The following is a 72,089-nucleotide window of genomic DNA, read 5'->3' as shown; positions in this document are numbered from 1 at the left end:
ACCAGCTCAAATGTTCTAAATAAAACAGGTTACAGTAATGTACATATGTACAAATATGTCATGTCCGAAAAACATTTCAGAGCCACTGTAAAAATGAAAAGCTAGTGAAGTGGATTTTATACTCTTTTAAAGTGGGAAGTTAATCTATATATTCAAATTGTATGTGTATAATCTGCTTGTAGACTTGCATACCATTAAAACAATTAAGGTGTTATGTAGAGTTAGAAAGGGGAAATGGCATGAGGCAACAACTAAGGGTCACAAAAAAGGGATGAAAAGAGAGTGGTAAAAAGCCTGAGGTGTCTCAGGAAACAGATGTCAGAGGTGGAATTTGGGGTCAGGCGTTAAAATAGGAGGGATCTTGTGTGACATGAAGAACAAAGGAAAAAACTGTTGTAAAAGGGTATTTTAGCAGGCCAGAACATCAGTGAGACAAAATTTTTCAGACAGAGATGCTACTGGGGGTCTCCTGGAAGTTCTCCTTTGTTGTCGACAATAAAGTATACTTTTCTGATATTTGTAACCTCCAGACTGAGTTACATTTACATTTTACATTTAGTCATTTAGCAGACACTTTTATCCAAAGCGACTTACAAATGAGGACAAGGAAGTAATTTACACAACTATAAGAGCAACAATGAATAAGTGCTATAGGCAAGTTTCAGGTCTGTAAAGTCTAAGAAGGAAAGTATTAGTAGTATTAGTAATTTTTTTTTTTTTTTTTTTTTTTGGGTACAGTTAGTGTGATATTCAGAGAGGCAATTGCAGATTAGGAAGTGAAGTGGAGACTAAATAGTTGAGTTTTTAGTCGTTTCTTGAAAATAGCTTAATAGTTTGATTCATTAAGAGAAGAACTGAAAACCACTGCAATTGGCGTCCCTGTGTGTGGGCTGGAAAGGAGCAGGACTGGTGTTGCTGTGCATGCTGGACTGGAGAGAAAACACAAATATGTGGCCACAATAAAAAACGGTAAGCGATTTTATGCTTATTAGTTTGTGTTTTTTCTGCCAGGACCTGCTTGTAACGGTAAATACACTTGAACTGTTTCTCCAGCTTTAAAGAATTAAAAGTAAATGTAAAAAAAAAAATTATTAAAGAAAAAAAAGGGGTTTTGAATAACAGAAGAAAAAGAGTAATTTGCATGCAAATGATCTGTGTTTTCCTAAGAGGGCCTTGATGGATAGGATAAACATTAACTAGTAACTGTTACCCAGATTTGGGAAATTATTAATGATGTAAGATATGCATAGAGCATTTATAAGTTTTAAGAGAGAGTCCTTAATGTGTGGTGACAGTTAAGAGATTAAAGCAGATTAAGGTATCTGCAAATGATCTGTGTTTTCCTAAGTGGGCCTTGATGGATATAGGATAAACATTAACTAGTAACTGTTACCCAGATTTGGGAAATTAATAATGATGTAAGATATGCATAGAGCATTTATAAGTTTTAAGAGAGAGTCCTTAATGTGTGGTAACAGTTAAGAAATTAAAGCAGATTAAAGTAGAGAGAGAAGCGCGCAAAGTCCTACGATACCGCTCTGTTAAAGGTGAAGCAGAGGGCTGCATGGGTAGGCTAAAAGCCTGTGGTTATCGCTCTAAGGTTAGAGGCTGCTCGGACAGGTCACTCAAGAGGAGTGTAGTGTAGAGTATTTGTTTAATTGTAGTGTTTGTGTATTTGTTGCTTCAGGTTGAGGCAAAATAGTCCACATTGGTGTGCAGAGAAGACTGCCTTTCTCCTCCTTGACTGGAATGAGGATGGGGGATGCAGCTCAGGTTACACTAAGTGGAGGAGAGGAGTGAAGGAGAAGAGGAAAAGTAATAAGATTAGAAGTGTGAATGTGTTTAAAAGTTTGTTTAAAAAAAAGATTAGGGTAAAAGATTGATTATAGTAGATTATATAAAAGGAGAACTGCATATTTGTGGTGTGAATTAAAGAGCAAGAAGAAAATGCAGTTTAAGAGAAGAGATTATAATATAAAGAGAGGAGTCTCCTAAATTAAAACTAATGGAACATCTTGCATTTGAAAGACACAGAGTGAAAAGGTAGAAAAATATACTAGTTAAACATTTTTCTGAAATTATCTTTGTGTTTTAAGATATGTTAAAAAAAGAACAATAGGCAGAATGGACTTAAATTCTTGACATAGCAACTGGTAAAAGTCAGTTTGCCCCAGGATGGGGGTAAGAGAGAGATTTATGGTGTCCATGTGTGAACAATAAATAGATTATGTCTATTTACAGCACTAGGGAAACAGAGAAGAGGAGAGTAAAAGAGAGGAGATCAAACTATAGATAAAATAATGACATACAGTAGACTTAAACATAATTGTGGATAGAATATAAGTCATTACTGAATAGATATAATATAAAGTAGTATAGTAAGATAAATGAAACTAGGAAATACTAATAATAGAGTTATATTATATAGAAAAGAGTTTGAAACTATTAATGAAAAAGAATAAATGAAGCCATAGTGATCAATATATATGGAGATAAAGGAAGTATGGAGTAAAAGAATGTATTAATAAACAAATAGGTTTACTAAATAAGTATGAATCAATAACATATAAGTTAGTTCTTTGATTGAGAATAAAATAGAAAAAGAAAACTTGAAAAATGAATATTGATTAATTGAAGATTTAATTATAAAATGTGTAACAAAATAAAAACAAAAAAAAAAGCTTTAAAATGTATAAGAAAACCTAAGAGCTAAAAACTCAAATTACGGAAAGGAAAAAATAATAAAATAGAAATAGAAAAAATAAGTCCACTGTTTCATAGATAAAATTAGATGTTTAAAATATGCTTACAATATAGGCACATTGAACGGATAAGATAAAAAGTAAAAAGCAGTAACAATTTGAAGAAATAATTGACTTTAGAGAATTTGTTTGTATTTAAGGGCAATACAAATGTTTGTTTCATCTTTCTCAAAGTCAGCTACATAATGTGATCTAAGCCATCATCTATTTGTAGTAAAGTACAGTGATTTTGATGAAAATGTTAAAAAAACATGATAGAGTGAGTTTAAAAAAAAAAAAAAAATATATATATATATATATATATATATATATATATATATATATATATATATATATATATATATATATATATATATATTTAAGAGTGTAGGCAGTAAGAAGGTAACTGATAATTAAACATTGCATTTCAAAAATGAAAAATGCTTTTAGTAAATAAATATGTGAATTTAATTAATAATATTAAATTTGAGCTATAGCAGTAATGATTTTGAACAGCTATACTAGATTTTGGGCCACCATGTAGTATTGTTGAATTAAATCAGTAATGGAAAAACATATATGGAAATAAAAAATGCAATACTAAAATTTGTGGCAGAGAAAATAAAAGATAAGATAATGACAAATGGCAAACAGAAGAAACATTTAATGCAAGCAGTCAGAAAATAAAAACTGAGTATGGAAAATGTTAAGGAAATTAAAATACTATGTAAAAATGACCGGTTAGTAAAGAAACACTAGCATAGATGAGGAGAAATGTAAAGTAAAGCATAATCCGAAGCTAAAGAAATTAATTAGAATAACACTAAAGAAATAGAGAATTAAACATATTTACATATGATAAAATGATTGTGAATTAGAGAAAAATAAACTGTTAAATCCGTAAGGCGAAGAAAATAGATGGAAAGAGTCTTCATTTAATGGAGAAAAATGGGAAAGAGGAAAAGACTTTTATAGACCTTTTTCTTGGAACGCAAAATTACCCATTATGCTTTGCGTGTATGCGCAAGGAGAATGCGAAGAACTTCCGGTCGGCAGCTGATGCGTGTAAACAGTCACATTTGGACAGCTTTGAAACGATAGTTTTAATCTATTTTACCTGCTTTTATCCTCTTTGAACTATTACTGTTGTCCATCAGCACCATCTCCTGGACTGATCATTTAAAGAAATGCGATCTAATAGGATGGAAAACAGCTGCTGTGAGGCATTTTCCCCTCGTTGTCAGACGGCATCTTCTGCCGTTTAAATGAAGCCTTGTCATCGCTAAAGTCAACATTTTCTCTTTATTTCAAATATATAACCAGCCCAAACAAATGTAATTAACCAAAATGTTTGACACACACACGAAAATATAGGCTAGTGTCATTTCAAAATGACAGAAAAACACAAACCATGGTAAAAACAACACACGAAATAAAACTCAAACGGCTAACGATTAGAATGAACAGCCAAGTCAGCCAGCAGAGTATCAATAACAGACTTTTATTGGTCATTTTTGTAAATTGCACGACTTTCATACCTGTTAAGTTTCATGCCAGTAATCTGATTCTCTCTCTCTCTCTCTCTCTCTCTCTCTCTCTCTCTCTCTCTCTCTCTCTCTCTCTCTTCGCTGAGCTAACAGCTGAACGGCCGGGAACGCACACACACACTATTTCTGACGGCAAACACGTGAACTACAGAAGAAGAACGTTTTTCTCGTATTTCTGACGCGCTTGAACCACATGTGACCGATTATAACGGCTTTAACAGATACATTTCTAAGATGTGTGTCACAAAAACGCTCTGTTATCCATTAAAAACAATATTGAAACCCATTTTCGGAGCGCAAATTACCAGTTGTACACGCTGTAAACGGAAGTTTTTCGCATTCTACCGGAAGACGCTGGTCGCTATGGCCCCCTCCATGCAGCAGCCATGAAAAAGGTCTATAGGTCATGAGCTAAATTCCATATATTAATAAGGAGGACATAGGGATGGACTTTGGGGGACTGTAGTCTTTTACCTACCAGACATCTCTGAGTGCACTGGCAAATGGAAAAGGTGTTTGAAAACACAATGGACAAACTGTTGGCTGTGGACATTTGTGAAAGCAGTAAAGCAGGCACTGCATGCCCAGGAATTACTGAGGACTGGAAAGGCTACTTATGTTCAGAGACACTAAAAAGAGGCAAACAAGCTAATGATGAACTGATCAAAGAGAAAAAGCGCTCCACCAGAACTTTACATCAGCTCAATGAAAGAAAAGAAGCCAGCACTGAGAGAGAAGGGGGAAACACTGTGCCATGATATGGACACCACAGAAGAGACGGCATTAATCTATGAACCAGCTGTCTTCTCAGGGTGTGAGGAGGGAGAGTATGGCAGTCCATCTTAAAGCAGTCTACCTATAGTCCAAACTGAGTACAATGTGACCACTCAGATGGCAAAATAAGAGCAAAAGTGTAGCTACCCATTCTTGTATCAAATCAGACTCCTATCAATTTGATAAAAAGAAAAGAATCATGTAAACTGTAAGAAAAGTCTTAGATGATCATGTACTATGAAACTTTAAATGTGTAATGTTGAAATGATAAATTATGAAGAATGTTAAATTATTTTGGTTCATTTTCATAGGTTAACTCATAGAGATTATTGAACATAGGAGGATAAATTATAATGCATGGTGGTGATAAAAAAGATAATAAAAGACAGTTTTTGACATTTGAAAAAAAAAATAATTTGGGTTAGAAATTTATGGAATTAAGTATTTAAATTAAAATTAGGGAAATCTTATTTTGAGTAATCTAAACCAAGAAAAATTATGTCAGAGATTAAAACAGAAAAGTGATTTAAAAAAGAGATAGAAACACTAAAAAGTAAAATGAACTCACAATACTGAATAGGTCAAAAAGTAACAATTCTAAATGTACTAAAAGAATATTTGAAAGAGAAAAGTGTTTAAAAACAGGAAACATGTTGTTTTACATATGTAAAGAAATAATTAAAAGCAAAAATGATTAGGGACTAACAATGAAAAATCAGATCAGGTAGAGAGGAACCTATAAAGAAATCCAGTGATTTTTCAGTCAACTTGTAAAAAATTACAACAAAAATTTATGTATAACTAGTTTGATGTGAGAACAGGAAGGAATTAGGAGCTGAAAATGCTGAATAGTGAAAAATGCTAATTAATATAAAATGCAAATTAAGAAATAGCTCAGAAATAAGAAATCACTTAGGTAAGTATCAAACTTTAATAAACATGACATAGAGGTAGACAAATTAACCAGCATAGGGAGGATTAATTAAAATTAATCCAGATGCAGGTCTGCTATATGATGGAATAGGCATTATTGAAACTTTTGATTTCAATTTAGTTGTGATTGTGTAGGTGACGAATAAAATGGATTCTATTTGAATTTGATTTGAATCTAATTTTTGATTATGGCATTAGTTAAAACAGACAAAAGTAGATGTTGTAAAGTTTATGATTTAAAAACAGTCAGTGATAGAGAATTTCTTAGCAAAAGTTCCTAACACGCACTGCACTTAAATTTGTTAGTTTGGATGCCAAATATGTTAAAGTAATTGATTTCTGTTTAGGTAATTATCAGAGGAGGGTAGACAATTGGTTATACCTAAAGTAAATAGGCTGATATACATACAATAGAATGCATAGAAGGATTTACAATGTTTCGTGATGGATATTGTAATGTGTGGGATTTAGTTATCGGCAGGTACATCTAGCTCAAGCTAAGTAAAAGACATAAATAAAACTTTTTAGGGATGACGGGTTTAGTGTTAACAAGATTTTGTATCTATTCCAGATGCAATAATAACTGTTAAGCTGATAAATAAGAAATTTATTTTTCATTAAAGAAAATAAGGTAGCAGGTCTAACACTAGTATAGAGTCACAACCTTAATTAGATTATAGTACAAATTAAACAACGTACTAGTCTTTATGAACAATATATGTTGCATTAGAGGTGAACGAAAAAGACAAATAAGACTTATGTAATACATGCAAAGAACAGAATGTTGAGGCAACAGCATTTCAATAGATTGGCATTTGAGATGTACATGGTTTGAATCAAGAGTGAAGTGATAAGGAAAATTGAGCAGCAAGGATAATAATCTCCTTTTTGAATGCAGTGATTAGTGAATTGTTGTACACATGAGACATCTGTGCAAAGTAGAATGCGAGTAAAAGATCAACAATAGGCCTAAGGGGATATTCAAGAACTTGGGATTTGGTGCAGATCTGCAGAGTGGATGCGCGCGTTCTGAAGAGCGGTGTTATCGCGCGCGTTCTGAAGAGCGGTGTTATCGCGCGCGTACTGAAGAGCGGTGTTATCGCGCGCGTACTGAAGAGCGGTGTTATCGCGCGCGTACTGAAGAGCGGTGTTATCACGCGCTTACTGATCAGCTGTGTTGTCGCGTGCGTACTCAAGAGCGGTGTTGTCGCGCGCGTACTGAAGGCCGGGACCGAAGGTGTGCCGCGTCGCGGGGGCACTTTTGATCATTTTGGAAAGGCACTTTCTATCCAAGACTAAAAAGGGCATGTGCACTGCACAGGTTGAGCCCTGTGTGCACGTGCCTGGCGAAATGTAGGGGTGTAACGATTTATCGTTGTACGATTTATTGCGATGCAAAAATGTCTCAATATGCATCGTGGCGTTATGACGATTTGATTACGATATGACGTCCATTTTCTCCTTTTAGTTGAGCTGTTTGCACGTGAGCTACGTTCCACCTGCTGTCGCACATGAGTTCAGATTGCAGCAGCAGTAATGTTAGCAGACCAAGATGAGTGGAGCTGAAATAGAGGATGGCCCATCCTCTTAAAATCAGACGTCTGGCAACATTTCGGTTGTACAGTCATTGCTTTAGACTCGTCCGCTTTTTGACACGCATACTGGGTCAAACATCCTAAGTTATAAAGTCTTCACAGTGATTTACATACTTTGCAAGGCGACATGGTTACCTACTAATGGTGTTGAAAGAGTCACATACTGTATTTATAAGGTACAATTCACCCTTAAATATCATTCTGTCTTCCTACAATGATGTATTGGCGGCCGCAAAATCACACATGACGGGAGCTTACCGTTTGCTGTTACTACAGAGGGCGGACTATGATAGACGTGCGCGTATGGCAAGCCGTTTTAGCATTTAAACCTTTTTTCTGACTATCCATAAATATATTTAGAGATATCTCTAATTATATTTTGACTAGTCATAATTATAATTCGACTAGTCAGAATGACAATTAGAGATATCTGCAATTACAATTGTATTAGTACGAAATCAGATTGGAGATATCTGCAAATATATTATGACTAGTCATACTCCTCCATTGAAAAATATTTGCAGATATCTCTAAATGAGTTTTGACTAGACACAATTGTAATTTGAGATATCTCTAAATTAATTTAATTAAATATGAATTAAATATATTTATGGATAGTCAGAACAAAGTTTTAAATGCTAAAATTGCTTGCCATACACGCGCGTCTGCTTCAGTGAACAGAACGTGCAGGTTGTAACTAACAGGTAATAAAGTAGTAAACAACATTTAGTTTGTGGAACAGAGTGATCGTTCAGGAGCCGCGTGGGAAGTATGAATAGCACTTAGCAGTGGAAATGAAACCGAAAACGTACACATTATTTAATCATATCGCATTTTAGAGTTATGATTACGACGAGCATTAACTCTTTTGAGTACAGAGGTACACAAAAATGCACGTCAAAATGATACACTTGATAGCGCCGACATCAGCGATGCCGAAGAAATAGTAAACCTGCCAAAACTGCTGAAAAGAGCCACGACTGTCCTGTGTAATGAAAAGACGGCCACCCTGTCACTCATCATGCCCAACATGAAGACAGCCATCCATAAAAACCTCTCAGACAGATACACATAAGTTCAGGATTATTTTATAGAACTGCTGATTACCTGGAAATGTGGATTTTTTTTGCACACACAAAAAACGCAAGTGACCAAGCAAAGCCTTAAGCTCTTACTGTTAAATTCAATTGAATGGAAAGCTTATTTTTTTTGCACCTTTACTTAAATTGTTTCTTAATTTTGTCTCTGTCATTTCAATAATATTTTTTAAGAAGTTTTTAAATTGTTTTATTTTGGTAAAATTTGCATTTCAGTTAAATTTTCAATTTTTATTCTAAATATCGTGATACATATCAAATCATGAACATTATATCGTGATACACATCGTATCGTGAGCTGAGTGTATCGTTACACCCCTAGTGAAATGCTAATCAATTATGTTGGTAATTACACAAAAAATGCAATCGGTTTCGGGTGGGATCCGACTCTTAAAAATCACTTAAATGAGCCGATTCCCAGAACCGAACCGAGTCACTCGACTCAAACAATGCCGACTCGCTTCACCAGACAAAGTGGAGATGTTGTGGTCTCATCCAAGCGGATTTATCAGTAAGTGTTGAAATGTCCAACTTTGTTAATTAAATAATTGTTATATATTTCCGTATAGCATGTAATTCACCAAGTAACTTTAGCTTCTTTTGTCACGCTGTTTAACACGCTTATTTATAAACAAAGTTACCAAATCACTTTGTCACATCAGCAGCACGTGTGCTATGATGAGTGAATAGAGCGCGTGTTTGTAACGTTAATGCTAATTTCGTGGTATTAGAGAGTGTTTGAGTTTTTAAAAAGGTAATTTTCTGTTAACTTACTGTTAACTGTGTTCTGTTTCAGCACAGCATTGAGTTAAAGTGACCATAGAATAAAGTAAGCAAGGTAAGCACTGGCCTTCACTTCATTATGAACCTCATTATCAAACCAAAACAAAAATGATATTGTCTAACACTATTTACTAAATACAACTTTTTTATAGCAGAGGAGACACATCAACCAGCAAGTGTGTAACTTATTAGGAAAATGTCTGACTGAATGGATGACTGTCAGGGTTGCGAGCAGGACATACTTGTTACAGTTAAGTATTTCAGCTACAACATACTGTTAAATCACAGTAACTACTTGCCATTAATTGTAACTTCACAGTAAAATATAGTTAATTCTACAAGAGAATACAGTGAAATCACAGAAAGGGCCTTACTATATACCTTGAAGTCACATATGGCTGTAATTTCACTGTAATTAAGTGTAAAACAAATCACAGTGGCTTACTGTGAAAGTAATACAATTATTAGTCAGTAATTTACTGTTAATTAAGGGTCAAATATTTTACAATGTATCAATAAAACTCATGTAAACATTTTGTCTGTCATTCTGTTGTTTAAGGTGAGCGCTGAATTTGAGAGAGAAGCCACTGTGCACCGTGGATCTTTACAGCTGCTGAGGAGCTCTTGGAGTAAGACAGAGATCTGAGACTAAAGGTAGAGTTTATGATGTTTATCATGTTTACAGTTTCTGACTGTATGTCATAACATGATAACAGATTGTTAACATATTTTGTCTTTTATTCATTTTTTTTCTTACTGTTGCTCAATGGAGTTGGACAATGAAGAACCGACAGGAACTGAACGGCTTGTGAGGGCAGTAATGTTGACCTGAACAGGGGCAGTCTACAAGTGACCGCCTAAAGATACTGGAATCATCATCATCATTGAAGGTGTTAAAGTTCTTATAGACCTCATCTTTACCAGACTCAGGCAAACTCTGCTTTCACTCTGCCCAAAGCCCCAGCTGGACTGTTTTGGCCCAGGGTATCCGATCAGGCCCCAGAAGTGACTGTGGAAACTTGACTGGCCCTGGCTCGCATTGGCACACTAACTTAAGTCGTGAGAGTGAAAACACAGCTCTTGACTACATTTCCAGAGCTTGTGTCCACCTGGGTTTGACCTATGCATTTTAACTGTGACAAAGAATGGTGTTTTTACAAGTGACTGTCTGGTTAACACAGGAAGATATTAGAGGGTAGTATTCCCATGAACTGCGGTGTCCTCTTTGCTTCAATGAATCTGCATTATTCTGGCAAATAATACCTTTCATGCATTTAATCAGATAAATTTCTCTCTAAGTCTATTGTTTTAAATAATATTGTTTAATGTCCAGTTGTTTGAAACTGCTGTTTAAAAAAAGATGATCAAAGTCCTTGTTAAGATGATCAGTTTGTTTAAATGTACATGTTTTATTGTGTATTATATGATGTATTGTCTCTTATGAGATTGTTGTTACTCTGTATTGTAGCTCCACACTGCTTAACAGACTCCACTAATTTGAGCTAAATTTAATAAAATTTTACTCAATCCATATTTGTTGAGTTTAATTAATTAATATTATTGCTTGTAATCTGTTGCCTCAATTTTATTGTGTAGATATAAAGCATTATTTTTTAGAGCTGATGACCAGGCTCCACACTTTTCATGTTAAATCTAAATAAAAACATTGAGTAGTTTCCATTAACATTGTGTCAGTTTTTCTGTTCAATTTAATTAATATTTTTGTTTAAAATTTGCTAATTTCTTTAAGTAATTTTTGCTTACTCAATTTAAATGACTAATTTTAAATAAGCTAATTTGATTAAGTGTTACTCAATCCATATATGTTGAAATTAATTAATAATATTGCTTGTAATCTGTTGCCTCAAATTTATTGAGTAGATATGGGGTATTATTTTTTACAGTGTAGATAAATAAGTGGATATGTGATTCAGTGAATAGATAAATAAATGAATTGATAAAGTATTGGAAATCAAGAAAATTGAGCAATTACACATAATAGTAAGGAATGATTGAAAGAGGTAAAGATGATTCATCAAGGCCTACTTTTAACAAGATGTGTTAAAATAATATACCTTTTGCATTAATAAGTGATTGCATGAAAACTGACAGAAACAAGCAACTAACATTGCATGAAGTACTATTGGGTCGACCCTTGCATGTAATCTCCTATTTAACCTTGTGGAATGTTTGGAAAAATTTCTAATGCAGTGGAAAGAGGTTTGGTCTTTTATGAAGAAACTAATTGCTATGTGCAAAGCAATATCTATACAGGAAACCAGAAAGGAGCAGAAGCAGGAGATTAATCCGGTGATCGAGTATATCTGAGGTGCTTTGGAGAAAGTGGAGGGAAGTCAGGAGAAAAGGACCTTATGTCAACATTGCCAAGGGGGATGACATCAACTGGGTACCATCAGGACCACAGCACAAGACAGCCATAGAATAAGCTCCAGCAAGAGATAGCTAATGGGAAACAGAGGAACCAGAAAATCCTGAAGCTTAATGAAGTGCAAAGTGTGGTCGGAGGAGTTTATCAGAACAGTTAAAAGAGTAACTCTGATAATATACCTGAGTGAGATATACAGAAGGTGCCACAAGTTCAAGTGATGATAATCACAACCCAAGCTCATTCTGAAAACGTAGTCCCGCGAACGTTTCTGGAGACAGCGGATTACGTCCCGGGGGGTACGTACGGCCGCGTTAATTTTTTTCAAGCGAACGCTGCGGGGCGGTGTGACGCTGTTCCCTTTCGTGCTTGCCTTACCTCCTTGTGGAGGGCTTCCCCGCTGCAACCCGTTTGTCCACTCAACTCAGCGTGTACGTCGGCAGGCTCGAGATGCGGAGAGGGGTCGACCACGGCAACCGGTTTCGAGTCCGGGGAAGAGCAGTTCCAGCAATCAGGTAAGACAAAAACAGAATCCCAAAAATTAAGTGAACGAGTTTCGTGACAGGGTGAGGGTTTAGGGAAGCGAGCGGGCGGGCGGGCGGGTCGATGGGTAAAATTGGTTGGGTTCAGGGAAGGAGGAGGGCGAGTCGGCCGATTGGCCGGTCGCGCAGTCAATCATCCGGTCAGTGGACTCCGGCGGTTTCACGCGAGAACAGAGCGGGTGCGAACCGCAGTCGCGAGAGGCGTCTGAGGTGCGAAAAAGTGCGCAACAGCGGCCTCTCGCGGATTCGCGAAAACAAAAACTGCAGCCGTACGTACCCGCCGGGACGTATTCCGCAGTCTCCAGAAACGTCCGCGGGACTAAGTTTCCACAATGAGCCCGGGTTGGATAATCACCACAACTTCAGGTTACAGACGTTCAACATAAAGTCTCTATCAACACTTTTAAGGCCAGAACGAAACCAAGAATGCTCGCAAGTCTGCCAGATTTAGCGTCAAAAAGATAAACAAGTGCAAAAATTTGGATAGTTTAGATAAATAAGAGGATGATGAAAAGGATGCATGCCTTGGGTGTAAGTCCTAGTCAACCTCTATCCCAAAATGGCGGCTCTCTACGATACGCAAAGTATCTGGGCTGAAGATCAACATACTTTACTGATGATGTTGTGTGGGTGTTAGATTAGAATAGTCTGTTGTGACCATATATTGTGAGATTGTGCATGTTTATTTTTTTGTTTTAGTTTTATTTTTTACTGTGTTAAATAACCATGACCCCCAGAAGCAAATGTATAACCACCTGTATGCTTAAAACATTACCTCTTATGATAACAACAAAATAGAATCGAGTCAGATTTTGATACAAACCTGAGCTTAAAGCTCAGATGACTTTATGACAAACACAGAGCAGAATATCTGGATTCACACGCTGGATTCAGTGACCGGCGCACCTAGGCTCTCCCCTGTTGATCTGTTCAAACCGAATACAATCTTACATCAACAACACATGGCAAGCAATGCGTTGTTAATAACAAATAATCATGTTAGATTACAAACCTCGCAAGAAGTTTTGTTTTGCAGGGTGTGCAGTTGTGCATGTGTGTGTGTGTGTGTGTGTGTAAAGCGAAGAGGGATAGACAGAAAAGAGGAGCGTTTTTTCCCTCTTTGGTGATTGGGCCAAGTTACATGTGTCAAACTAATATTATTCGGCCGTGGAGTAATAAGGGAATCTCCCATGCTAACTTTAACACAACAAAGAGACAGAGCAGGAAAGGCTACATATGTAATATTTGGTAACGCTTTCTTTTACAACCCGCAAAGTACCACGTAAGTACAGTAAAATTACAGTGTACTTTTCTGTACGTATTGTGTAAGTATGATGAACGTATGTGTAGGTATAAGGGAAAAAAACCGTAATGCTTGGGTAATAAGGGGGTAACAACCAGATGTTCATCACGAAATTTACCGCGTAAGTACAGTGAAATAACGGTGTACTTTTCTGTACGTATATTAAGTACAAATAACGTTTACATAGGTATAAGAGAACAAACTGTAATGCTTGGGTAATAAGGGGGTAACAACCAGATATTGAGCATGAAAAGTACCGCGTAAGTAAAGTAAAATAACGGTGTACTTTTCTTTAAATTGCAAAAGAACAAACCATAATGTTTGCATAATAGGGGAGCAACAATAAGATATTCATCACGCAAAGAACCGCGTAAGTATATTACGTTTACGATGTACTTTTCTTCAAGTTTTGTATACATATAAAGAATTATGCAAGGATGGTGACAACCTATTGCTATCTGCAAATGTACTGTACATGCACCTGCGTGAGTACATTAGTACTCTTATTCAGTGCTTGGGTTTTATACGGGGTGTTTAATAAATAAAAGGTTTACAACCTGTGAAATTATAAACCCTTATTGTATACTGTATGTATTTTAAATCTGTAATTCAATATAAAATATATTTCCTTACACTACTTACCTGATTTTTACTCGTCGATCTCACCAAAGCCATCAATGTCTCCATAACTCACTATCAACAAATAACTTGATATATTGATATAGCATGATATAGGCCTACCGTCAGGGTTCAATGCAGATTAAAACAGGCTCGCATCTTTACAGCTGTTTGCACAGGGGGATAACTGTTGCATTTCAGTAAATGTATAGCTGATGCTTTAAAGAAAAATTTAGTAATTTGGTCTTCAATCAATAAAAACTGCTGCTGTAGTTTACTCTGTTCTTAGTGTTCAAGTATACACTAGTGTGTTAAAGTTCAGCTTATTCCCTCTTTGTTCCCTGTACTTAAAGGGTAAATACCACATTTGGGGGTTGTAAATTAAAGTGAAGCATTGTTCCTTCCTTGTTCCCTGTACTTACAGGGTAAATACCACATTTGAGGGTTGTAAATTAGAGTGAAGCATTGTTCCTCCCTTGTTACCCCCTTGTTCCTTGTACTTACAGGGTACATACCACATTTGAGGGTTGTAAATTAAAGTGAAGCATTGTTCCTCCCTTGTTACCTGTAGTTAAAGGGTAAATACAACATTTTAAAACACTTCATCTTAATCAAACATTGTCTTGTCTATCATTGCCTATACTTGTTCATTTTCTCTTCAGCTTTGTCCTTTTGTTAATCTGGGGTCGCCACAGTGGAATGAACCACCAACTTATCCAGCATATGTTTTACGCAGTGGATGCCCTTCCAGCTGCAACCCATCTCTGGGAAACATCCATACACACCCATTCACACTCATACACTATGGACAATTTAGTCTACCCAATTTACCTGTACCGCATGTAAACTACAGCAGCAGTTTTTATTGATTGAAGACCAAATTACTAAATTTTTCTTTAAAGCATCAGCTGTACATTTACTGAAATCCAAAAGTTATCCCCCTGTGCAAACAGCAGTAAAGATGCGAGCCTGCTTTAATCTGCATTGAACCCTGACGGTAGGCCTATATCATGCAAAGTTATTTGTTGATAGTGAGTTATGGAGACATTGATGGCTTTGATGAGATCTACGAGTAAACATAAGTAGTGTATGGAAATATATTTTATATTGAATTGCAGATTTAAAATACATACAGTATACAATAAGGGTTTATAAATTCACAGGTTGTAAACCTTTTATTCATTAAACACCCCGTATAAAACCCAAGCACTGAATAAGAGTACTAATGTACTCACGCAGGTGCATGTACAGTACATTTGCAGATAGCAATAGGTTGTCACCATCCTTGCATAATTCTTTATATGTATACAAAACTCGAAGAAAAGTACATCGTAAACGTAATATACTTACGCGGTTCTTTGCGTGATGAATATCGTATTGTTACTCCCCTATAATGCAAACATTATGGTTTGTTCTTTTGCAATTTAAAGAAAAGTACACCGTTATTTTACTTTACTTACGCGGTACTTTTCATGCTCAATATCTGGTTGTTACCCCCTTATTACCCAAGCATTACAGTTTGTTCTCTTATACCTATGTAAACGTTATTTGTACTTACACTATACGTACAGAAAAGTACACCGTTATTTCACTATACTTACGCGGTAATTTTCGTGATGAACATCTGGTTGTTACCCCCTTATTACCCAAGCATTACGGTTTTTTCCCTTATACCTACACATACGTTCATGATACTTACACAGTACGTTCAGAAAAGTACACTGTAATTTCACTGTACTTACGCGGTACTTTGCGGGTTGTAAAAGAAAGCGTTACCTAATATTTTTTTCCCTGAGGCAAATCAAACTGAACATATCTACAATGATAAGGAACAAAGTTACTTACTGAGTTATTAACGCACAGCAATACCACATGAAGAAAGAATAGACTTTGAAGGAATAAACAGTGTGAGGAGAGATCCATTATAGTGCACTGGACAAGTCTGAACCAAGTGTGCCGCAAGCCTGCGTTTGAGTGAAGGTCTCGGCCGTTAGATCGCCCCCCTGGGGGCTGGCTGCAGTACAAGTCATAAAGCCCGCCTCCTCCGTGTTAATGAAGGAGACTTGAGCCCAAATAAAAAAATGTATTACACTGGCAATAAAATGTCCCGAAAGATGGTTCTGGTCGATTAAGGCACTGGTTATTGTGCTGAAATAGGTGCAGATCTTCATTTTTGTAAACAGTTTGTTTTTAGCAGTAATTTAATGCTGGGCGTGTCATCGTGATTGACAGCTGTGATTGACAGTTTCTCAAAGCAGCGCGTCTGAGCTTCGGCAGAAGACTGAAGTGTTATTATTCGATTTCTGTGTTATTTTACCATGACAAAATGAGTTCAGCAGTAAACTATAGTTTCTGACATACATGATCCTGGTGGAACACTGTTTATTCGCTAAGTTCAGGGCTTTTTTCGGGCTTTATTAGTTTGCTGATACACGCCTAACCACCCAGATAGCAAAACACAGTTCCGGCTAGATTCTCGCCTGCCGGAGACTTACCCCTCAGAGCTCAGACTGACTACCTCTGCTGGACCTACTCTGGATGCCTGGACTCACTACCCGATTCCAGCCCGAGTCAATCGAGCCAGATGCGGCGGCCGAGCGAGCCGGCGCTGCCGCATGCGAGCCGGAATCAGCCCGCGACGCCGCGAGTAGGTTATGCGCTGCGGTCCGGAGCTGCTGCGATTGAATTTATAAAACCTTCATATTTGTTAATGTTATTACATCCATTTGTGTTGATATGACAGCAAACGCATGCTGAGAAGTTCGGGGGGCGTGGTTGATTTTACATAAAGCGTTTGGTTGGAAGCTCGACTCCGCTCATTTTCGCGGCTCCTTCTCTGGCTCCATCAGACAGTCCTTCTGCGCATGTCAAGGCTCCAATTTCAGCAGTCTTTTGCGACAGTTTGTGCCCGTCAAGCAGGCGTTTTGCCCTCAAGGCGTTCAATGGGAAAAAGGGCTGTCGCGTCGTCCATATTTTTTTACAGTCATTGGTCTGAACATGTTCCGCCCACGCGTGCGCGGCAGGCAGGTCTGTACAATTACGCAATTTATCGGCTTAAAGATATTGCCCTTATTTAAACATTGGATTGATAATAATAATATAAGATTATAATACTTTATTATACTTATTATAAAACTTTTTTCACCAAGTACCACCTTAGAAAAAATTTGTCTCTCCAAGTACCACCATAATGACCAATATTGAAAAATAGCGTCGTAGGCCTAATTAAGCAGCTACAGCTGTGCACAGTTTAAAAACGAGGCAAATGAATTCCTATTATTAAGAATATGTATTGTTGTCAGTCACTTTAAACATTTTAAATAGTCTGAACATTAACTGCTTGCAGGTAAAAAAAAATTGTTTAAATTAGAATGTGCTTTTAAAAGTTCATTAAAAAATGGCACGGTTCTTAAAAAGTAAAAAGACAATTTCTGTACTTAAAACTAAAGCATTCATAATAGCCTATTCATCAATAGCTGGAAATGTTGCTTGGACCTCATAAATATAAGCTATATGTCATATTCATACACTTTCTGACAAATCTTGAAATATATGTTAAATGTAGACATGACAGGCTTCATACAGCAACAGCCTAATGAAAATCAAGGAATTTTAAGCACTTTTTCCAGCACCTTTTTTTTTTTTTTCAAGACTGACATGCTATGTATTGAAGACCTGAAATGTATTCTCAGCAACCCATAAAGCATTGCATAGGAATTGAGACAAATAAAAACCATTAATAATAATATTTATTAATCCTATATTAATAATATATTAAACCTGCACTAAATGCTTGTGAAATCTTTTTTGTAATCAAGTAAAAATACTATTACACTGCTAAAATAACACAAATTTTAGTAAATAATACTAATATTAGGTAAAAGTACAAAGTACTCTTTTTAAAAATAACTAGTTGGTTAATTTTGAAAAAAAAAATCTGATTTCATTAGAAAATTACTTTTTTTTTTAAGTGTAAACCTGATTGAATGGTTTAATTGCTTAAATCCCAAAGCTACTTTTATAGGAATTTGCACTAAAAAAGGAAGTGTGGTCGATTTTTCCTTTCATCACAATTAATCTTTTTCAAAAGCACTGGCAAAACTACCACATAATAGACACTTTTTGCCCATTTTTAAACAATATTTTCAAGCTTTGAAAGGTTTAATTAAAGTATATGATGAAAATATTTAAATTTAGCCTTTTATTTACATATTTTACACTATTTTTCTTTACAATATGGCAAATTTGTTTTAAATAGCTGTACATCACATGATTTTATTTTACACTTAATCTTACTTGATCTGACTAAAATACAAACTTTACAAAAAACACAAGTACACTGTCAGTAAAAAATAAAACAAATGACTTAATTTTATTTGAGCTATTTGAAATATGACAACACTACATTTATTAAAGCAGTGCTTTAAGAGCTTTATTGTTAATTTTGATAAACAATAAGTAACAACAGATTGCTTTGACCTGTAATGCTTTAAGACAGATCAGATACAGCTAACTGTATAAATCACACAAATACCTCATCCAGAAACATTTCCAGCATAATTATTTTGTCGTAAAGAAATAAAAAGTTTCACCTTTGCTAAAAGTAAGTTTCACCTCACAATACAGATAAAATAAGAAGACCATTAGCATTGTCATCGATCATGAATCAATCTAATTCGGAATACTTGATAACTTCGAATTCTTTTGACTAAATTTAGTCAAGGAGCAAAGATAAATTATGTCTACTTTAACAGTGAACAGATCGTGATTGTATACAATCTGAGCACACACGCGATCATGAGAGGACTTGCACTTAATTTGAAAAAAGCCCATTTAAGAGCTCGCATATCTGTTTTAGCGATTTGCGTACATGATTGCGCTCTCGTGTTAAAATAAAGCACTTGCCACATTTGCAGATACAAGTAATTGCACAATACCTCCATTCCCGCGCCGCCATTCAGACTGTATTTAGAGGAGTGACAGGTCAGAGGCGAGTCGACTCGCTGTCGGAGAGCGAAAGGTGTATGTAGATTATCAAATAGGCAGAAAATATGTCCACGGTTTAATTACTCTGCTAGACATCTCTAAAGTGAAAACATTCAAGAAGCATTATTCCAACAAAACATTTGTTTTTAAGTTGTTTTTTCTGTCTCTGGAAAACAGAAAGCCTTTGTCTCGCCCTTACGTTTTACACAAAACTAGACAAGGACGACTGTGATTGGCCAGTTTTCATGTCAGTCAAATCACGCTTCAGAATCAATTCTTAAACTTCGGAAACTGATTGTTAGCAGCTTATGACACAATGCACTAAAATAAATATGCGCTGTGGTCGTTCGCTTCACAAAACAGCCAATGATGATCACATCAAAGTTATAGTACGCATCAAAGGATTAAAAGTGTTAATTGTTTATTTCATTATTTGGCGATTCCTCCGCGTACCACTAGGAGGAAGCCCGCGTACCACTAGTTTGAGAACCACTGATCTATTGCATCCTAAGTGTGTATCGGCTACGACATATTTCATGGGAGCTCTAAGGACAAGATCCATATTATGCTTACCGCTACAGAGGGCATTCCAGCAAATCATTTAATTTAGCAGCCAGCTTTTAAAATACTTCTCGGCAGTTTGCTCTGGCATTCTGTTTAAATATGAAAACATCAAATTCTCCAAAAATATTTGCCAAGCTTATGCTTAAATTTCTGTAGCGTACAGTCCATAGTTAAAACTAATTATTGCTTTTTAGAAATGGTCTGGTTTTGGTCTACAGGACAATTTTGATCACCCGGTGCCAGGGAGTCTGCTGGGTGAGACAGAGATCATCCCTGGCTGACAATTTAATTACTCTGGGACACTTAAAGGGTCACGAAACACTAAAACACATTTTTTGAGCTGTTGACTGTCGTATATGTGTCCCACACTGCTAAAAACACTATTAGGACACCTATATTTCACTAAAAAGTGTAAATTGGTTGTTTTTGCATTATTTCAAGCAAATTTGTACTTCCGGTTTGAAACTAATTGTTGAAGCTGCGTCACGGTCATGACATAATAGCGTTGTATTCCAGCGTGCAGACTGGACGTCTGTGCCAGGTTGTGTCTTATTACGTCTTACAGTGTGATGCATTAATGCATGAGTAAGGCTTGGTTCAAACCAATCAGCGCGCTCCATTGTCCAACTTCATTAATATTCATTACTGTCATAGTGTTTAGACGATAGAGACGCCATGTTGTGTTAGCAAAACAAGAGTGAAGTGTTGCTTTTATAGTTTGCTGTTTGCTTAAGTTTTGTTTTCATTTCCTCTCTGTAAGAGCGCAGCTGGAGTCACGTGTGGATTAACAGTGTACGCGACGCTCGACAACAATAACTTACGTGTCTAAGGAGGCACATTGTTTACCTGAGAGCTGTTCTCATCTGCAAACACTGAGATCCGGATTCGCTTTAGTCTCCTCTTAATAAAGCCTCGACTCTAGTTGCTGGTGATTGTCCTGTCTCTACAGATTTGGTGAGTGAGCGACCAGTGCTCTGTTTATTCAGTTTGTTTGTATCGAACTAAGTTAACTATTGCACCGAGTACAAACATGTTAGCACCACAACCAAACTTTACCTTGTGTAGGATTTTCGCCGCATTTAGTGACCGGAATAACACACGCGGCTTTCTGACACTACGTGCCGAGTGCATCTAAGTTTTCCTAAGTTTTTTTTTCTCTCATTCGCCGTGCGGTATCAAACATTGCATGAAAAACACACGCTTAGAGCAGTTCCTCGAATCAAATATTTTGTTTGTCGTGAGGGACATGAATGAATTCCCTGAATGAAAGAGCCAAACTGCAGTTAAAGTCCACCATTTAATAATTTGGCAAATAATTTGACTGCAGATGTCCATGTAAACACAGTCACTTTGTCCCGTGTGTGTGTGTGTTTTGACTCGGAAAGTCAGCGCGCTCAAACAGACACTCCCACACCATGCCTCTTTTCTTCCTCCGACACTCTCCCCTAAACAAAGCTGGACACGCCCACTTTTCTGACTTTTTCCAAAATAGAGGTGTGAAAACATCCTGCTGAAACGAGGGGGTTTCATGGCCCTTTAACAGATTTTCTTGTGTCCCTTCGACTAGAGCTTCAAAGACATTCCTGGCCCCCCCTCCTTTCAAACACACACACACACACACACACACACACAAGGCTCTCGACGCTGAAAAGGGACTCAGAAATCCAGAATCAGCCCAAAACTAAATGTTATGTTTTGTAAACTTTGTATTTAATTTCTGACTTTTCTTACCTGTATAATCCCTCATATAGCTTATATGCCTTGTCAATAATAATCAATGTCAGAAAGTGTAAACCAAGCCTATGTACTCCTAAGGGCATCATGTGTGGTATCGATATGCAGCTTACACAATTTTACAACACATGAAGTGTAGCGCATGATCATAATCACCACAGCTTACATTATTTAATGCTCTGAATTAATGCCTCTCCGCATGCTTTGGGCGGACACTCACTGACTAGAGACAAAGGAAAGGAAAAACAATTTGCCCTGAAATCACTGGTCGAGCCAGTCGAGAGGGCATGTAACTTGGCCCATGGTTAAAACCGGTCTCCTCCCCAAGCTCGACGCAGAACGTCCCCCCTGCGGGACTCCCCTTTGAGGAGTCCAGGCTCTTCTGTGCCCGTGTGGCGCTCCGAGTCCACGTTTTCTTTTTTCCGGCAAAGTAAACTCAGTTTAAAGTTGCGATCATGTTTTCTCCGACCTGTATTGCAAACTCCACGCATCAAGAAAGGACATCAAAAGAACTTCCAGTACATCGGAAGAAACTCACAAAACAGAGCAGGTAGTCCAGGTATTTTTAGTTGTGCGAATAAGCTGTGCCGCTTTTATCAAAAGGTGTTTTTTTATAATCTTGGTGATCCTTAATAATGTGTGGAACTGAGGAAGATTTGCCACTCTATCTGAACTCTATTTCCGCGCTTTTCTGCTTTCTTTCTGTTTGTTAAATGTTCTATAGACTCGTGTATAGCCAATCTACATGCAGTATACATTTGTTCTGTTTTATGTTATGTTTGTGCGTTTGTTCATAATATGTCAGACTAGTCAATAAATCCCATTATAATCAAATGGATTGTATAGTTTGCCTCAAAGAAAAAGTCACTGAAATGATAAGATTCCCTTGACTAGCATCTATAAGTCGATCAAAACTGATGATTAATCTACTTCACATGGAGTAGTAATAATTCTCTTTCTAAAGGAATAGATCATTACAGAGTCCACTTGGACGAGCGGCGAGATTATTAATAATAATTCGTTATAATTAATATTCATAATCTTCAGACCGCTCTGTCGAATGGGCGGTATTATATATATTTATATATTTGTTTAACCAATTTGACAGAAAGTTAAGCCGGAATATTAATAATTAATAATAACCCATTATTATTGATTATTAAAATTCATAAACTGAGCAAATTTTTTACATTTCATATTTGAAATCACCAAAAAAGTTAAACATCAACTCTCTCTTAGGTGTTGTTTCTACATCTTGAATCTTGAAAATTTCAAATATGAGATCACAAAACTAACCTCATTTATGGCTGTTTTATTATCCTCTGAATAATGCTTTCTGATATAAATCTCAAAATTAGAGAGCCAAGGCCAGTCGCGTTTCATCTGTCACTTCCGGGGCCTAATCAGGGCCAAAGCAGGGCTTTCTTGGGGCCAGCGGCCGGCCTTTTCCGGCCCACCAAATACCTTGGGCCAAAGAGGGCCAACTGGGGCTTCGGGGCGGAGTGAAAGGTGAGGCGGATTGCAGACACAGTTCCCCTTCGGTTGAGGAACTCCAGTGCTATAGGTGGATTTGACTTAGAAATCCACGTATGGGAGATTTCGGTTCAGAAACCGCTTGTCTGAAAGAGTACTGAACTGCTACTTTTGCTGCTACAGCGACGTAGAGTGAACGAGTGTCTCCCGGTCCAGAGCGAGTCTATGCAGCGGCAAACGGTTGAGCTGGGTTTCTCCCTTGCCTGGCGTTTCTTTGGGTCCGGTCCTCCAGAGCGGTGCGTATAGTTGCAAGCTTTCCTAAAAGAGCAACACAGTCGTGCAGCACATCCTTTTCAGGATGGCGCTCCGACTGTGCGTTTCTGGTTCCGGGGGTTTCCTGGCACCGGATAATGGACATGATCACTGCATTACATGTTTGGGGGTCTAGCATGTTAATGTGGTGCTAGGGGGCGGTTCATGTCGTCATTGCGATGCCTTGACCGTTGCGCAGTTGAGATCGCGGTTAGCTTTCATAAGAGAGCGAGCCACCCCAGTCGCCTTCTGCTCTGCAGCGGGCGCTCGGGCAGATCTAAGGGTCTCAGCGGGTGATAATCCACCGCCTAAGGGCTCGCGGACCTCTCACTTCTCCAAGCGCTCCATCCAAGCTTCGGATACTGGGAGTGATCCGTCTGACCAGATGGTAGCTCTCACGCTAGCTGACACCGGAGACCAGATGTCCTCTGTGGCATCGGAGGAAGGGCTTTCACTGTCCCACGATGAACCGGACAGGTGCTGGCCGAGCTGCACGAGGGTGGGTCTAACCCAGGCTTGTTACACACGCTGCGCACCGCGACCGACTATGCTCTCCGGACTACTAAGTCCGCCGCGTATGCGCTGGGGAAGACGATGTCCACACTTGTGGTCCAGGAACGCCACCTCTGGCTAAACCTGGCTGATATGCGCGAAGTTGACAAAGTTCACTTTCTTGACTCGCCCATATCCCAGGCTGGCCTGTTCGGCGACACCGTCAGTGAATTCACCCAGGAGTTCAAGGCGGTGAAGGAGCAGTCGGACGCGATGGGCAACGTCATCTATCGGCGGGACCGTAAGCCTGCTCCGTCCGCCAAGCCATCCACCTCCACTGCTCCGGGGCTCGCCGTTGAGCACGCCGAAAGCCGGCAGCCCCTCCTGCCCAGGGTGCCGCTAAGTCCAGTAAACGGACCGCGAAGCGTCCCTGAGACAGACCATCCGGAGAGGAGGAAACTTCCTTTTTCCCCGCTGGAGGGCGGGGCCCATATTCCAACGGTACTTTTCAGTGCCACCAAATATTCAATGAAAGAGCACTTTACCCCTTCCCCGGATGTGACAGCTCAAGCCCTGCCAGTCTGGGACGCGCCACTTCTCAGCTCGCAGGGTCTACATGCTCCGCCAGCGGCTCACGGGCGCTGGGGGGAGGGTCTCGTTTCTCCCGGCCCTCCAGCCCCCTCCCTGGAGTAAGGGTGCGGAGCCAGAGCGAATCACTCTCCTCCAGCTCTTCCGCGGGACCCTTGCGCTCCCCGGATCAGCACACCCGATCCGCGCTGCCCCACCGCTGGTAAGTCAGCGGTTGTAGTAATGACGCCATTAGCCAGGGCTCTGCCTGCCTGGTTAGCGCTGGCCAGCCCCTCATGGTGGCTCATACGCACAATCAGACTCGGCTACGCGATTCAGTTCGCAAAACGGCCCCCCAAGTTCACAGGTGTGTATTTCACCAGGGTCAACTCTCTGTCCGCCCCTGTCTTGCAAGAGGAGATTGCTGCCCTACTGGTAAAGGGTGCAATCGAGCAGGTTCATCCAGCCGAGATGGAGAGCGGGTTCTACAGCCCGTACTTCATCGTACCGAAAAAGAGCGGTGGGTCACGGCCAATTCTAGATCTGCGCATTTTGAACCGCTGTCTTCACAAGCTGCCGTTTAAAATACTTACGCAGAAGCGCATCCTCCAATGCGTTCGTCCTCAGGATTGGTTTGCAGCTATAGACCTGAAGGACGCGTATTTTCATTTCTCCATTCTTCCATGCCACCGCCAGTTTCTGCGGTTTGCGTTCAAGGGTCGAGCATGGCAATACAAGGTCCTCTACTTCGGGCTCTCTCTGTCTCTGCAGGTCTTCACCAAACTCGCGGAGGGTGCCTTAGCGCCCCTTCGGCTCGCAGCCATCCGCATACTCAAATATCTTGACGGTTGATTTAGCCCACTTGCGGAAGCAATTGACTATGCACAGAGACAAGGTGCTCCGGCATCTTCGCCTATTGGGGTTGCAGGTCAACCAATAAAAGAGCAAACTCGCCCCGGTGCAGAGGATCTCTTTTCTCGGAATGGAGCTGGACTCGGTCACCATGGTAGCGCGCCTCTGGAGAGCGCGCACGCCTGTTGCTGAACTGTCTGAGGGAGCTCGACAGCAAAATAGTGGTCCCACGGAAATACTTTCAGAGGCTCCTGGGGTATATGGCATCTGCTGCGGCTGTCACGCCGCTCGGATTGCTACATATGAGTCCACTTTAGCACTGGCTTCTAGATCAAGTCCCAAGACGCACATGGCATGCGGGCGCACACCAAGTCTCTGGGACTGCTGTGTCGCCACACCCTCAGCCCTTGGAACGACCCCTCGTTCCTGCAGGCCGGTGTGCCTTTGGGACAGGCGTCCAGTCATGTTGTTGTTTTAACAGACGCTTCCAACACGGGCTGGGGAGCTTTGTGTCGCATGCAGCTGCGGGCCTATGAAAGGGTGCCCAGCTGCATTGGCATATTAATCGCCTAGAGCTGTTGGCAGTGTTTCTCGCTCTCCATTGCTTTTTTCCCATGTTGAAGCAGCAATACGTGCTGGTCAGGACGAACAGTACGGTGGCGGCAGCGTATATCAACCGCATTGGAGGTACGCGCTCTCGCCGCATGTCTCAGCTCGCCCGCCGTTTGCTCCTCTGAAGTCATCCGCGGCTGAAATCGCTGAGCGCCATTCATATCCCAGGTATGCTCAACCGTGCAGCAGATGCGCTCTCACGGCAGCAAATTCACTCTGGAGAATAGAGACTCCACCCCGAGTCTGTCCAGCTGATATGGGCGCAATTCGGGGAGGCCTCGATCGATCTGTTCACTTCCCCCCAGAACGCTCATTGTTCACTCGATGCCAGTTGTTCTTTTCCCTGACCAAGGGCACTCTCGGCACGGATGCACTGGCCCACAGCTGGCCTCGGTGCACACGCAAGTATGCGTTTCCCCCAGTGAGCCTGCTCGCACAGCTATTGTGCAAGGTCAGGGAGGACGAGGAGCAGGTTCTGCTAGTTGCGCCCCTCTGGCCCAACCGGACCTGGATATCAGAGCTCTCCCTCCTCGCGACGGCCCTCCCTTGGCAGATCCCTTTGAGAGAGGACCTATTCTCTCAAGGACAGGGCAATCTCGCCCCAATCTCTGGAACCTCCACGTGTGGTCCCTATACGCGAGGAAGACTTAGGTAACCTGCCGACTGCGGTGGTTGATACCATCACTCAGGCTAGAGCCCCCTCTACGAGGCGCGCCTACGCCCTGAAGTGGAGTCTATTCACTGAATGGTGTGTCTCTCGTAGAGAAGACCCCCGAACTAGCCAGATCAGTGTTGTGCTCTCTTTCCTTCAAGAGAAGCTGGAGAGCAGGCTGTTGCCCTCCACTCTCAAGGTTTACGTGGCCGCCATCTCCGCTTATCATGACGCGGTAGCTGGTGGCACCGTGGGAAAGCATAACCTCATCATTCGGTTCCTCAGAGGCGCTAGGCGAATTAATCCAACTCGCCCCCCTCTCATGCCCTCTTGTGATCTCACCCTCGTTCTCATGAGCCTGCGTTCAGATCCCTTTGAGCCACTCAAATCAGTATCCTTCTGCTGGTCGCGTTGGCCTCTATTAAGAGGGTCGGGGACCTGGAGGCATTTTCGGTCAGTGACTCGTGCCTGGAATTCGGGCCGGATTTTTCTCACGTTATCCTGAGACCCCGCACGGGTTATGTGCCCAAGGTTTCTACTACTCCCTTCAGAGACCAGGTAGTAACCCTGCAAGCGCTGCCCCTGGAGGAGGCAGACCCAGCCCTTTCCTTACTTGTCCAGTTTGCGCTCTGCGCATTTATGTGGACCGTACTCAGTACTTTAGATCATCTGAGCAGCTCTTTGTCTGTTATGGCGGTCGGCAGCAGGGAAGTGCCGTAACCAAGCACAGATTACCCCAGTGGATTGTGGAGGCCATTTCATGTGCTTATTTGAGCAGAGGTCAGCCGCGTCCCCCGGGAGTGCGGGCGCACTCCACTCAGAGCGTTGCATCCTCTTGGGTGCGTGCACGCGACGCTTCTTTAACAGACATCTGTAGAGCTGCGGGCTGGGCGACACCCAACACATTTGCAAGGTTTTACAATCTGCGAGTGGAGCCGGTTTCCTCAAGGGTATTACGTAACCCTTGGTGATTGAGGAAACAACTCGGTGGGGTGTTGTAATACGCTTGCGGTGCCCTTTTTCCTTAACACGGAGAGATGTGCACCTTCCTGTCTGTCAGTAAAGTTCCCCATTCGATGAGCCTTGCAGATTCCTCTGTGGCCCCCAGCACTGACTCAGCAGAGAAGTCACTTGCTGGCCCACTACGTTAGGTCTGCCCGCTGGTCAGCCCGCGTTTTAGGTATAGGTGCCGGCTATGTGCGATCCCCACTGGCGATCACATATGCTTTTCCGCCACAGTTCAGTCCCCTCTCTCGGGTGGACCCGTGCCTGCCCTATCCGCTAACCACCTTCTTATGCGCACTTCCCCTTCTTAGGGCTAGTCCATATGTAATTACCATTTTGTCTCCCCCATTGGGTGCGGATGGTCTCCGCAGCGCCCTCCCTACCGGGAGTGCACACTTCTCAACGTACTGTCGTATTTCCTAGAATTATCTAGACGCTAGCGACTCCCAAAAAAATATACCTATTCCGTAAAACTTCCTTTGAAGTGGGGATAAGTTAGGGCCAAGGGCACGTTGGAGGACCGCGCCTTCCATGATTTGGGTACGTCAGGCTTGCTTGACTGCCCTCTCATCGGAGGCGTTGGTAAGGTGCAGTTATTATGGCGTTTTCCATAGTCTCCCATACGTGGATTTCTAAGTCAAATACACCTATAGCATGGGAGTTCCCCAACCAAAGGTTCGAGGTTACAGAAGTAACCCTTCGTTCCCCGAGGAGGGGAACGGAAGTGCTATATTCCATCCCCATAATAACTGTCCCTTAGCTGTTTAAAAGTCTCTTCAGCTTAAAAGGATGGCGTTTGCTCGTGCCAGGTGTGCTTATATGCTGGGATAATTGGCAATGAGGCACACCTGCGCAAGCTTGCGCTGCCAATTCATTTCTTCATCGGCCCGTTCAATACTCTTTCAGACAAGCGGCTTCTGAACCGAAATCTCCCATACGTGGATTTTTAAGTCAGATCCACCTATAGCACTTCCGTTCCCTCCTCGGGGAACGAAGGATTACTTCTGTAACCTCAAACGTTTTCCGATCACACACAAGTACATGCACCAAACAAATAAATAAATAAGGAGAAGAAAACATCTAGCCTTATAGGCTGGGGTCTTTTTGCATATGATCGCCCTTATGTTTCCCTTTTAAATGTAAGACTGTTGCATAAAATAATCAAGTTTTCATTTATAAGTGACTTTTCTTTGCAGAAAGACATGAAACTTTAGAAATTTTGTGTTCACTTATGTAGGCTCAAAACAATAGTGTCATATCTTCAAAGCCTACGCTATTTTTAAATAATTTAAAGAATTACAAATACTGGAAAAAAATAAAATCGGATTAAGTAAATAAACTAATATAAAACAGAAGCTAAACCAATTTAGGTATATATGCATAAAACAAACCGTTTTAAAGCCATATTAAACTTTTATTTAACAAAGGCCTATCTGAAAAATAGATTTTAGATATTTTCTAAAAACCATATACACTGAAAGAAGGTTTGAAACATTTATTTTTATTATTAAGTATTTGGATATGATGATGTTAATGAAATCATGCAAACAGAGCATTTTTTGGGTGAATGAGAGCAGAAACTAGGCGACCATTTTTCCTGTATACTAGGTTCTCTTGTTTTTTCTTAAAAACACGAAGAGCTTTATTAGTCGATAGCTGCTGAGCGCAACGAAATATAGACTATATTTTATTACTTGATCTTATGTGCTGAAATACTTAACACTTTCCTGTACTTAAGATATAATGCAAACACCCTTAAATAAAGGGGAATCACATATTAAGTGTCATATAGCCTATAGGGAAAAAATAATGTTTCAGGTATCTCTGGAGCATTTGGGCTGAATGTTTGACGGCGTCTATCTAAACGAGGATGTTATAAAATACATTTTCTTTTTTCTTTTAATTTTTGTGTCTTTATTAACAATAGAGTGGAGGAACTATGATGTCACTTTGTATGCTAATCGGCTGCTAGCATAAAACTGGTTCCCTCGTGAAAATCCCTAAAGGATTTTCCCATAGGCTTTTCGAAGATTGCAAAAAATAAGCTCTGTGATCAAACACTGTTCATGACACTTGCACGTTTTGTCCAGCCGGATAATCCTCACACGAAAATACAACTTTGAGCACTTTTGGATCTTAAATGCAAATGCAAGAATTGAAAAGCTAACATTAGGCTATAAACGGACTACAGAGCCCTCGGAGCGCTCACCTGTGACGTCAGCCCCACCCTCCTACAGACAACTTTTTAAGCTTATTTTTAAAAATATGCTCCATGACAAAGAGTTAATCATTCTGTTTATTATATTATAATCCACGCTATATATTATAAACAAATAAATACGCAAAAACACATAGACCTATGTGCCTTTTGCATCGTTTAAACGTAGTAAATACATCTGTTTTGGTTTGCGGTTGTGCTAAAAGTTTTAAAACTGCGTGTATAAATCTGCCTACATAGTCATCATCAGACATATTTAAATAAGTGTATTGCTCGCGTGCACACAGTCTGCTTACCTTAACAGACGACAGAAATGAGGCGTGAGGAGGAACAATCAAATGCCTGCAAGTTCCATCATCATAGACACAGAACAACATTCAATATTCCTTTTATGTCACGACGTACAGCGAAAAGCAGCCCATACAGTCAAATCTGATATACGTTTTATGGAGGTATGTAAATATTGCAGTAATGACAGAGTAAAATGTGTTCAGATGAAGAAAAAAAAGACGAAAAATCACTTGATCACGTTAAAATGACAGTTAACATGCATGTATTGTTACACATTTATTGACTCGTTTGCATTACTGAGAGCAGGAAAGAGACAGGCTGCACTGGTGAGCAGTGTCTTCATAATATGATTTAATTAAAATAAATGATCAACAAATGAATGTGTCTCGACAGCCTTTACAAGTGAAGGAATTTTCTACACACAATCTGAATACTATTCATGAAAATACCTAAATCACAGACTGATCCAAATGCCCAACACAAGCGAGCTGCGTTCCATACTAGCTCAGCTTGATGACGTATAATGTCCCCGAAACCGCCTGTAGACCCATTTAGCAACTTGATAGCAACCGTCTTTGTAAAGAAGCATGGCTGAATTAAAAATTCAAGAGCGTGCTGTAACTGATGTGTTTTATGTCGTAGAACAAAATGTGAAAGCATCTTGAGTTTGTGTTGACCATGGACCTTATTTAAGCGATTTTACTGAAACCCCATACAAAAAAACCCATTGACTTTGGGACAAGGGAACCGTAAGTGCTAAAATGCTAACTCGCTTCCGGGTTTTTGCATACAAATTGACGTCATAGTTCCTCCACTCTATTTCTGTGGTTTAATATTATGGATTGGTGTGCTCACTGCACTGTTTCCCTCCGTTAGTGGCGAGACCACTCGATTTCGATGCCAGCAGTCGGTTAGTGAGTAAATAAACATGATGAATGAGAACACACAGGACTGTGCGTATAGACATATAATGTAATGCTAAACAGTAACGGGTCATTTGTTTGTTTCGGTTGTCTTTATTTGAATAAATAAAGATCGCCCTCCCGGGCGATTGGCCCGCCTTGGCCCGATAAAAGCCCTGGCTCGCACTGGCCCGACAGTGAAAATGCAGCTTGTGTATATAAGTTGTGCAGTGTAGCTGAGTTTGCTCATTTCAACATTAGTAAACAGTTAGATTTGTTCAAATCCAAGTTGTCAGTTGCTATTGACCCTTCGCTTAGCCACACACAAAAACCACCACCCACCAATCGTGGCTTAGCAACCGTAGCTACGCGCAGGGGCTCTGTCAAGTTTTCGAGCGAGGGAAACGGGCCAAAACGTTGTGCATGTAGATTGTGCAAATCTGACACCCGGTACCCTAAAAGTTTGGACGGGATGGTGGATTTTTTCCCTTTTCAAAACCAAAAACCCATTAGGAGAAATGCCAGCGTGGATCAGGCTGTGTGAGGGGCGCTAAAAGAGCAGAGTTAAGTTGGTTTTGTATTGATATTCCTGACATGTTCGGTGATAGACGCCAATAACTCGCACACCTCTTACGTTACCCTTAAAAGATTTAAACTGTGTTTCCTACAAAAATACAAAGCCGGATATGTTTCACAGCTGTCTTTTTCTCTTTTCTTTTTTTCGTTTGATATTATAAGCATCGCTCCATTTAAGCCTTTGCCATAGTAACATAGTAATACTGATAGTGAATAGGTCATACTGACATGAGTTATTGATCTGGAAAATACGACTCTGCAAAACTGTTGCTAACTTTGCTGAACTTCATATTTAAATCTATTTAAAGCTTCAAATATTTGAAATTACAAATCAACAGAACAAAACCAAGATGTGATCACAAACTGAGCTCTTGCGATCAATATACTTCACCAGCTGCTGTTTTTCAGTAATTTATAAAGAGCACACAAACATACAGACAGTAATAGGTGCTGTACATTGTTATGGGTCAATTATGCTAATATTCGGCACAAATCCACCAATTTCCCCTTTCTGGCTGTTTTTTCTATGGATGAACTATGTAAAAGCTCTGTCTATGCGTGTTTCCTCGTTGGTTAGTAACGCTATATGTCATTGCACAACAATAGCCTATCAGGCTTATTATCTAAAAATAGAGAAATCATGGTTTAATTTGTTATTATTAGATTATTTTTAAATTTAACCTCTCCTGCTGAGCATGAGCTGTTAAATGGTTAGCATATGAGGCGGCTAGGCTAAGCTATCTTCAATTTTGATTGAATTATGCTCTAATCGGTTGCCTATTATGTTATGTGAATATACCCCTGTAATGCATACTGCAGTCCTTTTTTGTCTGGCTCATCTTGGATATCTTATCTGTTCGCCTAAAATGACATTATATCCCTGGCAATGTTTGACACTAACGCTTACACATTGCAAAAGCCGTACCAGGCACGAACGCTTGACAGGCATAGCAACAGTAACTAAGAAGGTCAGGGCTTAGAAAAGGGTCAATTATTGCTTGCTTAGAACATTGGTGAAAGAGAAGTCAATTTTACATGTTACTTCCCTGCTGCAAAACTGCGATGTAAACTCTACTACGTTTCTCCCAAAATCAGACTTTTTTGTTTGCTATCTCTAACAAAATAATGCAATTACAAGCTTTTTGTGTTGTGAGGTTTTTGTGTTCATGTTTAAGAGCTCGTCTAATTTCAACATGATGTTCATAGAAAACATTTAATAGCCCAATAGTCTTTACTTTAATGTTTGTCCACATTTTACATTACAACTGAAAACTTGTCATAGTTATAATCAAACTTTGTTTTTTGTTTTTTGCTTGGAAATGAATGTGGTTGGAACCAAAGTTAATTGGACTGTTTCCTCTGTAATCCTCTTAAGCGGTGGACTGTACATTTCACGGTGGACTGTACATCTCTTCACAATCTGGCCTTAAGGCGATGGTAAAGCTGAATATTAAAAGAATAATATCAAGATTAGCCTGTATACTCTGACTACATTATAATTGTATGGTTTAATTAATATTTATTTATAATTTAAAACCCCTTTACTCACCAAGATTAGGCTACGTGTTTTGTGGAGGAACAATATTGAATCAGCTGTAAATGGCTTTAGCACAGTCCTGCGCTCAGAATGTTGCGTCCAGCAGCACTGAACACCCTTTCACTGCTGTTACTACAAGCTGAGATGCATCGATCTAATCTGGCTAATATTGCAAGTTTTAGGTAGGATTGTTTGTTCATCTTTTACCAGCCATAAACATCCATTTCATTTTCCATGACAGGTTTCAATGTTGTGAGTGTCCTCGTCATTTTCCCTGTCAGCTTTCTGTACACACATTGCTGTTTAGCTCTCTACTCTTCAGTATTTGTGCAACCGCCGGAATACCTTGACAGCTAGAATGACCCTTCATTTTGATCTGGTGGCTGGCCTCACAGCAGTCAAAGTTGGCTCTTTATGACTTCTCTGTCATCATTTGTTTTACCTTTGCAGGTATGAATTTTAATGTTGTAACAAACTATTTGATTACTTTCTTGCGCTAATCGTTATGCATCACATGACTGTCTGTCGGGTTTGGGAAAAGATCTTTATTATCTCTCTAGGCACACATACATACATAGTTGAAGAAGCAGTGCAGAAACGGAGAATTAAAATCAGAGGATCTTATCATGGCATTTATTGGGTAAAATTGCTCATTTTTACTGACATTCAATGTGTTTTTGGTCATTATCAATTTACTGTAATAGAGTGTGAGCAGCGGGAAAAATAGATCCAGCACCGAAATGATGGCTGCTACTTCAGCTCTGCTCATGCTCCGCACTATCCGCCCAATCTAAGCACTAATGCAAAGGTCTTGCTGAAAAATCCTATCTTTGCACCTTATGTTATAAATGTTTTAAAACTGCTGCCAAAATTATTTGTATGCTCATTACGTTAATATATTGCTAAATGTACAAAAAACCTTGACAACATCAGTTCAAAGCTTAAATCTGATTAAAATGACTTTTTTCAACTAAACCGACAGCTAAATAGATGGAAATAGCACTATGGTCAGACTAAGGTTTGAACATGGAAAAAATCTCCCCGCAGAGTTTCACTATAAATGTTTCCACAGAAGCCATCACACAAACCCCAATTGACCAGACACTAAACACTTCTCCATAGATAGAAACTCACCTCAGACTGTGTCCTACATGCATCTTATGTGAGGGGCCTGTGGGAAACTAGAGGTCAGCACAGACAAACAAGTTTAAATGTGTCTTTCAGTCTCCCTAAGTGTGATTCATGGGATGCTAACATATCTTTAGATATAAAATATGCATATAAAATGTTAAGCTCCAGTAATACATACCTATGGCATAAGGCATAATCACACCGCATGACAGTGTAAAAATAAGAAATGAGTTTAAAGTCTCTGTATGAATGCACTCTTTCTGATGTGGACAATGTGTCATTTATTACCGTAATACTGCAGTGTCAGTCAGCTCTCTTTACTGGAATGTTTGCAACTATGTGAAACCAAATAGATTTCATGCAAGCACAATATTGATACAGAGGATACCCATCCTCCCTCTTTGCTGTAAGAAAAACTAGGTCCATAGGGTCTAGACAAGACTGCTTGTGTCATAACTTTTACAGGATTAATTTATTTGGTTTGAAATTCTTGTTAAAATATCAACATTTCTTTGAATATAAAAACAGAGGTTAATGGAATTTTTGTGAATGAATAAATACAGTAGAACATTAGAGACTTGTTTCAAAAATATTAAAAGTGATTAAAGTTTCCAAACTTTTATCTACTAAGTTGATATGTTCTGAATATGATAACCTTTAATGGTGGGATGGTAAGGATCTGGGGTAGTGTGCACATGAAAACCTTGGTTAAACCAGAGATTAAATATCAGCTCGATCAGTTGGTCACTATGCGTGCACACCACCTCAGACACACATCTGTGATCTCACGAGTATAAAAATATGCACACATGCACATGGGCCTGTGGTGGATTTTGAGCTGCTTTTAGCTTCGCGTTCCAAATAAATAACCCAGTTTTATTGACACAAATAGAAAAAGCCAGGAGAAGGAAGAGAAAAAAAATATACAGAGATAGGTAGATAAAGTTCAGCTTACTAAGTAACAGCTTACTAAACACAAATCTGTAATAACACACCAGGCAGGTATGCAGTTAGTCTATATGGGAGTTTTTTGTGTCAATATTATATGGATATTTTCACACAGACTATTTAGGTTTTTATTTCTGTTTTTGTTTGAGATTTTCCAGTAGTATGTCAGCAATCTCAGTCCAGTAGTTAAGACTACTCAGTGCTCTCAGTTCTCCATTTTAGCCTCAAAAAAAGTGAATTTAAATCCCAATAACCCAGAGGCAAAAGTCTCAACAGTGATGCCTAATCCCTAAAAACTCTCGAACCATTGAAATAACATAAATAACAGTGCAGAGACTAGCAGCCATTACGTTAATCATAGTAACAACTCTGTAATAATTCTAACATTATTAGTTATGAAAAACATTATAGTGGGTCACTCCAGTAAACGCCCTAAAAATACAAGCTCCATTTTTTCTTTTTTGAGCTATTATCAGTGCCAAGCTCACAGGATAAACAAGAGCATCTTTAGACGTATTTGACATGTTCAGATTTCAAGATACATTCAGGTGAGTTTCCCTGACTGAATTGAGAATGGAAATAGTGACCTCTTCTGGACAAAGCTATAGTGTAAACAAATTTTGAAAATTAATTTGTGCCTCATGTTCCCGATCATGGCCAGAGGCAGTCCATGTCCACTTGATAATGTGTTATTTGTAAAAAACATGGCAGTTTTATTAATAGTTTAGGAATTTTTAAAGTGACAAAAGGACAATTCAAAACAACCAGGATTTGTTTAATGGCTTTAATGGCATACATTAAGGCAAACATAAATATACCATTATTGCTTATAATTATTACTACTACAATTATTATTTTATATCATTAAATATTTACATGTACAACTTTCTATTGAAAACAGAGCATGAAATTTTCTTTCACTTATTACTCAAAGCATTGGTAAAAATATAATCAATACTTATAGTACTAAGCACTTTAAATTTGAAGTAGTTAAAAGCAAAACTATTTAAAACCAATAAATACCAAATCAATAAATATACCAGGGTAATAAGTCTATTTAACTTTTAAAATATAAAAATAAAAAATGAATCAGTCATGTGTAAAATCACTGCGTACATGCACACTTGAATACCACATTATGAGATCTTAAGCTCTGCAGAACACCAGCTTGATCAGTTGCTCACTCCATGTCAGGAACACACTCACTCATATATGCACAGATATGCACATATACTGTATTTAGGACTCAGTAGTGGAATCCTGGATGATCCAGCTTTGTTATCCAAATAAACTGCCCAATTTGATTGAAACAAATAGAACTGCAAGGCAAAAGAGTTGAAAAAATTTAAGTGAGAAATAAAATCTGTTTTAAAGACTGTACCTAAGTATGCAGGGCTCAACAATAAATGTCTACTAGTGGGCCATGCCTAATGGCACAGAGTCATGTGAAATACATTTCAAACAGCTGACAGTGGATCAGCCAGTTCGGTGTCATCTCAAAAATGTACTAGCACTTTGATGTAACTCTCAGACAGCATCTAATTGTTCTCTTTTGTATCTTGTCAGGTACAGTTGTGTGAAAAAGTTTTTGCCCCTAACTTATGGAGCTAATAATTAGTCAAAAGAATCTGAATTTGAATTGTATTCATTTGAATTATTTATGATTGTAATTTAATAAACTATATATTTTTATGCTGTTAAAACTGTTTTGAATTAGAATTTCTTATTTTGAATATGAATTTCATAACTTGAATACTGAACAACTGAAATGTAAGACAGATGATTTTTAAGGCTGGATTTTTTAGAAATTTTTTTAAATTTCAAGATGAAAAAATTCAGAACATCAAATTCAATATTCTAACATTTAAAACCAGAAATTCAGATTGGGAAATTCAGATTTAGCAGAAAGTAGGTCAGGGGTCATCAACAGAGAAGAGTAGACAATAACAGAAAAGTCAAACTGACCATTTTGGCCAACCACAGAACTGCGTAAGTTTGCTAGCATATGTGAGGCTCAGATCACAAATCTTCTGCAAACTGACTATCGGGGGTCAGATATTTTCAGTAGTTTGTGTAATAAATATACATGCTTATAATGTTTTCAGTGTTTTGAGGGATAAATAGCTGATTCTGACCTATACTATATACTCTTACAACTTACCAGTCACATTTAAAAACTTTTCTCAAACTGCCCCAGCATTTTACAACTGTGGTAAATCAGTGGTTCCCAACCTGGGGTCCGCGCCCCCCTAAGGGGGGCGCCAGAGTTCACAAGGGGGGCGCGGGAGAGGATAAGTGTTGAGGTAGAAAAAGGCATAAAACGCTCCACTATTATATAGGGCTTTGCAATTAATCAAAAATCCGATTTCGATTTCGGCTTCAAACGATTATAAAAAAGCATTAATCGAGATAAATGATTATTGCATCATATACCGCCACTTTCCAGTTGTACACGTGTTGTTGCTCTTAAAAGCGCGAAAGAGCGCGTGCTTATGTGTGTGCGTAGCACGCACACGCAGTCAGAAGCATATGCGGCCGGTCAGCATTCGCTCTCATTCACACACTGAGACGTATGGCGAGCGGAATGGGTCAATAACTTATGGCGAGCGGAATGGGTCAATAACTTGACGCTGCAACGTTCACTCGTCTCACTGAACGTGACGTCTGCGTCTGCCGAACGTGACGTCTTCGTCTGCCGAACGTGACGTCTGCGTGTGCCGAACGTGTCGTCTGCGTCTGCCCCATTACTGTTCCGCTGCTTTAACGTGACGTCTGCGTCACGTCTGCGTCTGCTTCAAGGGTTTGCAGCAGATTGCTCTCATTTCTGCTTTATTATACCTATTCATTCTTTATCAGTGTTTTCACTTATCCACAGTTATGTTTCATTTGCAATTAAGTGCTTTTTACCTTTCTTATTTATAGTTTTTTTTATTTCAAATGGTAAATATTTATACAAATGATTTAAACATTTTGGTATGCCATATATGGTTATTCCTATATTGCTTCTTTTATTGTGGATACAGCTGATTGGTGTGTGTCTACAGTTTGCAGCAGTGTGTGTGCACACCTGATGGCTGTGTTTGACCTATAGTTCATGTGTGTGCTCATATAAAAGCCTTTGCTTTGAAATTGCAAGGAAATTCCATTATGAAAAATGTCTGTGTCAAAAGTATGGAACAAAATCAATGCCTAAAGTCTTGAATTAAAAAGCTTGTTGAATATCACAAACTGAAAAAAATAATACACCGTATTAACAAGTTCTTGCATTTTAATGACTTGAATTCCAGGGTTTGTATTTTTAGGTCCTGAAATTTAACATATCTTTTTATTTAAGCTGTGAATATTTTAACGAAAAATATTTCAAACACGTTTTCATACTTAAAAATTATTCAAAAGGTCATTTTCAGTTCATTTTATTTCAGTTCTAATATTCGCTTCCATAAATTCAGTGGATCAAATTCAACTGATAAATTTCAACATTACATCCGGGAACTGCAGGAGAAGCAATAGATTGCAGAGTGAAGATCGCCAGCTGCTCTAGCTTTCACCAGCAGGTGGAGATGGAATAATGTAAGATTTTTAACCCAGTAAACAGGCGAGAAAAAGGCTAATAAAGGCAAAAAAGTAGCATTCAATTTTAATATCAATACCTTGGACATTATAAATAATAAAAAGTATGAGTAAAATGAGTAAATGAGGTTTTAGTCATCTATATTTGCCCTTATGTAATGGAAGCCAGCTTTGTGATCGCATAAAGCTCACTCCTCGGATCCAGGGACAGACGTTGTTCTGCAATCTTATCGGAGCTTGTCTCCCATGCTGGCTCGTTACCTGCTCGGACCGGTGCGGTTACTTGCACATAAACCGTCTTTTGATGAATATGATGTTACACATTGTCTATCTTTATTGACTCTTTCTTCCATAGACGCTAAGTGTTATATTGACAGCTAAAGAATATAAACGTAAGAGAATCAGGAGAGGAAATATTATAATAATAATACAAAATAGATAAACATTGACAGGGCTAAGAACAATTACGAACAAAGATTTTCAAAACCAGAGAGATTTTATGAGAATGTCACAAAACAGTTTACTTGGAAATGTTAAACAGAGTTCAGGTATGATTTAAGGTTGGTTATGGATGGGGCGTCTAATTTAAAATAATTTAACATGCGAATGCATTAAAGGAGCGTCTTCAGTTATTCACAGAGAACCGTCTAATATGGCATAACTATAAGGAGTAATGTTTGCGCTGTTTAAACGCAGCTATGTCAGGATTGGGATAGGTTATACATTTTCATCATTTAAATTATTATTATGATTGTTAATATTATTATTGTATGACATTTAATTGGGCTATTGCGCTTAAATAAGTCATCTGTGATTTTAAATTAATATTTCTATTTATCCTTTTTATCACTCTGCCTGTCTTTCTCCTATTTTTTCTAATTTTTGGCGTTCTGCCATGGTTAAACGTTTGCAAAATGTCTTAGTTTGTCCAGATTATTGTTTTATTGTTATGTAGCCTATAGGCGAGAAAAAGGTAATAACGCAAAAGTGGCAATGTCGCAGCCAATGATAAGTAATAAAATGAGTCGCCTGTGGTTTGATAATAGGCAGTTATAACTGACTTTAATTTGTTTTCAGTATTAAATGAGAAAACCGTTATTTATAACTTTGCAGCGACCGTTTGTATTTTATGATTAGCAATGTTGATCTTTTTTGCAGTTATTAAACATATAAACTTATTTAAACTCGTTTAAATTTAATATAGTTGTCACTTGAGCTAGTTTCATAAGATTATGTTTAGAATGCGTGGTTTGACATGCGTGGTTGAGGTTCCTGCAAAGCAGCTCAATGTTCATCCTCATGGGGTTACTGAGCTTTAATCGCCATCTACTGGAGAGAATGTATTTGCTCATTTATTCTATTAACTCTTTTCTGCAAGTCTGTTTTATGATTTCACAAAGTCAAACCATTATGTTTTTATTTTATATTTTGAGATGATCATATTTAAATAAACAATTGCTAGGGTAGCTAATAGTTTCTTTTTTCTTGTTTTTAAAAAAAAATCAGTAGCTTATAAAATCATAATTTTTGCTTGACAAAGTTATTAGTTTAGGATACTGGATGCATTTTTGCTGTGTTGGAAACTCATAAGCTCACACTAATCAATTATATTATCAGAAATGACAGATATAAGAAATCCATTAATATTCATCACTCTTTTTACAATTATACAAGCAATTTCTCGCCGACGTCAGCTCCACTTTCGGAAATGGTAAACAGCGAGGTGTTATTCATATAAAGCCCAAGCATGACATATGTCATGATTAATATAATAATCGAAACACTCTTGTAGGCTATTCTTATGCTTGGCCAAATGTCATGACTTTCACTTTACATTATTATGCACAAGCCCAGATATCATCTGAAACTTTGGAAGAATTCCTATCATATACTGGCAGCCATCCAGCATCTCTTAATCAGTTTGATATGCGGCGCTGGCTCTGACCGGCCACCGGAGCTCACGGCCACTCGTTCGACTTTGTCATGAGCAAGCCGCACCGCACATGCATAAAAACGTCAATCATTTCATTCATTCATCAATTCATTCATTTTCCTTCTGCTTCGTCTCTATTTTAGAGGAAAAGCGATAATCTGGACAAACTAAAGACATTTTGCAAACGTTTAACCGTGGCAGAACCCCAAAAACTAGAAATAAAAGAAGAGAAAGACGACAAAGTGATAGCTAAAAAGGATAAATAGAAATATTAATTTAGAATCACGGATGACTTATTTAAGCGCAATAGCCCAAATACATGTCATAAAATAATAACAATCATAATTTAAATAATGAAATTATAACCTATCCCAATCCTGACATAGCTGCGTTTAAATAATAACTGAAGACGCTCCTTTAATGCATTCGCATGTTAAATTATTTTAAATTAAACGCCCCATCCATAACCAACCTTAAATCATACCTGAACTCTGTTTAACATTTCCAAGTAAAATGTTTTGTGACATTCTCATAAAATCTCTCTGGTTTTGAAAATCTTTGTTCGTAATTGTTCTTAGCCCTGTCAATGTTTATCTATTTTGTATTATTATTATAATATTTCCTCTCCTGTTTCTCTTACGTTTATATTCTTTAGCTGTCAATATAACACTTAGCGTCTATGGAAGAAAGAGTCAATAAAGATAGACAATGTGTAACATCATATTCATCAAAAGACGGTTTATGTGCAAGTAACCGCACCGGTCCGAGCAGGTAACGAGCCAGCATGGGAGACAAGCTCCGATAAGATTGCAGAACAACGTCTGTCCCTGGATCCGAGGAGTGAGCTTTACGCGATCACCAGCTGGCTTCCGTTACATAAGGGCAAATATAGATGACTAAAACCTCATTTACTCATTTTACTCATACTTTTTATTATTTATAATGTCCAAGGTATTGATATTAAAATTGAATACTACTTTTTTGCCTTTATTAGCCTTTTTCTCGCCTGTTTACTGGGTTAAAAATCTTACATTATTCCATCTCCACCTGCTGGTGAAAGCTAGAGCAGCTGGGGATCTTCAATCTGCAATCTATTGCTTCTCCTGCAGTTCCCGGATGTAATGTTGAATTTTATCAGTTGAATTTGATCCACTGAATTTATGGAAGCGAATATTAGAACTGAAATAAAATGAACTGAAAATGACCTTTTGAATATTATACATCGTATTTTTGAAGGGTATTGAATATTTTTTAAGTGAAATCTGAAAATTGAATATGAATTATTGAATTTTTAAGTATGAAAACGTGTTTGAAATATTTTTCGTTGAAATATTCACAGCTTAAATAAACAGATATGTTAAATTTCAGGACATAAAAATACAAACCCTGGAATTCAAGTCATTAAAATGCAAGAACTTGTTAATACGGTGTATTATTTTTTTCAGTTTGTGATATTCAACAAGCTTTTTAATTCAAGACTTTAGGCATTGATTTTGTTCCATACAAAAGCATCCAAGTGTGTTTAGTGATTTGCAAATGACTGTGTGTAATGTTTTGCTAACAGTATGAAGCTATGTGCCTACAGTTGTGCAGATCTAGCCTTGTGTTTTGCTCCATGATTGTACGGTTTTGCTAACTGTAGGAAAAGTTTAATTTTAGTGTGTTAGCAATCATGAAAAACTGTAACTGGGTATTAGGTATAAACTAGGCTATTATATTTATCTACAATACATTTGTTAACAGTAGTATAGCTGTAAATATTAGTCTTCAATAAATATGTTTAACAGGAGTTATAAATAAATAATCTTCAATAAATATGGACGGCAATGTTGCAGTATGGAAGAGGAAGCACGGAAGGGAGGAAGATTGGTAAACAGGAGACAGGGCATGGGATTTTTTTTATATATTGAAATGTACACATCACCAGAAAGCTGAATAAAACACTTTACATTTGTTGTATGGTTTTTATTAGGATAGGGCAATATTTAGCTTTCAGTCTATCACTGTTTGGTGAATACAGTATGTTCATGTACTTTATAGCAATACCTCTGAAACAAATCAAACCCAGATTATATCAGTATTAGTCAGGTAGAAATTATACGAGTGTTTAAGATTGAGATCAGCAGTGTGTAAATGAAGCAAACAGATTCATCTTGAATGAGGCGTGTGTGTTCTGTACGGTGTTAAAATTGTGTTTTGTTATAGTGTTGTAAAGTTTTGGATGAAGTGTTTCATTTTGCAAAAGGTCTGATGTGTTCTGCTGTTTGTGTGTGTGTGTGTGGAAATTGTGTGTAGTGTTTTGACAAAATGAGCCTTCATTTCAAAATTGTGCTCGAGCAATCAAAAAAAAAAAAAAACTGTAAATGAACATTGACTCACTTACAGTTTTTTTACACACAATTACTTGTACTTCAGACACAATGACTACAACATGTGACTGATGTACTAACCCCCTGAACCAATGCAGCTAAACTACAAGCACAATTCCTGCTTTACACTCAAACTGCAGGTTTAAAACACACTTTTTTTTCAAAACACAACACACAATTCTCTGCATTTGGCACAAATTTCATGCAGAAAATCTCTTGTTTTTACAAGGAACACACTGTCATTCACAATTGTAAAGTCAGTTGTCCTACTTTGTATACTAACTCATGACATGAGTAAACACCTGTCACACAGAATTGCAATTTAGAAATCAGAGCTCATCTGGTTCATAACTGGTTCACTGTCCACCCATGTTTTTAGTTGTTTATCTCCTTCCATATTCTCCATTCCTTAAAGATTTTTTTTCTGCTTGGGGATGCTTATTTATTTATAAGATGCAAAGTACATTTTTTTGACACTATTATGTCGCATGATTTTTCAGTGTATTGTCAAAGTTGTGCTGTTAAATATTTTTCTATGATATTTTTACAGGATTGATTGATTGAATCCTGGCAAATTATTATTCAAAATATAAATACTATCAATGTAACATTATTGCTGAATAAAAATATTAATTATCTTTCAAAAAAGAAAGGAAACAAATGAAAAATAAATTATGTTATGTTTTTTTTATTTGTCAAAGAATCATAATATTGTTTTAAATGTAAAATAAAGAAGAAAGATGCTTTAAAAACAACACAATAATGGTTAATGTAATTTTCTATTTTTCTAATATTTTACAGCAAAAGTATCAGATCTAACAGTTGATAGTGGTCGATGAGTTGGTCATCACTGATATGCTGTAGGCTACATTAAACATGTAAAAAATTAAAACACAATAAGACTCAAATGTAAAAAAAATTAAAAAAGGATTTTACAAAACTAAACAACATGAATATATTAATAAACAACCTAAACTTTACCTCCGGAGACATTTGTTATTTTTGTTATACATTTTTTATACGTTTTAATGCTATCTTGAAAACAAATATCATTATATATTAACATATTTATATATAATTTGCACATAATTATTGTATATTGTATAAGTTAGCCGGCAAAAAGCAGACAGACGCACTAAAAACTGCTCAAATATATATATTTAAAAAAAAAGGTAGACGCAGACGTCATGTAACAAGTCAGACGTTGATGTCACGTCCATTGAGAGGAATGTATGAAGGGCAAGAAATTGTGCACTGCCTCACACACTGCACTGAGCCGTGTGAGCAGCGTGTTATGATACGTGTTAGCAAAAAAATAAATAAATAACTTCACTGCTACACGTGAATCACGCGTAACGTCTGGCTTGACACTTTACTGCCACACGTGATTTACGTGATGTCTACGTGACGTCAACGTGACGTCTACGTCACGTCTGCGTCTTAAATTGCATGGATTTAATAGCAAAAAAAAATATTTTTTAAGACGTCAGTGAGACATTCAGTGAGACGTTCAGTGAGACGAGTGCACGTTGCAGCGTCAAGTTATTGACCCATTCCGTACGCCATAATAACTTGACGCTGCAACGTTCACTCGTCTCACTGAACGTGACGTCTGCGTCTGCCGAACGTGACGTCTTCGTCTGCCGAACGTGACGTCTGCGTGTGCCGAACGTGTCGTCTGCGTCTGCCCCATTACTGTTCCGCTGCTTTAACGTGACGTCTGCGTCACGTCTGCGTCTGCTTCAAGGGTTTGCAGCAGATTGCTCTCATTTCTGCTTTATTATACCTATTCATTCTTTATCAGTGTTTTCACTTATCCACAGTTATGTTTCATTTGCAATTAAGTGCTTTTTACCTTTCTTATTTATAGTTTTTTTTATTTCAAATGGTAAATATTTATACAAATGATTTAAACATTTTGGTATGCCATATATGGTTATTCCTATATTGCTTCTTTTATTGTGGATACAGCTGATTGGTGTGTGTCTACAGTTTGCAGCAGTGTGTGTGCACACCTGATGGCTGTGTTTGACCTATAGTTCATGTGTGTGCTCATATAAAAGCCTTTGCTTTGAAATTGCAAGGAAATTCCATTATGAAAAATGTCTGTGTCAAAAGTATGGAACAAAATCAATGCCTAAAGTCTTGAATTAAAAAGCTTGTTGAATATCACAAACTGAAAAAAATAATACACCGTATTAACAAGTTCTTGCATTTTAATGACTTGAATTCCAGGGTTTGTATTTTTAGGTCCTGAAATTTAACATATCTTTTTATTTAAGCTGTGAATATTTTAACGAAAAATATTTCAAACACGTTTTCATACTTAAAAATTATTCAAAAGGTCATTTTCAGTTCATTTTATTTCAGTTCTAATATTCGCTTCCATAAATTCAGTGGATCAAATTCAACTGATAAATTTCAACATTACATCCGGGAACTGCAGGAGAAGCAATAGATTGCAGAGTGAAGATCGCCAGCTGCTCTAGCTTTCACCAGCAGGTGGAGATGGAATAATGTAAGATTTTTAACCCAGTAAACAGGCGAGAAAAAGGCTAATAAAGGCAAAAAAGTAGCATTCAATTTTAATATCAATACCTTGGACATTATAAATAATAAAAAGTATGAGTAAAATGAGTAAATGAGGTTTTAGTCATCTATATTTGCCCTTATGTAATGGAAGCCAGCTTTGTGATCGCATAAAGCTCACTCCTCGGATCCAGGGACAGACGTTGTTCTGCAATCTTATCGGAGCTTGTCTCCCATGCTGGCTCGTTACCTGCTCGGACCGGTGCGGTTACTTGCACATAAACCGTCTTTTGATGAATATGATGTTACACATTGTCTATCTTTATTGACTCTTTCTTCCATAGACGCTAAGTGTTATATTGACAGCTAAAGAATATAAACGTAAGAGAATCAGGAGAGGAAATATTATAATAATAATACAAAATAGATAAACATTGACAGGGCTAAGAACAATTACGAACAAAGATTTTCAAAACCAGAGAGATTTTATGAGAATGTCACAAAACAGTTTACTTGGAAATGTTAAACAGAGTTCAGGTATGATTTAAGGTTGGTTATGGATGGGGCGTCTAATTTAAAATAATTTAACATGCGAATGCATTAAAGGAGCGTCTTCAGTTATTCACAGAGAACCGTCTAATATGGCATAACTATAAGGAGTAATGTTTGCGCTGTTTAAACGCAGCTATGTCAGGATTGGGATAGGTTATACATTTTCATCATTTAAATTATTATTATGATTGTTAATATTATTATTGTATGACATTTAATTGGGCTATTGCGCTTAAATAAGTCATCTGTGATTTTAAATTAATATTTCTATTTATCCTTTTTATCACTCTGCCTGTCTTTCTCCTATTTTTTCTAATTTTTGGCGTTCTGCCATGGTTAAACGTTTGCAAAATGTCTTAGTTTGTCCAGATTATTGTTTTATTGTTATGTAGCCTATAGGCGAGAAAAAGGTAATAACGCAAAAGTGGCAATGTCGCAGCCAATGATAAGTAATAAAATGAGTCGCCTGTGGTTTGATAATAGGCAGTTATAACTGACTTTAATTTGTTTTCAGTATTAAATGAGAAAACCGTTATTTATAACTTTGCAGCGACCGTTTGTATTTTATGATTAGCAATGTTGATCTTTTTTGCAGTTATTAAACATATAAACTTATTTAAACTCGTTTAAATTTAATATAGTTGTCACTTGAGCTAGTTTCATAAGATTATGTTTAGAATGCGTGGTTTGACATGCGTGGTTGAGGTTCCTGCAAAGCAGCTCAATGTTCATCCTCATGGGGTTACTGAGCTTTAATCGCCATCTACTGGAGAGAATGTATTTGCTCATTTATTCTATTAACTCTTTTCTGCAAGTCTGTTTTATGATTTCACAAAGTCAAACCATTATGTTTTTATTTTATATTTTGAGATGATCATATTTAAATAAACAATTGCTAGGGTAGCTAATAGTTTCTTTTTTCTTGTTTTTAAAAAAAAATCAGTAGCTTATAAAATCATAATTTTTGCTTGACAAAGTTATTAGTTTAGGATACTGGATGCATTTTTGCTGTGTTGGAAACTCATAAGCTCACACTAATCAATTATATTATCAGAAATGACAGATATAAGAAATCCATTAATATTCATCACTCTTTTTACAATTATACAAGCAATTTCTCGCCGACGTCAGCTCCACTTTCGGAAATGGTAAACAGCGAGGTGTTATTCATATAAAGCCCAAGCATGACATATGTCATGATTAATATAATAATCGAAACACTCTTGTAGGCTATTCTTATGCTTGGCCAAATGTCATGACTTTCACTTTACATTATTATGCACAAGCCCAGATATCATCTGAAACTTTGGAAGAATTCCTATCATATACTGGCAGCCATCCAGCATCTCTTAATCAGTTTGATATGCGGCGCTGGCTCTGACCGGCCACCGGAGCTCACGGCCACTCGTTCGACTTTGTCATGAGCAAGCCGCACCGCACATGCATAAAAACGTCAATCATTTCATTCATTCATCAATTCATTCATTTTCCTTCTGCTTCGTCTCTATTTTAGAGGAAAAGCGATAATCTGGACAAACTAAAGACATTTTGCAAACGTTTAACCGTGGCAGAACCCCAAAAACTAGAAATAAAAGAAGAGAAAGACGACAAAGTGATAGCTAAAAAGGATAAATAGAAATATTAATTTAGAATCACGGATGACTTATTTAAGCGCAATAGCCCAAATACATGTCATAAAATAATAACAATCATAATTTAAATAATGAAATTATAACCTATCCCAATCCTGACATAGCTGCGTTTAAATAATAACTGAAGACGCTCCTTTAATGCATTCGCATGTTAAATTATTTTAAATTAAACGCCCCATCCATAACCAACCTTAAATCATACCTGAACTCTGTTTAACATTTCCAAGTAAAATGTTTTGTGACATTCTCATAAAATCTCTCTGGTTTTGAAAATCTTTGTTCGTAATTGTTCTTAGCCCTGTCAATGTTTATCTATTTTGTATTATTATTATAATATTTCCTCTCCTGTTTCTCTTACGTTTATATTCTTTAGCTGTCAATATAACACTTAGCGTCTATGGAAGAAAGAGTCAATAAAGATAGACAATGTGTAACATCATATTCATCAAAAGACGGTTTATGTGCAAGTAACCGCACCGGTCCGAGCAGGTAACGAGCCAGCATGGGAGACAAGCTCCGATAAGATTGCAGAACAACGTCTGTCCCTGGATCCGAGGAGTGAGCTTTACGCGATCACCAGCTGGCTTCCGTTACATAAGGGCAAATATAGATGACTAAAACCTCATTTACTCATTTTACTCATACTTTTTATTATTTATAATGTCCAAGGTATTGATATTAAAATTGAATACTACTTTTTTGCCTTTATTAGCCTTTTTCTCGCCTGTTTACTGGGTTAAAAATCTTACATTATTCCATCTCCACCTGCTGGTGAAAGCTAGAGCAGCTGGGGATCTTCAATCTGCAATCTATTGCTTCTCCTGCAGTTCCCGGATGTAATGTTGAATTTTATCAGTTGAATTTGATCCACTGAATTTATGGAAGCGAATATTAGAACTGAAATAAAATGAACTGAAAATGACCTTTTGAATATTATACATCGTATTTTTGAAGGGTATTGAATATTTTTTAAGTGAAATCTGAAAATTGAATATGAATTATTGAATTTTTAAGTATGAAAACGTGTTTGAAATATTTTTCGTTGAAATATTCACAGCTTAAATAAACAGATATGTTAAATTTCAGGACATAAAAATACAAACCCTGGAATTCAAGTCATTAAAATGCAAGAACTTGTTAATACGGTGTATTATTTTTTTCAGTTTGTGATATTCAACAAGCTTTTTAATTCAAGACTTTAGGCATTGATTTTGTTCCATACAAAAGCATCCAAGTGTGTTTAGTGATTTGCAAATGACTGTGTGTAATGTTTTGCTAACAGTATGAAGCTATGTGCCTACAGTTGTGCAGATCTAGCCTTGTGTTTTGCTCCATGATTGTACGGTTTTGCTAACTGTAGGAAAAGTTTAATTTTAGTGTGTTAGCAATCATGAAAAACTGTAACTGGGTATTAGGTATAAACTAGGCTATTATATTTATCTACAATACATTTGTTAACAGTAGTATAGCTGTAAATATTAGTCTTCAATAAATATGTTTAACAGGAGTTATAAATAAATAATCTTCAATAAATATGGACGGCAATGTTGCAGTATGGAAGAGGAAGCACGGAAGGGAGGAAGATTGGTAAACAGGAGACAGGGCATGGGATTTTTTTTATATATTGAAATGTACACATCACCAGAAAGCTGAATAAAACACTTTACATTTGTTGTATGGTTTTTATTAGGATAGGGCAATATTTAGCTTTCAGTCTATCACTGTTTGGTGAATACAGTATGTTCATGTACTTTATAGCAATACCTCTGAAACAAATCAAACCCAGATTATATCAGTATTAGTCAGGTAGAAATTATACGAGTGTTTAAGATTGAGATCAGCAGTGTGTAAATGAAGCAAACAGATTCATCTTGAATGAGGCGTGTGTGTTCTGTACGGTGTTAAAATTGTGTTTTGTTATAGTGTTGTAAAGTTTTGGATGAAGTGTTTCATTTTGCAAAAGGTCTGATGTGTTCTGCTGTTTGTGTGTGTGTGTGTGGAAATTGTGTGTAGTGTTTTGACAAAATGAGCCTTCATTTCAAAATTGTGCTCGAGCAATCAAAAAAAAAAAAAAACTGTAAATGAACATTGACTCACTTACAGTTTTTTTACACACAATTACTTGTACTTCAGACACAATGACTACAACATGTGACTGATGTACTAACCCCCTGAACCAATGCAGCTAAACTACAAGCACAATTCCTGCTTTACACTCAAACTGCAGGTTTAAAACACACTTTTTTTTCAAAACACAACACACAATTCTCTGCATTTGGCACAAATTTCATGCAGAAAATCTCTTGTTTTTACAAGGAACACACTGTCATTCACAATTGTAAAGTCAGTTGTCCTACTTTGTATACTAACTCATGACATGAGTAAACACCTGTCACACAGAATTGCAATTTAGAAATCAGAGCTCATCTGGTTCATAACTGGTTCACTGTCCACCCATGTTTTTAGTTGTTTATCTCCTTCCATATTCTCCATTCCTTAAAGATTTTTTTTCTGCTTGGGGATGCTTATTTATTTATAAGATGCAAAGTACATTTTTTTGACACTATTATGTCGCATGATTTTTCAGTGTATTGTCAAAGTTGTGCTGTTAAATATTTTTCTATGATATTTTTACAGGATTGATTGATTGAATCCTGGCAAATTATTATTCAAAATATAAATACTATCAATGTAACATTATTGCTGAATAAAAATATTAATTATCTTTCAAAAAAGAAAGGAAACAAATGAAAAATAAATTATGTTATGTTTTTTTTATTTGTCAAAGAATCATAATATTGTTTTAAATGTAAAATAAAGAAGAAAGATGCTTTAAAAACAACACAATAATGGTTAATGTAATTTTCTATTTTTCTAATATTTTACAGCAAAAGTATCAGATCTAACAGTTGATAGTGGTCGATGAGTTGGTCATCACTGATATGCTGTAGGCTACATTAAACATGTAAAAAATTAAAACACAATAAGACTCAAATGTAAAAAAAATTAAAAAAGGATTTTACAAAACTAAACAACATGAATATATTAATAAACAACCTAAACTTTACCTCCGGAGACATTTGTTATTTTTGTTATACATTTTTTATACGTTTTAATGCTATCTTGAAAACAAATATCATTATATATTAACATATTTATATATAATTTGCACATAATTATTGTATATTGTATAAGTTAGCCGGCAAAAAGCAGACAGACGCACTAAAAACTGCTCAAATATATATATTTAAAAAAAAAGGTAGACGCAGACGTCATGTAACAAGTCAGACGTTGATGTCACGTCCATTGAGAGGAATGTATGAAGGGCAAGAAATTGTGCACTGCCTCACACACTGCACTGAGCCGTGTGAGCAGCGTGTTATGATACGTGTTAGCAAAAAAATAAATAAATAACTTCACTGCTACACGTGAATCACGCGTAACGTCTGGCTTGACACTTTACTGCCACACGTGATTTACGTGATGTCTACGTGACGTCAACGTGACGTCTACGTCACGTCTGCGTCTTAAATTGCATGGATTTAATAGCAAAAAAAAATATTTTTTAAGACGTCAGTGAGACATTCAGTGAGACGTTCAGTGAGACGAGTGCACGTTGCAGCGTCAAGTTATTGACCCATTCCGTACGCCATAGAGACGAGCAGAGGAGCGCAGACATCTAAAGTCATCGTAACGTGAGCGCTTTGATGGTCAAATAGGTGTCAAAACGCGGTGTTTAGTGATTATTTATATTAACCCTGATTTGTGTAATAAACAAACGAGTTGAGGATCAAAAGACGTGAAAGAGAAACTATTAAAGAGACAGCGCGCTATAATCCTTCTGTCACCTGTTTTTATCATTATTAATCAAACAACGAGAAAGCCCTCGCTGCTCTTGACTGAAGGACTGCTGTAGCTAAAGTGTTTTTCTTAGAGTGAAGATGCTTAAAGCACAGTTTGTTTCATAATTTTATTTTATTGTATTTATTTCTCTTTCCTTTGCAGGGTGGAAAATAACTATTTATACACTTGAAGTCAGATTAGCCCTCTTGAATATTAGCAACCCTTTTCCTCCCCAATTTCTGTTTCATGGAAAGATTCTTTTTTTAACTTATTTCTGAACATGATAGTTTTGATATCTAATTTCTAATGACTGATTTCTTTTATCTTTGCTCTGATGACAGCACATAATATTTTACTAGATATTTTTCAAAATACAAACATTCAGATTAAAGTGCAATTCAAAGGCTTAGTGTAATTAGGCAAGTCATTGTATAACAGTAGTTTCTTCTGCAGACAATCAAAAATATATATTGCTTAAGAGGGCTAATAATATTGACTTTAAATTGGTTTCAAAATATTTAAACCTGCTTTTATTCTAGCTAAAATAAAACAAATAGAAGAAAAAATATTATAGGAAATACTGTTAAAATTCCTTGCTCTGTTAAACATAATTTGGGAAATATTTATAAAAAAAATCTCAGGAGTGCTAATAATTTTGACTTCAATTGATAATCGTTTTGAATAATTGTGATTACAATTATGACCAAAATAATCGTGATTATGATTTTTCCCAAAATCGGACAGCCTTACTATTATATATGTATTTTTAAGTACCAAAAAAATCAAAACACATGCTTAAAATTCCAACATAATAGTAAAAATAATTAAAATAAATAACTTTAAATAATTATTTAAATTTTGCTCACTCACACAACGTGCTTGTCAACGTGTCGTAAAGGCAAAATCAAAACAAAAATGGCAGAGAAACATAAATGCAGTGATTCTTCAGAGGCGAAAAAAAAAAAAGATTAAATTTTGACAAAGCCAACCTAAATTTTGGTTTTATTGAAGGCCAAGACAAGTTAAAACCGATTAATTTATATTTTCTATACATATTATTAAATATTTATATTACACAAACACACACACACACACACACACACACACATATATATATATATATATATATATATATATATATATATATATATATATATATATATATATATATATATATATATATATATATATACATACATACAGTACATACACAGTACATACGTGTGTGTGCGTGCGTGTGTATTTATATGGTGGGGGGGGTCCAATGTTTGTATATGTTCATGTTCAAAAATGGCCGAGAAACATAAATGCAGTGATTCTTCAGAGGCGAAAAAAAAGATTAGACAGTTTGACAAAGCCAACCTAAATTTTGGTTTTATTGAAGGCCAAGACAAGTTAAAACCGATTAATTTATATTTTCTATAAATATTATTAAATATTTATATTACACAAACACACACACACACACACACACATATATATATATATATATATATATATATATATATATATACACATGCATACATACACAGTACATACGTGTGTGTGCGTGCGTGTGTATTTATATGGTGGGGGGGTCCAATGTTTGTATATGTTCATGTGGGGGGGCCCCAGAGAAAAAGGTTGGGAACTACTGTGGTAAATGACATATTTACATGCACACACTTCTTCATCAAAGTATGTAAGATGCTAGTTGTTACAATATTCTATAGTACAACCTAGTATAAAGTATAGTATTTTAAGGAAAATTTTGACGATTTGTTTGCCCAAAGCCCATTATAAACACTGAAATGCTGCCTCTTTAAAATATCATCTAAGATGTCATATTTAACGTTACAATAACATTTATTTGACTTATCTGATTTTTCAATATATTTAAAAATATTACATAATTTTTTGGCTAAAATACACAAACCAAAATGTCCAATGGGTGGCGCCAAATCTCTATCTTTGTCACTGAATTGTTAATTCAGATTCATATAAATCGGCTCATTTACAAATAAAGTGACTCGCTAAGAATGACACGCCTGGAGATTTCTTGTTAACCTCATTTATGTGCTTAAATCTTTGTTTCAAATAGTAACAACATAAGAGGTGTTTAAAATGTCTATATTGTTGTGAATAGAGTACAAGAAAAGCCACTTGAGTTTTCAACATAATGTTTGCTTTATGTGACCGGAAACCGAAAGCAGGCTTCCCCAAACTTTAAGATAAACATCCTTTTTGCGCACTTACACAAGGACAATTTGAAATTTGAGGCTGGTTTAAATAAATGTCCATATATTAAATAAATGTCCATATGCATATTATAACATAACTGGTATATCAGTTTAATTTTACATTAGCCTGTGTAGATAAAGAAACACCTATTTTTAACTATTTTCAGACACCCCCAAACCTGCCACCCTCTTAATTCACACTCTGTAGTTCGCCCATAACAATGAATCAAGCAAAAGCCAGCGATTCTTAATTTGACTTTTCAGTAATCGTCTACTCTTTCCTGTTAATGACCCCTGACCTACTTTCTGCTGAATCTGCACTTTACAATCTGAATTTCTAGTTTTAAACTTTATAATATTGAATTTGATGTTGAATTTATTCATCTTGAAAATTTTAAACTTTGTTTTTAATAACTCTGCAGTGTAAAAATTCAGTAACTTTCAAACTTCAAAAAATTTCAAAAAATTCAAACTTTCAGAAGTTTGAAAATGTGTCTATAAAAAAATCCAGTCTTGAAAAATTCAGTTGTCTTACATTTTTAGATGTTCAATATTCAAATTAAGAAATTAAAATTAAAAAAAAACTTTAACGGCATACAAAATTTCTGATTTTTTAAAATACAATTGTCAATAATTCAAATTCAGATTGTTTTGGCATATTATTAGCTCCACACTTACTGATTACTTTTTTCATAATTTGCACACAATAATGTTTCAGATACAAATAATAATAATAATAATAATAATAGTCAATGATCTTGTTTTTTTATTTTTAGTTTTACTTTAAACAGTGAAAGTGCTATACTTCTGGGGTTTCTGCTTAGCAGCAAATAAAACAAATCCTTCTTTATATTCAAGACAAAAAAGCTTCCTATAAAAAATAAATTTTATATTGTAGTAGTTAAACAAATAAAAAGAAAAGAATTTAGTTTTTATATGAAACTCAGTTTCAATCTATTTTAAGTATTTTTTTATTTTCAGAAAGATGAGGGTCTTTTCTTCAGACAGAACAGATCTGATTGATTTGACTGTCACCTGCCATTTTAGAGGATCTGAAGCAGAAATTATCTGACTGAAATGGGCTTATGAAGGAATAATGTAACGGGGCTCTATTACATTTAACATTTTTTAAAAACCCGACATTTTCACTACCGATTAAGGTCTCACAGGGCTCGAAATGAACCTTTTTTTCTTGGTATCACTGTTGCTCCTAACTTCAAAAATGTAGGCGCACCAGACAAAATTTAGTCGCACCCACCAAAAATGATGAGCAGCGTTACTATACCTTTTATATTAACAGATTCTATTATATATTAACACTCTAATCACAATTAACAAATAAACACAAATCTGCATGCACTCACCGGCCCTGCACTCACTTCTTGATGTGAATGAGATGAACTGAACTTATTATTTGCATACGTCATTTTAGTAGCAGTAACGGTCTTTTTATGACCTGCAATATTAGTCTCGTCTCAGTGAATGTATGATCTTTAGCGATGGTATCAATTGCACGATCCACAGCATCATGGCGATTAAATGAAGGATTAAATAATGTTACAACATCTCGTGTGTAGATACAGTGGCAAATACTGTTAACCTACCTGAAAACTCCGTCCCACCAGCTTTACGGTGAATGACTTTCATAGCAGATTTTAAACACTGGAAGACTTTTATCCATTCTTCGAAAAGTATAAATGCTGGATTGACATTCAGCACATGATCACTAATCATATGTGCCATGAGTTGTAACTCTAGCTGGTTTCTAAAACTAAGACTGTGTCCGAAACCGCCTACTACTCAGTAGGTACTGCATTTGAATTTAAACGTACTACTCGCCGTTAGAAAAGTACATTCTATACAGTATGAATGTGAAAAGTATAAATGGAATTCGGACGTACTACATCTGCCATTTTGTCATGGTCACGTGACCTACCTGCGTCAATTGCGTTGCTTTACTCCCATTCATGAATTCTCTCGCGGGGCATCATGGGATAGCGCAGCATGCATGGGATGCGCACTCTAGAATCTCGCCGGAAGTAGTAAGTCATCCGGGTACTTCTCGCATACTGGTTTTCGAATTCTATGAATTCGGACATACTACTCAGCTCACATACTGATTTTAGCATACTATATAGTATGGAAGTATGCGGTTTTGGATGCAGCATAAATCTGTCAAATTGTTTTCTTTCGAATCCAGCCCTTTACATTTTCGTGGCTGTGGCACCCTGTCATCGGAACTGAGCAATCGACAGCTGATATTAATCAATCCCTTTGCATTCTGTTCTAGCGCGGTGGGCCAATAAGAAGAGCTTGAAGGCGGGGCAAGCATTGCAGACTTTTTTGTACATATTCTCTCTTATCGTTTTAGATATTAGTCTAAATCATTCGGTTTGTGATGCATACCGAGTCTGATCCTCTCCAGCATGGCGAACAGAGAAAGAGATGCACATGCTTCAAGCCAGAACTATTAAATTCCCTGACTTTCACTAACTAAAAACTTAATTTACATATCTAATAAACCTAAACATTAGCTGTTGTTGTGCTTTAGTTGCCTAATATGTAAAATAGACTCTGTAATTCAGTAATATATATATATATATATATATATATATATATATATATATATATATATATATATATATATATATATATATATTAGGGGTGTCACGATTCGATTCGATTTTCGATTATGAATAATTAATTAATTAATAACAAATTAATTATTTGTAGTCTACCGTTTAAACTACCTGACCTGTATGGTCTTTGTTTTACCCATAAACAAATCATACAGTAAATGAATAAAGGCAAGTTACACACATAATTACCACCTGTCAATTACTTTTTTCTTGTGAATAGGCAGTGATCTGTGTCGTTATTATGGCGTCGGTAAAAAAAAGGTGCACAACCAACAGGAACCAGCCAACAGTATCTGAGGTTTTCGCTAAAATGACTAAGTACTAGTGTGAAAGTAAAAGATTGAAGCAGTCTTAACTAGGTTAATTAGGTTAACCCGGCAGGCTAGGGTAATTAGGCAAGTTATTGTATATTGATGGTTTGTTCTGGAGACAGTCTGAAAAACAATTAGCTTAAAATGGTTCATAAAAAATTAAGAACTGCTTTTATTCTAGCCAAAATAAACAAATAAGACTTTGTTCAGAGGAAAAAATATTATCAGACATACGATCAACATTTCCTTGCTCTGTTAAACATCATATAGGAAATATTTTAAAAAGAAAAAAACAACAAAGGGGGGCTAATAATTCTGACTTCCACTGTATATATATATTTACAGTAATTTTTGTAATGTTTTTAAGAAAACATTCAGTTCATCAAGGCTACATTTATTAAATGTAAAAAATGTTAAATTGTTAAATATTTATCAAAATTTTAAATAACTACTTTGTTATTGTATGTAGTTTCAAATAAAATTATTACTCCAGACATTATTGCTTTTGTTACTATTACCATTAATAAATATAATAATAATTAATATTAGGTATTTCTGAAGGATCATGTGACTGGAGTAATGAAGCTGAAATTTCATCTTTAAAATCACTGGAATAAATGAATAAATTAAATGATAAACTACTTTTGAACAGTTATTTTATAGTGCAACATTTCACAATTTGTATTTATGATGAAATAATTGCAGCCTTGGTGAGCAAAAGAAGCTTAGTTTAACATATTTAACAATCATACTGACCCCAAACTTTTGACCAGTTGTGTATAGAATATTTTATAAGCGAAAATGTGCACTTTAATTTTAACAACCCACAGACATTGTCACCGAATATAAAGCAGAGGTCAGACTTTCTCATATATACAGAGCCTCATTTCAATTTTCAGGTTTTGTAAAAATCGATCTATTGAATTAATCAATCTATTAAAGAAACGTTGGCTAGAATTCTGCATTATAGGCTTAAATTATAGAGAGACATAGCAGATGAACCGAGACTGCATCAGATCAATGTAAATCTTTCTTTCGAGCTGTCAGTGCGGAAATGAACAAAACAACAGGCCTAATACAACATATTATACGATTAAAATATGGAAAAATTAACAGATAGTAATTTCGGTCAATTTTCCTGACGGATAAACCGAGATCAGGCTGGATAAGCAGCTCTCGGTAATATTTCAGCATGCTTTCACCTTCGCATTTACTGGTAAGAATGACATGCTCATCATTTTCTCTTCATATAGCCGTATATATGGCTATTACACGATCATAATACACTGTGATACAGCCTGGGTCGTTAGTTAGTTGCATTGTTTTGTTTTCTCACTACAATCGATCCGCTCAATAGGGCAGAGACAGTCTCATTCAGGCGATCTCGGACTGATTGATTTGGCGCGGATGCGAGCGCAACTGCTGGATATATGCCAAACAAACTAACGGGGGAAACGAGACAGATTCCGAAACAAACGTCTAGGTGTGAAAGCACCATAAGATTGTATTTGCACACAATTGACAGACATTCGCAGCACGCAGCTCTGGCTCAATCTGTCAGTCAACAAGGCAGCACTGTACACTGGCCCGAGCGTCTCGCACGCTGGCTCCGGGCTATCGGGCAGTCCTTATTGTCGAGCCCTGAAGGTTTAAGCTCTGCCGATGGGTCTCCTGCGTCTGCACAGTTTAACAAGCACTTCAACAAGCGTGTTTTTTCCCACTTGGCAAGCCAAGCTGACGTGACAAGGGGGCGTGGCAGCATCGACGATTCTATTTTTTGATTCGATAATCGAAATCGAGCATAAATTTCGATCGATTTTCGATTAAAATCGAAATCGTGACACCCTTAATATATATATATATATATATATATATATATATATATATATATATATATATATATATATATATATATAAAAGCATTTTTTTAATCTTAAAATGAGTTTATTTTTTCTTTATTAAGCTAGAAACTAAAATGACAACATAAACTAAGTGTTTATTTGCTTATCTCGAGCTGTAGTAAACTATTTTCAATTAAATTATTTCAATTATTTTCAATTAAACTAAAGACAACCACTGCAGTAATGGTGATCCACACCGTGGTGGCCATTCGCTAGCTTGAGTAATTGTTTATTTAAATTATATTTATTATTTTAAAATACAAATTAAAACATTATTAAAAAACATATCTTGACTGTGAAATTATGAAATTAAACAGACAAGCACGAAAAGGTCTGTGCAGACTCTCATTTTACAAATCGCGCATCACAACGAATGAAAAAAAATGAAACCGTGAAAATAGTTTGATAGATTGTTTTGGCGCTAAAGCATATAGCGGGCTTGTGTTAAAGCACTTCACCTCAGATGTTATTCGTTCCTCTCGTTTATGCTGTAGATATCTGACTAACAAAATATACATCAAAATTAAGTTACACATTATACAAAACGAGATTCATTACAAAAAGATACATTTTCAAGAAAATATGTTTATATTTATTTAGTTCGTGTCCGCCTTAAACAACAGCAGGAGGATGATGCTTCGCTCCGTGGAAAAAAAGCTGTTGCTGTTGTAAACGTCTGTCATATATTTGCTGCAATTTTAATATGTCATTGTTTTAATGATTATGTCTTGAGCATCTGATTTTTCCTCTGTGATTATGTCCTTTAAATATATAAAGGCAGGTTCTTTTACCGTCGACAAGAGACAATTGTGGTATTACAGAGCGGTATTAATAGTGGTATTAATATTTTCAAAACAAATATTTTAATATTACAAAGAAAACAGAAGCTTGACATCAAAATATCTTATTATTGTCTTAACAAATACCCTTAAATAAAGCAGTCTTTAGTTTACAGCAAGCATCAATTGTTCATTGTGATTGAAATTGTGTCATCTGTCATATCTTTCGTCTGTCTTTTCAGGGTTTTTTTCTTGTGAGGCACGGCTTTGATGACATGAAACTTTGCTGGGTAGCTGTGCTGGTTTGCCAACACTTGTTTATGTCTGTAATATTTTAGCATCTTTATAAGGGTGGTTTTGTTTTACATGGTGAAACAGGTTGTGGTGTTGCCTGCTTTGGATGACACGAGTCGTCTAAGCAGTTTGCGGTGCACGTTGCTCTGTTTTGTGTCGGATAGTGAAAAACTAAGTAGCTCATGAAGTCTAGTGACGTTTCTTGTCAACAATGTCTGTGACTCTGACCTTTTTTACCTTATTTCTTTCTTACTCCTTTCAGTACAAATAATTGTTTGGAAAGACAGGTTGTTGATGTTGTGTTTATAAATTTGCTGCAATGGTTTTGTTTTCATTTCCCCACTATGAGAGCGCAGCTGGACTTACGTGTGGATTACAGTGCACGCAACACACGGCAGAAATATGTTTGTAAGGAACATTTTTACCCGAGAGCTTTTCGCATCTGGAAATGTTGAAATCCCGATTTGCTGCTCGTCTCCTTTTAAAAAAGACACTGTTCCAGTTGGTGTTGATTGTCCTCTACAGATTTGGTAAGTGATCAGTGGTCTTTGTATAGTTTGTTTGTATTATCAGCAGTACTCTTTCAATGTTTCAATACATACCTTAGTTAAAAGGATTTAGTTACTAAGTTTACAGTATGTTAATATAACTACAATAATATGGACTGAAAGATCCTCTGTAAATCCGCTGCTCTCCGAGTTTAAACATGTAAACACCGCAATCAAACTATTACCGTTGTATAGGATTTTCACTGCATTTAGTGACAAGACAGTCTATACACACCAAGAAACACAGAAGTTTTTTTTTTTTTTGTCCCATTTGCTGTGCGTTATCAAACATTGCATTAAAATTACACTCTTCCTGCAGTTCCTTGAATCAAATGTCTCGTTTGTCACGCAGGGCATGCATGAAATGTATCTGAATGAAAGTAAAACAACCAAACTGCATTTACAGTGGACAAATTAAGAATTTGGTAAATAATTCAATTACTAATGTCGTTGTAAAGACAGTTGCTGTCTTACTCCTCTTTGTCTGTGTGTTTGTTTTTTCTCTGTAAAAATCACCACATGGCCAAACGAAAACTCACATTTTTATGCAAAGCCTTCCCTTTTTCTATCCCCCGACACTCCCACCTAAACAGAGATGGACTCACCCACTTTCCTAACTTTTTCCAAACTAGAGGTGTGAAAATACCCTGAAGAGACAGAAGGCGACCCTTTAATGGCGTACTTACACTATGCTATTCGAACCGTGCTCAGGACTGTTTCCCGGATAGTTTGAGAAGTGTGAGTGCTCTGAATCTGGCTCAGGCATGGTTCACTTGGCTAGCCCTGGCCCAGTTGGAAGAGGTGTGCCAGAGCGCGGTTTACTTGGGCTTTGGTACGGTACACATATGTGTGTGTGTGCAAAATGCACCTAAGCCCGAAACTGAAAGCGAGACATGACTTTTAAGGGACTGTTTCATATGAATTAATGAATCATTCTTACTGTTTAATGAACGAAAACTGACGTAGTTTATGAAGGATGCAAACCCCTCACTGCACGACAGCTGCACCTTTAGCAAACCTCTTAATTCCTGCAGCACGAGGACTTTATGATTGTTTATGAGCGTTAAAAGTGGCTGATCTCTTGGGCAAAATATTTGACTGCCTGTTACTGCATATTAAACGACTAGAACGATATAACTAAAAAAATCTTCACTGTGCTGAGCGAAAGCGCTTAATGAACAGCGCATTATCGTTAATGTAAGCGTGCACAGGCCCGAATGTAATGTGAGTGCGGGCTGTCGGGGGAGACAGAAGGGGGCCCAAGCGTGCTTTGGCCCGGTTCAAGGCAACTGTACATAGTGCGAGTAGTACACCCCAAGGGACTTTATATTGTATTGTATTACTTTACCCTCAGCATTGCAAATAAGATCAGCATGTCCTGCTGATTTTTCAGACTTTTGAAATGTAAAACTCCAAATGATCGCCTAAACAAGATTTGGCAACAAAACTACCAAAATAAAATATTGTATTTAATGCAAACACCAGTAAATGAGAATTTTCAACTGGTTAGCACTAAGTCAATAAAATCCAGCCAAATATAGTCTATAGCTTAGACTACAGGAGGTTTAGTACAATTTATGCTAATTCATCAGAATCAGAGAATTTGAGATAAAATCTTGTCTCAAATCTCAAAGACTTCAGTTTTGATTCTCTGAGCAGATTATCTGGCAATGTGAGCAATTTAAAGATAAAATCTTGCAACTCGCGATCTTCTAGAACACACATCGGAGCCTGCCCAGTAGGCCTATCAAACTGATCATGTCTAATATTTTAAATCGGGCTTATATGACAGCTGTTCCAAGCTTTTCTGCATCACCAAAGCCAAGAACTGAGGAGAATTGTGTTGGTTTTAACAAATAAAAATATATAAAATATAACTTTTTTTAAATAATCTTGAATATCCTTTTTTTACAAGACAGATTTAACATTATTCGTGTACAGACATTTATGACATGTCTAGCAGGTACTAAAATTTGCCAGTTATAGCCATAAACCATACATATTTTCTGTTAGCTATGGTTAGAAAAGAGGAGATAGTATAAAAACATTAGGTCTGCATTTAGTCCTGTAAACCGAGAAAGAGTAGTTTAAAATATAAGAGGATTTTTTTTTTATCAGTACCATGTTTGCAAACATTCAGGATGCGTGCACAGGGAGGTGGCAGAAAAAAAACGGGATCACTAGCATTTAAACTAGCATTTTACCTGACATCCGATGCGATACAGAGTTTGTTGTTGTCTTAAAAAAATACGACATATTGATTACATATAATATATATTATTTATATAATGCTTTTAGTGTATTATAACAGCTTGTCATCCAGTGATAAGACAGTGATTTGGCAAAATTAACGTTAAAGTGAGAGGCAATCATCTGACAGGTCCATTTGCAATAGCACCCTCCCAATGAATATTAAATAAGACGAAATGGCCAAGCATTCAGCCTGAAATATACAATCTCATTGAAGCTCCAAGTGATTTTACAAGAGAGAAGTTAAAGGCCTGCAAATCTTTGGATGCCAACAATGTTGTTCTGTGTGTTCATGTGCAAGAAATAACGCTCCATGATTACCTGATTTAACACTATGTAGTGCTAAAAACTGAGGTGCCAGGCCAAATACAATGAGGCAAAAGGACTGCATTCTGACAGTGAACTGCACCTGTACTGCAGGGTATGTGAACTTACACAAAGAAGTAAAGTTAATTTTATATTCGCACATCCTGACTTTCTCCTTAAAGGGTCACGAAACACATTTTTTGAGCTGTTGACAGTCTTATATGTGTCCCACACTGCTAAACACTATTAGGACACATATATCTCACTAAAAAGAAAAAATTGGTTGTTTTTGCGTTATTTCGAGCAAATTTGTACTTCTGGTTTGAAACTAATTTTGAAGCTGCGTCACAGCCATGAGATCTTAGCGTGCAGACTGGACGTCAGTACCTGGGTGTCCCATATTACGTCTCTGAGTGTGTTGTATTTATTCATGAGTAAGGCTTGGTTCAAACCAATCAGCGCACTCCATTATGTATGTGCTGCAACTTCATTAACATGCATGCTAGGTTCAAAGACTGTACAGTGCTCGAAATTAACATTTTTGCTTGGTAGCACCGGTGCTCCTAACTTTAAAAATCTAGGCGCATCAGCCAAAATTTAATCGCACTTATAGGCACCATTACTACATGTTTTATACAAACATATTTATTGCATTTGAAATCAACACTAATCAAACTAACAAGCAAAAAAAAAAAAAAATATATATATATATATATATATATATGCTAGCGTGAGGAAAAAATATGTTTCAATAAAATCCTGTTATCACAAGAAAATAGATTTTTATAACATAACTGAGTGACCAAAAGGTACACGGACTGCTCACCGGCCCTGCACGCACTGCTTGACATGAATGAATCTGTTAACGATATAACTGTGCTGTTCTCCCAGGTCGGGTCTGATATTGCACTGATGTTTTTGACAAATACTGTACCTTATTATATGTACACGCCATGTTAATAGCAATACTTTTTATGAGTAGCGATATTAGTTTAGTCAGCGTAAGCCCGTTTGCGATGGTGTACGTGGTGTTAAATTTGGCATATAGCTGTCACTTGTATGGCGGACAGCATCTGCCAATTATATGAAGGATTAAACAGAAGCTCTTGTGCTAGATGTGGCAAACAGTTACCTGAAAATCCCATCCCACAGATATTTTATGGCGGACTTGAAGCCGACAGAAGTCTTTTATCCACTCTTCGAAAAGTGTAGATAGTGGATTAACATTCAGCACATGATCACTAGTAAGATGTGTCATTATTTGTAACTTAAGGTGCCATGGTTTCTAAAAGAAAATCTGTCAGTGTTATCTTCAATCGCATCTTCAGCGCTTTAAAGTTTTTCGCGGTAGTAGCTCTCTCTGTCATACCAAGCCAGAAGGCATTGACTGAGTGATTGGTAGCTGATATTTCACTGCTAGAGCAGTGGGCCAATAAGAAGAGTGTGAAGGTGGGGCAAGCATTACGGACTTGGCTTTGTTTACTGCTGTAAGTTGACATGACAACTGTTTTAAACCATTTCTGCATGCTGCGTTTCAAGTGCAGAGATGCATTCTGTGTGAATGTCTCCCGAATCAGCGCATGTAGTAAACATTTTGCAGTAAAAACTGGTCGCACACAACAATTTATTGCACTCGCAAAAATGCTCCAAAGTATATTTTGAGGTCGCATAGATACAATTTTGGGCGCATATGCGACCAAAATGGTCGCAATTTATGAGCCCTGCTGTACCTGAAATGGTGTTCAGACGGCAGAGAGACAACACACGTCGTGTTGCCAAAAGTTGTGGGTAAAGAATAGGAATTGTTTAGAGATACGGGTCACCAGTGTTGCTTTCATAATGTGAAGGTTTTGTTTTCATTTTCGCTCTATGAGAGCGCTGCTGGATTTACGTGTGGATCAGTGCTCGCGATGCGCGGCAGAAATGCATTTGTTTGGAACATTTTTTTCTTTAGAGCATTTCTCATCAATGGTGAGATTCGGATTTGCTTTTCGTCTCCTTTAAAAAAGACGCATCTCCAGTATGAGCTGATTGTCCTGTCTACAGAATTGGTAAGTGTATGTGATCAGCGGCCCTTTTTTGTTCATTCAGATGGCATAGTTATAGTTCGTATGGTCAGCATTACTCTTTCAGTGTTTAAAGACAGACCTTAGTCAAAATGATTTCTAAGTTACTTAGTTTTACAGTACGTTAATATCACTAAAATATTAAAAGATCCGCTGCAAATGCTGCTCTCTGTGTATAAACACGTGAACACTGTAAGCAAACTATTGCTGACCATCGTGTTGAATTTTCGCCGTATTTTGTGTCAGGATAGTCTACACAAAATAGCAAAATCATATTAGCAGCCAATGACTATCAAGTACAACATTGTTCCCAGTCAAATAAACAGTGTTAATGTTGTTTTCAAGTCATACTTGCAGGTTATTTCAGACCGAATATTCAAAGTGCCTTGGTAAACAATCTAAGGGTGCAACAAATATGGCCAACCAGACACATAATTATTTTGCTTTTATTCAACAAATGAGCTAACTTTGCCCAGGGAAGACTCGATGGTCAGTTGTAACCCAATTCCAAGGTATATATGACCCAAAGGAATGTGCCATGCAGCACTGAACAAAGAATGGTTCAGGACTCCCATAAGCTCTTTGCTTAAGACTGATGTTTTAATTTAAACTTTACTCTCTCTTTATGTGTAATCATGTGCTTTGCAATGTTTGCCTTACTCCTGTATTGATATTATGGTTTCAATACTCCTGCATACAATGTTTAACTCTACTGAAGCTAAACAAGCTCATAAAATGTTCATGTTTAGAGTTGTTTTGAAGCTAACTTGCTGTACTAATTGATCATTGACATTTTATCTTAAAACGAGTGCAACATATTAACATTTTAAGAGACTTAAACATTTCTGCCTCAGTTTGCATCAAATTTGCCTATGCAAATTTCTCTTTCTTGAACAAAGGGCCATTAACCATGATGCAGAGAGGTTAGTTTCTAATTGGTCAATTTTTGATGGAGGGTGGATCCGAACCCGCTATATAAAGCTTGTTCAAAGCAATGCCCTCTCTTACTTGAACCATGCTCTCTTAAACCGCAACCTCTTCAACTTGCTCTTCTTCAGAAAGAGCTCCTCTTCAACTCTTTCTCTAAAAAGTAACTCTTCTCTGAAACCTCTTCAACTGCAACGACCTATAAACAACACCTAAGCAGAGAAACCTCCAAGAAAGCAGGCGGAGACCCAGACGGAAAGGGTCAATCACACAGCTCGGAATTTTACATCTCAGATACCTTCTTTTCTTTGTTTTCCATCGAGAGTCTAGTTAAGTTTAGTGCGTCGCAAACCAGTAGTCATCGCGTCTGGCCGTGCCGCTTCAAACTTCAAACTAACGACTCCACCTCCATTCTCAAACCTCGCGGGGACAAGGGACAACAACCCGCCACGTGCTCAACAACGGGAGCTTCTTAACATCACATGGACATACCCAAGTAGACTTCTCAACACATCTCAACTGATGTAAACTAAATGCAACTTTAAAAGACCCTAGAAGGGTTATATTGATTGTTTGGTTTGGTTCGCTTGGTTTGCTCTTACAAACTCTGAGGTTTTCCCATCATTATATTCTCTCAACCTCTTACTTTAAATTCTTTACTCTTTTCTACACTTGTATGAATGTGTGGTTGTCTTAAGTGTTAGTTTTTGTTAGATTAGTCAAAGTGTAATTTTGTATAAGGAAAGGTGCCTGTGTATATTTATGAATCTAATGTCTTAAACTTCAATCTTGTTACCCTGCTCAAACATAAATGGGTTTTTATTTTGATAGCAATAGCCATAATAAACTCGACTGCCCACTCAAATGATCGCTGAACGATGCCCCGTTAAGCTAATCCGCTATATATATATATATATATATATATATATATATATATATATATATATATATATATATATATATAATGGTGTGGAAGATATGCGAGCACTGTAATCTAGATCATAACTCGCTACTTTGATTGAATGGCTGAAATTAAATGGCTGTGTGCTACTGTTATCTTGTAATATAATACATACCTAATTGATGCATCAGCTTGCATATAAGGAACAATTTGAGAATTTACAAAGTTCAAAATAAATAGCTGTTTGTGTATATTTTTCACCTTTGACACATCACTAAACTCAGTACATACTGAACATGTATAAGTTTGTGTACTATACCTGTGGCCTCGGTGTAGACTTTGGACTCATCAGTGCTGGTCACTTTGCAAGTAATGAATGTTTTCCTCCCCTCTATTCGATCTAGAGCACAGTGGATTATAACCACACTACCCAGAGGTACTGGACTGTACAAGAAAACAGATTAACATAAATCAAAACATTTATTCATGCCACAACTGCCTATAAAAGACTAAAACAATAGCTCACCTGCGATAGTTTATGTTGAGATTGGCAGTCACACTGGGTCCTGACAGGTAGCCAGCAAGCGTACCTGTTACTGTGTCAATCATTGTGGCTATGGCTCCACCATGTACATGTCTGCCACACAGAAAAAAAGCATGTTTCCAACCCATTCTTCACAAATGCAACTTTGGCAAACTATTTCACATTTTTCTTTTTATTAAATGTACACAGTCAAACCAAAAATTCAGACACCTTTACCATTTCTCATATTAAAAGTATTTTTGGTATAATGTTTAGAAAATAGTACTGTTTCAAAAAAAAAAAAAAAAAAATAGCATCTTGATGAAGTCAAATAACATATTATTATAAATAATAATAATATGTTATAATAGTATAATAGTAAATTATAATGAATACTAGTATATAGTATGACAATAGCCCTTTTCATACAGTGATAGTATAAATATCCGGAAAATTTAAGGAACGACTTTACCGGTAAATTCAAAAAATTATTGTTCACACAGGCGAGGAGGTTACATTTTTTTTCCGGAAAAGATCTTTCACACATCCATTCCAAAATATAAAAATATAGAGGAACACTTTCGAGATGTACATGATATGTGTGTGTGTGCTGGTGCTCATCAGCTGCTTCGTGGGCACACGTTACACATCAAGAAACTGGAAGCAGAGCTTGAAGGTAAACAAATCGATAATTATTTACACAGTTGACATTAAGAAGGAGCATAGAAACGTTATCTGACTAACATCCAGTAGCTAAATGTGTCTGGAAAAAATATTCAAAGGCTTTTATTGTCATTAACGGCGCGGATGTGAATGCGTCTGAGTTTTCTCATTGGCTAAAGTAGACGTTTCACGTCAGCCCCTTCTAGACATGCAGGCGCTCTTTCCAGCAATCTTCCTTCTGCCTCACAGAGCAGCATTACGGCAAATTACCTGTAATTTTACAAGTTCTCTTTCCGTAAAATAGAAAGAATGAATTTACCGGTGTTTTCAAAAAGAGCCTGTTCACACATACAGACCTTTCCGGAAAATTGCCGGTAATTTTCTGGAAAGGTCTGTATGTCTGAAAGGGGCTAATATTTCCACATTTACTAATTTAGTCCTGTTGTAAATTTATGTAAACCTGAACTTCATTCTTTTTTCTAGATTCGCTGAAGCATGTTTTAGTCCATTCTATGAAGAGGTTTGAGTATAATACCTTTATTTTACTTACATTTTTTACTTAAATTAACTATAATGTTCTGTGTCTGAATATTCTTTAGTTGGACAGTAGAATAGAGCTTATTCGTACCCAGGTGCACCCTCTAGTAAATGTCCTGGCTGGAACAGACAAATGCAGATTTTTTCCTCCTTATTGAAAAATGCCACATATTCAAATGTTGCACCTTGCTCATTAACACTTCTCGTGAAAAGTCGAGCTTTGGCCTGGATCAGTTTGCTGATGTATATGCCACCTACCAGACAAAAACAGGTTTGATTTTACACTTAAAATAGCAGCATTATTTATTTAATTTTTACTGAAACAGTGACTACAATTAAATATGCCAACCCATTTCACTTACCAGTAGCATGTTTAATGGAGCGGTTGTAGCTGGGCAACTTCCTCCAAGGCCCAGTTTTATTCTCATATGTTTCAGTGTCAGTGTCACACTGTGCATTATAATGGTCATAAAACTTGCGCATCTCTGGACTCCAAGATGGGTTGGGTTGGCTGAAGTCCTGCAGCTGAGATGAAAACGTCCACAGTGAAATTGCCTGGATCAAGAGTGACATTACAGGTAACAATTTAGATTGGCTATATTACTAAAACTAAGCTAAAACTATTTTATTATAATTAAGTAGATTTGCAATAAAGTAAAAAACAGACATATTACTGGAAATAACTTAACATTTACATAGTGTAAGTAATTAAAACACACACACACACACACACACACATGCAGTCTACATATGCAGAATGGGTGGTGGACCTTTTTGCAGTTAGTCAACTCATTTTGTATTTAATTCTGAAATTTAAATAATGCATTTTAGTGAGATTTTAAAGACTATTTTGAGTTGGATTAGCTGGTTGGTGTTCATAAGAACACATTTTAATGTACCAAAAACATTTCCTAAATATTTAAAATAAAATAAACATGAATAAATATTTATTTAAAAAAAACTAATTTCTTACATCATATATCATTAAAAAAAGTAACCTGTTAAAGTTTTAACGTTACATTAAAAATTGTAGTCTATTGCTATTTATTTGTGAAATAACAAACTGGCCAGCACATTCTACTTTCCTCAGTCAGAATTAGGCCACTTGAATAATAAGAGATAATAATTCAAACATAATAATAATAATAATAATAATAATAATAATAATATTTAGAATAACATTTAATTGAAAAATGTTTTCTCTCTTTAACAACAATACAGTAGGTCAGTAGTGAAAGATGACCTCACTTACGTCAAATTGTATGTGTTCTTGCACAGCTGGATGTTGGACTAAAAAACAATTGTTTGCACTGGTTAAATCAGGTTAGCTGAAGTCAAGCCAAATGGACAGTCAACAGTGAACTCCGCCTGGTTTTAACTCCTTTTTCGATGGGTTATTTTCACAATTATGGTGGTATAGCAGTTAAAATAAGACAATTTAGTTAGGACAAATTCTGGACCTTTTACAGTGAGGGGTGGGCCTTTCGAACCACCCGACCCCCTGGCTACGGGCCTGTTATATACAAATATATAAATAAAAACTTACCGAGATGGGATTGATGGTCTTGAGTGATGCCCGCATGCGCCGTAGAATTGCACTTGAGATCTGATGGCCATGGAAATGACCAATTCTTCTCGCTATGTGTGCTAGCATGTTTCCAGATATAGGTCACTTCAAATCAAATGGTATAGTTGTTATTTTTTGGACAGATTAAACACTTAATTATCCAATAGGAACAAATAAATATTAGTTTATAAACCGTGTAATGTACTAACGTTTAAAGCATTCCCTCGCGCGATGTCTGCCAGCCAAAAGCAATAGCACACAGCTAACAACTACTTATTAAGCTTTAGCTGTTTATTCATTTAAAGCTTCATAAATGAAAACAATCCTAAATTAGAAAGAACGGCTTGTCAAATACTGTACAAAACCAATGTCACTAAACAGCTGAAAATAGAAGATCAGCCGGTGACATTCAGAATCACAGACGGCAAAGGTGATTGGCTAATATGAACACGCGGAATGAAACGCGTGTGGTTCTATCACGTGCCAGATTTGCCTGCGTTTGATTGGTGGATTGAATGACACAACATCCGAGTGACTGTGGCTGTCTCCCATTTCTTGCTAGTATGGGTAACTGCAGTCTAGAGTAATAGGCGTGGCAAAAGGTAGGGGCGGGTTAAAAGGTTTTTCATTGTGGGTTAAAGTTTTTCTGGTAGGGGCGTGTCTAAAGGTTTTTATTAGTCAAAGGTTTTATATCCGGTCAAATGCGTTTGCCAATTACATTAACATATTAAATAAGCTGCTCTAGCTTAAAGGTGGATCATTATACTTTATGCTACTGGTGTTTAGAATAAAGAATAAATTAAACGTAATCACAATTTTCATTAAAGTAATGGGTAAAGCAGCATTCTAATAGATACAAATGCTTTAATGTCATTAGATAAAATAATATGTTTTTGTTCTTTTTACTGGCTATTTATAAATGCACTACCTAGAAAAGCGTTTTATTCAGTACTATTTTAAAGTGTGATTTAGTTGTTTCCCAATGTCACTAAAATTATTACCGAAAATAATTTAAATTGAGAAGATTTTGACAGGTGACGCAGTGGCACAGTCTTGTTTCTAGTCCAAATATCTAAAATTTCTTGTATCAAGAAGCATTTTCTAGACAAGCAAAACATATTTTCTTATTTTAAGAAATAATATGCCAATATTAAGTGAGCTTTTCTTTAAAACAAGCAAAATAATCTGCCAATGGGGTAAGCAAATTAATCTTGTTTCTTCTTTTGACGAAAAATTATTTTGCTTACCCCAACGGCAAATTATTTTGCTTGTTTTAAGGAAAAGCTCACTTAATATTGGCATATTATTTCTCAAAACAAGACAATATTTTTTGCTTGTCTAGAAAATTCTTCTTGATTTGGGAATTTTTAGATATTTGGACTAGAAACAAGACAAAAAATCTAAGTAAGAAAAGCATTTTTTGCAGTGTAGTGCTGACGCCTCACAGCAAGAATGTCGCTGGGTCACTGGTTCGAGCCTCCGCTCAGTTGGAGTTTTGTGTGGAGTTTGCATGTTCTCCCTGCGTTCGCGTGGGTTTCCTCCGACTGCTCCGGTTTCCCCCACAGTCCAAAGACATGCGCTACAGTTGAAATGGGTGTTGGCGGTTCATTCCACTGTGGCGACCCCGGATAGATAAAGTGACTAAGCCGAAAAGAAAATGAATAAATGAAGATTTTGACAAATACATTTTTTGCCTGGTAAATACATATTGTTCAAATAACACAGATTTATAACAAAGATAACTCATTAGTAACCCTATGTTAAGTGATAGTAATCAATTTAGAACACATACACAAGTTCATTAAGCATTTTAGTTTAATTATCAAACATAACAAATAAAACAATCTCTTAAAAAACATGCCATCCATTGACTAAAAATCCATATCCGTCAATCCACTATTATTATCATCCAAAATGCAAAATATACCTGTCACACAGAGTCACTTCCACCATAACATTAATGTGGAAGATTGTTCGGGTGGTTTCTATGAAAATGAATTATAATAAATGTTCAAGATGGCGGGAATTACAATTTTTAT

At 36.9% G+C, this 72,089-nt stretch overlaps 1 protein-coding gene across 8 annotated transcripts; it reads right to left on the bottom strand.

Annotated features, from left to right (window-relative positions):
- Positions 1–35,941: 35,941 nt before the first annotated feature.
- On the bottom strand, positions 35,942–70,537 carry them4 (thioesterase superfamily member 4). 8 transcript variants are annotated; one of them, XM_073925331.1, is made up of 8 exons: positions 70,260–70,482; positions 70,030–70,155; positions 69,736–69,773; positions 68,846–69,038; positions 68,575–68,737; positions 67,287–67,397; positions 67,080–67,204; positions 35,942–36,490 (listed from the first exon to the last, which is right to left on the bottom strand). In XM_073925331.1, exons 4-8 carry the CDS (start codon positions 68,964–68,966, stop codon positions 36,450–36,452), a joined length of 561 nt encoding a protein of 186 aa, XP_073781432.1. In that variant the 5' UTR covers positions 68,967–69,038; positions 69,736–69,773; positions 70,030–70,155; positions 70,260–70,482; the 3' UTR covers positions 35,942–36,449. The 8 variants fall into 8 exon arrangements, with proteins under 8 accessions (XP_073781432.1, XP_073781433.1, NP_001074103.2 ...); XM_073925332.1 differs by having other exon boundaries at positions 68,846–69,008; XM_073925328.1 differs by lacking the exon at positions 35,942–36,490 and adding an exon at positions 66,840–66,951.
- Positions 70,538–72,089: the final 1,552 nt, after the last annotated feature.

The sequence above is a fragment of the Danio rerio genome, chromosome 16, assembly GCF_049306965.1.
Source record: "Danio rerio strain Tuebingen ecotype United States chromosome 16, GRCz12tu, whole genome shotgun sequence".
Classification (NCBI taxonomy): Eukaryota; Metazoa; Chordata; class Actinopteri; order Cypriniformes; family Danionidae; genus Danio; species Danio rerio.
This window is presented reverse-complemented; position numbering and strand designations above follow the sequence as displayed.

Coding starts and splice junctions, on each gene's coding strand:
- them4 (XM_073925326.1), bottom strand. CDS start 70,137: ATGCTAGCACACATAGCGAGAAGAATTGGTCATTTCCATGGCCATCAG. Junction 69,039..70,029: donor AGACCATCAATCCCATCTCG/GTAAGTTTTTAT, acceptor CTCTTGATCCAG/GCAATTTCACTGTGGACGTT. Junction 67,205..67,286: donor CTCAACATAAACTATCGCAG/GTGAGCTATTGT, acceptor TTTCTTGTACAG/TCCAGTACCTCTGGGTAGTG.